Genomic DNA, 65,379 nt, shown 5'->3' on the forward strand with positions numbered 1-65,379 from the left:
CAGACCAATTCCCTAGCATGCCTATTTTTCTATAACCCTCCTTGCTCAATATGAGATGAAACCTCAGAGTTGTCTGATTTTATTGTTCTGTTCATTTATTATTTATATTCTTTCATATGGTTGACAGTTGAAATTCTTCTTTTGAGAACTATTTAATAATATCGCTGGTCACTTATCTATTGAGGAATGGTTTTTGGTCTTTGTTTTTCTTAGTTGTCTAAATATCTCAGATATCAAATCCTCAACTGAGAAATTTGATACAAAGCTTTTCTTTCCCATTCAATAGCTTCTCTTTTTATCCTAGGTATATTAACTATGTGGAAAACTTTTTAATTTATATAATCAAAATTTTCCATTTTCTGTTTTATAACTGTTGCCATCTCTTGTTTGTTTAAGAATCTCCTACCCATAGTTGTGAAAGATATATATGATATACTTATTTTCTAATTTTTATGGTTTGGGTTTTAAAATTCAATCAAGTATGCATTTTGAATTTATTATGGAATATGGAACAAAATGTTGGTTTAAGTCTACTTGCCAGTTTTCTCAGTAGTTCTTACTGAAAAAGGAAATCTTTCCTAAGCAGTTTGCTTTCAAGTTCATCAAATAATAGGTTTTAGAGTTCCATTATTTCCTGATACTCCCCTCCTAGTATGCCCACCAATCTAATTTTGTGTTTTTAAAGCAGCACTAAATTGTCTTGGGGGATGGAGGAACTAGGTGGTGCACTGTATAAAACAGTGGACATGGAATCAGCAAGACAGCTTCAAGAGTTTAAATATGGGCAAGTTATTTAACCCTATTTGCCTTAATTTCCTTGTCTATAAAATAATTTGGAAAAGAAAATGACAAAAAGTTCCAGTACCTTTGCTAAGAAAACTCCAAAATGGGCTCATAGGGAGTTGGACATGACTGAAATGACAACAAAATTGGCTTGATGACTTTTGCTTTATAATATAGTTTGAGATCTGGAAGTACTTTCCCTTCATTTCTACCTTTTTTAATGTTTTTTTTTTTTTTTTTTGATATTCTAGATCTTTTGTTTCTCCAAATTAAATTAAAAAAATTTTCTCTATATTTATGTTTCCCTTGGATGATTTAATTGACATAGTATTAAAATTATAAATTAACTTTGGTATTTTAAAATATTTTTTATGGTATTGGCACATTCTAGTCATGAACACTGAACATTCCTCTAGCTATTCTTTTTACACTCATATCATGTTTATGAATAAAGATGCTACTGATGGAGTTTTTATCCAGATGTACAAACATTCCTGAAAGTATGAGTAGATTATCTGCCAAAGAATCTTGACAATTTAGAAATGTGAGTGATATCTAACGAGAAAATTTACTGGAGATAAATGTGTTTTTTTAGTATATTTTTTTCTGGTTATATATGTGTATTAACTTTTAAAATACATGTTTCTTTTTTTCTTTTTAAAGCTTTTTATTTTCAAAACATATACATAGTTTTTAACATTCACTCTTGCAAAGCCTTGTTTTCCAAATTTTTTTCCTTCCTCCCTTTCCCCAGGATTGCAAGTAACCCAATATATATTAAACATATAATACATATTTCTTTATGAATCATGTAGAGAGAGAAAAATCAGAACAAAAGGAAAAAAAAACCACAGGAGAGGAAAAAAAAAACAGAAAAAAAGAAGTAAATATAGCATGTGTAGATTTACATTTAACCTCCACAGTTCTTTTTCTGGATACAGGCATTTTCTATCCAAAGTTTATTGGCTTTACTTTCAATCACTGAAATACTGAGAAGAACCAAGTCTTTTATATTTGATCATTGTACAACCTTGCTGTTACTGTGTATAATGTATTCCTGGTTCTGTTTGTTTCACTCATTATCAGTTCATGGAAATCTTTCCAGGGCTCTCTAAAATCAACTTGTTCATTATTTTTTTTAAAAGAACAATAATATTTCCCTACCTTCATATGCCACAATTTATTCAGCCATTCTCCTATTGATGGGCATCTACTCATGTCTTTTGTAAAACAAGGATACATTTTTAAAAAAATCAACTACAGAAAGAGAGAGTTTGGAAAGAATAGCTAGAAAATAGCTTGTGGACAAAATCAGGGAAATTTAGTGGACTTTAAACTTATGAGTAAGATATAGTGGCCAACAGTTAATGCAGATTTTCTAGATCCTTTCACACCTCCCCATCATCCCTGCCTCTCAGTTTAAGATTTTACCTCCTAATTTAATGGAAAATTGAGGCCATTCAATGTGAGCTATCTTTTCTCCCTTTCTTTTAATCTCAAAACCTCTTGACATCTGCTCCCCCATCCTTTTACTGTCTCCCTGCCTTTCATTCTCCGACTTTTCTAGAATATCTGAAAATAATTCTTAATAATATCTTCTCAAGATCAAAACTTCTACATATTCCTTTTATTCCAACCCCTTCCATTGTTTCCAGCAGATTACAATCCCAATCATCTCCTCCCTAATTTTCAGTCTTTTCTCTACTGGTTCTTTTCCTACTGCCTTCAAACATGATTGTCCTCTTTATGCTTAAAAATAACTTTTCCTAGATCCTAAATTTTTCTCAAATAATCGTTTTTTATCTCTCTTTCTCAGCCAAACGTTTAGAAAAATCTATGTTTACTTATTACCTCCACTTTCTCTATTTTCATTAACTCAACTTTTTGCAACCTGGCTTCAGACCTCATTACTCAAATGATATTACTCTTTCCAAAATTATCATAGAATCCTTAATTATCAGATCTAATGGTCTTTCCACATTCAGTCCTCATTCTCTATTTATTTGCTGTATTTTCTACTGCTTAACACCCTATCCTCTTAGATATCTCATCTCTGAGTTTTTATGACACCATTCTCTCCTGGTTCTCTCTCTGTCCTTTTTTTTAGTCCCTTTTGCTGATTTATCATTAAAATTGCTTCCTTACTCTCCCTTTTACCCACTTCTCCCCCAAGTCCTCCTGCTTTTCTTTCTTTACCTTCATTCTCTTAAAAACCTCATCAGCTCTCAAGGGTTTAATTATCATCTCTCTATAGATAGTTCACAGATCTATATATTCAGTCCAGGTACCCCCCTGTTTACCTCATTTTCCTCATCTGTAAAATGAACTGGCGAAGGAAATGGCAAATCACTCCAGTATCCTTCCAAGAAAGAGCAGCAATATGGAGCCATAAGATTTGGGTTTGAATTTCATCTCTGAAATTTGTAAGACTTGGGACAAATTATTTAATTTCTCTAGACCTGAATTTCTGCGTTTGTAAAATGAATTTAGACTAGATGAATTTTGGAGGAGGCACTCAGAGTTAAGTGACTTGCCCAGGATCACATGGTAGGTTTCTGAGGTCAGGTCTTCCTGACTCCAGGGTTGATGTTCTATGGGCCACTTAGTTGCACTAAATAATCTTTTTTAAGGTCCTTTCAGTCTATGGAAATGAAATACTAACCCAGAACCACCAGAAAAATAAAGGAGCTGAAATAACCAGTCTATTACAATAAAGCAAGAATGAAAAGCAATTGCTTCTCTTGGGGACCCAGAGAAGATAAGTGGTAATCCTAAATCCTAAATCATACAAGCAATAAGTGACAAGAGATAGGATTTGAATTCAGATCTTCTGACTCCAAAGGGAATGTTCTTTTCACTGTACCACATCGCCTCTCAGAGCTACAAGCAGAGCTTTACTAAACAGAGCTGCTATTTTCCCAGCTGTTGGGCTGAAAAGTGTCTTGTTTCTGCCATTCTTGATTTAAATGACAGAGGGACTGTTCTCGCCAATTAGCATGTATCAAATGCCCCCTGGGTATATGGCTTCATAATAAGTGCTAAACCCCAGAGAACCAATTTCTTATTCTCTTTGTTCTATTTTTTAAGAGGATTTAGGCCATGCTAATCTTTCTTTTCTTTCTGTTTTCAGTTCTTCCTGATCATATATCCCTGAATGAGATCATTGAATGGCTTTGCTTTAATAGCATAGTTCTTCACAAATTTTAGATAATAGCCACAGAATCCCAGAATAGTTCTTAATTCTTGAAGGCTTTGAACATAGCCAGCTGAAAAACACATCTAACTTCTCTTGATAGTTATGGGCTGATCAATGTTTAACAAGTGGCTCTTCAGAAAAAACAAAAAAACAAACAACAAAAACTACCCCCCTCTATATTCAACCCACTTTTAAATTCAGTTTAGTTTTCCCTTTCCAATAAAATTGAATCCTGATTTGTGATATTGTCTATTTCTGAGAAAAAAATACTTCCAATGCAAATTCAATAATGGCTCTTTGTCTCTAGTACATTTTTGTATGGGACTCATCTACCTGAGATAGGGTTTTTGAAACTAGTCCCTGGCACCTTATAGATTGTTCCAACATTTTTAATGGGGTGCAGTCCTTAAGAATGTTGTAGTAATAATCCCCAAGGCTGCCCGGTCTTGGGAATGACATAGTAGAAAACCTAATAGTAATAGAGATCCTACTACTTTTCAGGAGACCACAGGCCACTAGGCCTTAGGAATGATGTAGTCAATTTTGGAAAGTAGCTGTTAGAAGGTAATGTGGCACAGTGATGGAGAATATGAGCGGAAAGAAAGGGAGTTGGACCTGATATCTTTATTCCACTTAAAGGAAAATAATCAAATCTTCAAGAATGTTTGATTTGTATCCAAAAGTCTGGGCTGCCATCTCACACCTGGATTCAAACAGAGCCCTTCTTAGTTTCATGAAAGATAGGGGGAAAGTGTTAGTCCCCATTACCAATCTTCCTACCAATCATATGAGACCCAATCCCAAAGAACATTTTGTAATTCTGTATTTCCCAACCCACCTCTAACAGTTTTCCCTATAAATTTACCTGATTGCTCCTTGCTTTTTGCTATCTTCCACTCTTGGAATTTAGCATGCTTTAATTAGCATCACAATTATAATAAAAATCAGCCTCTTGACTTGGAGATTATCTAAGCCTCTAGATCCTTTTGGGATATCCACAACACCAATCCAGATCCCCAATATATTTTGGAGATCCCCTGCACCCCAACGTTTTATCGTCTTTCCTCATGCCCTCCCAGTGTCTTTCTAAAGACAATAAAGTTATCTAGAAATAGCAAGTTTTCACATAGTTCCCAGCTCCAGCTATCTTCTTCAAAAGTCATTGAAAAGTTGTTGAGGCTCTGAGATGCTTGGGGGAAATAATAATGTTGAATTCAGAAGACCCCAAAAGATTGGAGTTGCATACTGATGTCACAAGGTGTCACAAAAGAATTTGCAGGCTTGAACCCATTTCCAAGTCAAGGGGCAAAGTTTTATTGTAACAGCAATGCCGATTGAAACAGGCTAAATTCCAAAAGGATTTGCAAAGAACCAGGAAAAAGAAGATAAATTTATAGGACAAAGTTAGAGAGAACAGAGCTTCAAGTGGCTTTTTTGCTAATTTTATGGCTTACAGGTAGGTTTAAGAGGTGGTCTTTTCACTATTGTCTCAGGAACTTGGTTATCACTGACCAATAGATTATCTATCTTGCAGTTAGTATTGTTCATAGGACTACCCTAAGGCCAGAAGACGTTAGAATCATTGATAGACAGATTGTTAGAATTATAGTACTCTAAGGCCAGGGGACCTCAGGATCACTGCTATATTTCCTCTCTGTACCCCATCAATACATCCAAATTGATAAAATACTGAGGCTACAATAAAAATTGCCTTTTTTTTGGGGGGGGGTATCTTCCTTTGGTATTGAAATCTGCAAAAATGCAATACTAAAAATCACTAGCCCAGAAAGCAATTCAGGAAATCCTGAATTCTGTACATGATAGTCCTGTTTACTCTAGTTATCTTATTTAAAATTTGGCAACTCTACACACATATAGATTTTCCCAGTTTTCTTTTTTGCATTTTTTTTCTTTTTACTTTTTTCTACTTCTTTTCGACTATTACTGTACTATACTATATCCCAAAAGGAAATATCAACAGATTCCACTATGACTTAGAAATCCACAAATGAACATTATGTATATTATATTGTATTGCATTTTCTTAATTCACATTTTAATATGGTTCCTGGCTCATTGCATGCGGCCTGTGGTATTTTGACATTTCTATCAAAAATGAGGCAGATTGTTGGATTCTGTAATAATGCCACTGTTCTATAGCTACTTCAGGAAGTTTGAGATCATTCATCATAGAAAGGAGAATCTTTCCTGCTGTTATTTATTCTAGATGGAAAAGTGGATAGAGTACTGAGCCTTGTATCTGGAAGACCTGAAATCAAATATAACCTTAGACACTAGCTGTGTGATTGTGGCAAATCATTTAACCTTTGTTTCAGTTTTCTTAGCTGTAAAATGGGAATACTGACATCTACCTCACAATGTTGTCTCAAGGATAAAATGAGATAATATTTGTAAAGCTCTTAGTACAGTTGCTGCATTATATATATTAGTTGCTTAATAAATCCTAATTTAGGGTAATATTATGACTTCTTGAAAAGGTAATTTATCAGGAAGGTAAAATTTTTGAGTTGTTCTTCAGACAAAGCTCACATTCCATTTGTGCAGTGAAAATACCTTTTTCCACTTATTCCTCAACTGGTCCTTCAGGATCAGAGTGACAGAACAATACTTAACTCTTAGGATCAAATTAGTTAATATTTAAAACTGCTTAGCATAATGTTTTGTCCCAAATAAGTGTTTAATAAATACTATTATTGTTATTAAGGCAAAATTTAGCCTCAAGCACTTTTATTTACATGACCCTAGGCAAGTCACTTAATCCTGTTTTCCTCAGTTTCCTCATTTGTCAAATGGAGAAGGAAAGGGCAAAAACCCCTTTAGTATCTTTGCCAAGAAAACCCCAATTTGGAACATTGATGGGGTAATATAGCGGTGATCCTGAGGTCCCCTGATCTTAGAGTACTATAATTTTTAATAATCTCTTATTAATGATTCTAAAGTCTTCTGGGCTTTAGGACACTCCTACAAACATCTCCTGGAAAGTGATAACCAGTGAAACCTTCTTGTAAGCCATAAATTTAGCAAATAAGTAACATGAAGCTCTGCTCTCTCTAACTTTGTCTTATAAATTTATCTTCTTTCTCTTGGTTCATTGCAAATCCTTTTGGAACTTAGCCCGATTCAGTTGGCATTGCAATTACAATAAATTTTGCCATTTAACTTGGAGATGGGTTCAAGCCTGAAAATTCTTTTGAGATACCTCATGACATGAGTCTGTGAACCCAACATTTTGTGGTCTCCTTTTGAACCTCAACACCATGAAGAGTTAGACATGACTGAACAGCAACAAAATTATTATTATTGTTTTCTAAAATCCATTTGAAGGCAAGGATTATATCTTTAAAAAAAAAAATCCTTAGCATCTAGCAATAATGAGAGCTCCTGGTGAGTGTAGATGTAAGCAGGGCGGTGAGGTTTTCTTACTCCTCTGCTCCCTTCCCCCAGCTTAATCATCAATGACCAGGTATTAACATTTTTTTTTTTTAATAATGTGAACATGTTTCTCTTATAGAATTACCTTTAAACAGGTAATGATGGAGTCAGTCAGTGTTAAGTCAGGTTCCAGCGGTTTGGGAGTAAAATCACACTGGAAAATTGCTAGAGAATATGGGCAAGTACCACTCCCCCACACCCTTCCTCTGTCATGGTATCAACAGAGTCTCTTACCCATTAGGAGATACCCAATTTAGTAGCTGGACAGAGGCAAGCAGTAGGAAGCAGAGGCATCCACTCTTCATGCACACAGGGATCCCAAAGAGGTAGTGACTTGCAGAGTGGGACATCTGGCAGCAGAAAAGAGAGCCGCTCAAGACAGCTTGCCCTGGCAATTGAGAAGCCAGAAAAGAGCTGCTCCCAGCAGGCTAGCTACTGGCCAAGCAGAGATGCTGAGTTCAAATTGGGGGCGGGGTGTACGCGGAAGCCCAGAAGTATTGCAGTTGTGAGTTGCCATTGTGACAGGTTCATTACACGCGTCCCTCACCACACCGATATGTTCGTGCCTATTGTTCACATGGATGTTTTGTATATCTGTGGGACGTTTATGGGAAGAATATTTTATAGCTCTTATTTTTATTATGCTTCCTTAATTGTATCCATGCGCTGAAGTCAATAGGAAGCCTATCAGTAATGACTCAAGAACTCATTAAGTGGTGGAACGCCTATAGGACTAGAATGCCCAGTATGGGAATTACCCAGAAGGCAGTGTTACTTCTTCTGTATGTCCTTCTTTTGTATGAACTCATCTGTTCCATTCATTTAGCATTTCAAATATATTATTATTATGTCCTTAGAACAGGTAGCATTTATATGTTGCTTTCAGGGTTGCAAAGTGATTTGCAAAAAGCAGATACAAGCTGGACTTGCCCAGCATCACACAGTTGGTAAATGTCCGGGGCTGGATTATGAACTCTGGATTTCCTGATCCCGAATCCCCCGCTCTGACCATTGTACCGCCTGAAAGCAGCAGTTCAAGCCTCCAGATTAAATCCCGCTGCATTAGGGAGTCTCTATAGTTTTTTTCTGGTGGGGGAAATTTAAGAACAAGATCATTTACTAGGCCCCCATCGCCCGGCAGTAAAACCAGTTGGAACTTTCGCGGGAACCCAGCTCCCCAGGTAGCCCCGCCCACCCGAGTGAGCGACTGGCGCATCTCCAAGACCCGCCCCGTGATCGACACTGGAGCTCCGGATTTGGGAAAGCAAGCAAGGCGGGCGATTCGGCCCTCCAGAGCTTTCATTGGTCGGATGCCACGGCCAAGCGGCTAAGGTCCGCATGGCAATTGGTTCAGGGACCTTGGAGCGGGCGGGACACGCTTGCATTTTAAGGGCGGGTCTGGATACAGTGCGCCGGCGCGTCGCTGGGGACGCCGGCCCTGACTCCTAGTCCAGGGTGCGACCCGTGGGGCCCCGCCCACGGGGCTCTTTGTCCCGTTAACTGTCCGGTGCTGGAAGGAGGGTTGTGGCCCGGTAGCGGCTGGGGCGGCGGAGACATGCCCGTGCGCTTCAAGGTGAGCTCCGGGGACGGAGAACTTGGGAAGCGGGGCCTGCTGGGGAGCCCAGTGTCTCGGTGCCTCGGGCGCCAGCGTCCCATTTTGCAGATGGGGAAACTGAGGCCCTGAGGTGACGACGGATGTGTCCTCGAACTTCCCGTACGCCAGTGACAGCCTGACTTAGGTCCCGGGGGGTCCTCTGCTTCCCTTCCTCTCCATGCTCGGCCTTCTAAACAGGCAACTATTCAAGTATTCAAACTTCTCTAGGAAGATGCTTCAGAGTTACTTCGTACAGCAATTGTTGTATTTTGGGGTGTGTGTGTGTGTGTGTGTGTGGCGTGATAAAATGGAGAGAACATATGTAATTAAAAATAGGTGTGTAGATAGGGTGTCCCAAGTCTGAGTGCACTTGCATTCAGACTTTTGGGACACCTTGTAATAATAATATTATTACATTAATAAGTAACAATAAGTGTTTTCTTGCTTTTAAGCCAAGTGTGATTCATGACCCCATTTGGTGTTTTATTGGCAAAGATACTGGAGAAGTTTGTTACTTCTTTCTCCAGCTCATTTTACAAATGAGGAAACTGAGACAAAGAGGGTTAAGTGACTTGCCCAGGGTCACACTGCTAGGATGGGTCTGAGGTCAGATCTGAATTCATGAAGATAAGCCTTCCTGACATCTGTTCTATCTACCGAGCAGCCCTGCTGTCCCCAAAGAGTAATTACCACTTATATAGTGCTCTGTGGTTTGCAAAGAGCTTTACATGTCTCATTTAATAATAACAATAATTTAATAACAATAATTAATAATAATAAGTTAAATAATAACAGCTAACATTTATATAGTAATTACTATATGTCAGTTACTGTGCTAAGTGCTTTACAATTATCCCATTTGATTTTCAGGACAACCCTGGGAGGTGTATGCTATTATTAGCCCTTTTTACAGTTGGGGAAACTGAGGCACAGGATAAGTTAATTGACTTTCCTAGGTTTTGCTACTAAGTATCTGAGTCAGGATTCAAGAAGACTGAGGTTTTCCCCACACCAAGTCCAGTGCTATCTGTGCACTGTGCCACCTATATTTGTATGTCTATATATGTATATACATGTACATACAGTACATAGACACTCATATACATGTGCATACACATTCACATGTACATATATAGTGTCCTCAAAGTCTTAATGGAGTCTTAGTGGAGACTTCTATATAGTCTCCTAGCTATATTTTTATGCATACACATGTGTAATGTATATGTGCACACACATGTACACATACACACAAATGATGTCTCAAAAATATTAGTATAATCTCCTATACATGGTGCTACCTAACTATCTGTGGGTAGACTATGGGTACACACCTTTGTATACATATGTATAATCCACACATAAAATGGGTGTCCCCAAAGTCTTAATTTTTTTAATGCAGTATGCTTGTATTTGCATGTGTACATATGTGTGTGTATATATGTCCACATACACACAAATACAATGTGTCCCCAAAAGCTTGGTGCAATCTTCAATCTACTGTGGCTCCTAGCTGTATTTATGTGTATATTTATTACACACACACACGTATATATACATATACACACATGTATATATAATATGCATGTTTCTGTAGAGAAAACATGTCCCCAAAGTCTTAGTGCAGTTTAAAACTTTAAGAAAGAGTTTAATAAATAAGTTATTAAAAATTATGATTGCACTAAGACTTTTGGGATACCGTGTATGTATTGGAAGTGTGTGTGTGTAAAATGCTTTGCAAATTTCATAAGCACTATATAAGCTCTTAGCTATTATCATTTGATATCTCAATTAGTAAAATTGGATTCTGTCATTTATATAGCTTAAATAAAATAACTTGCTTGCCTAAACTTTTGATAGAGGCAGAGTTAGCTACCTGTTGTATCAGAGATGGTGCTGCATCCAGACTCAGAGGTCCTAGGTTCTAATATTTATTCTGCACTTAAATGTATGATTTTGGGCAATTTACTTCACATCTCTAGAGCTCTGCCTTTTCATCTGTAAAATAGTCCAAGACTGTGATCTTTTCTATCCCTAAAACCTGTGATCCTCTGTATTTTCATTCTTTTCAGAAATGGAGACTCGTATTTTCTTAAGCATTTTGGAATTTGGGTAAAGTGCTAGACCAGCTCTAGGGATCATTTGCCCTTTAAAAATATAACTGATGAAAAAGTGACCAGCTTACCATATGGCCTGACAGAATGTCTTATCCTTCTGCTTAGGGAAGCATGTCTTTATAGTTCTAAATCTTTGTTATATTACACTATGTATTACATACATCTTATCATCCAGTGCACACTTCATTAAATATTGATTAATTCAATTCAGCAGGAATAATAAAGTTCCTCTCATGTGCAAGGCACTGGAGATTTAAAGACAAAAAGAAGATATATAATGTCTATGCTCAAGGAACTTACTTTCTGCTGAGCGATGTACGCATACACAGGGGAGAGAGAACAGTAATAAGTAAGGGACTTCCTATAGAAGAATATACCATAGCAAACCCTTAAATTAATAAGTAAAAATAGTCTCATAGTAATGATAACTGATTGTGAAGGAAAGCATTTAGCTTCTTGTCACCAGTTATCAAAGGGAGATCTTTTGTACTTGATAACTAATTATAAGATTTGAAAAATTTTTTAAAGGTTCAAAAATTTTATTTAATGGTGTTTGTTTACAAAAGTCTGGGATCGCATCAATCCTATTCATCTTTATGTTTTACAGGGTCTGAGTGAATACCAGAGAAATTTTCTGTGGAAAAAATCATATCTCTCAGAGATAAGTAATTCTCCAGAAAGTCAAAAAAGTCCATGGGCTGGACTTCGATCAGATCAAATAGGTAAGTTTTAAAAGTTGATGGCTATTGTTTATGGTAATTTTTTCTTACTGGGCAAAATCATATTTCAATTGGCTTTCCATTTTTTAAATTGTGAGGTCTTCCCAGAGTTCTTATGGTTGTCCTGATTGCCATATGTGAACTTAACATATCTGATGTTAGCTTAAACTGTGTTGACTTATAAATATCGGAATACTCTGCCTCATATAGAGGCGTGTCAATGTCTGCAATACAGTAAATGGCAGATTTTTACTTGTACTCTGGCCAGTATTTTGTGTAATTTTTGCAAGTTGCTATCCAATAACTGGTACATGAACAGCTGTGAAATTGTAACTTTAGAAAACAGTTGAACCAGAGATTTGGTGGACAAGTCTGCTGTGCTTATTCCTCTATCTCCTCAAACCCACTTCTGCTCCTGAGGGGCAGCTCTTTTCCTTCACTTCATCCCTTCCCTAAGTCAGATGAGACCTTTCTCATAGAAAGAGGACAGGGAAGAGGTGGTTTTCCAAGGCTACCAAGCCTGGAAAACATGTTTTAGGCTGTGTCTTATTGGATAACCCTGGTCCTAAGGTTATCCCTAGGAGTTGGGAAAATGGAACGCTTTAACCGATTAAATCAGAGAGGATTTCTGGGATCATCTCAGGGAAGGGAAGAATGATACTTGTATTCTCAACCAGGGCAGTAAGACTTCTGTACATCTGGCAGTGTTGAGAATGCATTGCTTGCTCAAAAATAGGTATTGAGTGCTATCTTGTCTTAGTCATACTTAAATACTTTAAAAGCTTTGCGATAATTTTTAAGCTGAATCCAAATGACAAGTCCTCCATGCCTGATAGATGATCTAAGTTGCTATGGCCATCCTTTTTGAACTTAGGTTGGTTCTCTCAATCATGAGAGACTCCCAGTTCTTTTCAGTGTCAGAACTTAAGACTTTCATCTTGGTACTAGGTAGAGCTAGAGCTTTTTCTCCTGCAAACTTTCAGGACCTCAGGTTCCCATGTTTGCCATGGTGAGATTAGAGAATGCTTTTGATAGATGTTACTTTGTCAGGCTATTTGAAGTTCTACCAGTAGAGTCTTTGGTGAATTAGCAAGCCCAAATAAATGTCCTAAAAATTCAAACTTTAGTTGGAAAGACAAGGGGAAACAGTATTTGTTAATTTATATTTTTGAGTTGATTAATTTGGTCAGATTTCCTTCTTAAATTGAGATGACTTCAATTAGATTTTAGGTAGAGGAGAGTATAGGGAAGGGTTCAGATTATTTGGGGTGATGGGATATTGTAGGAGGGGAGACAAGCTTAGATGGGATATTATAATGAGAGGTAACTTGGACAGTGTGAGAACCTTCAAGACCTGGAATTATTAAGGACCCTAGAAGTTTGGAGAAAAGAAGGTAGGAAAATGCCAAATAAAAATTCCAAGAAATTTTTGTGGGACTGTCTGTTTTTGTGTTTTCCTTTCTTGCCAATTCCCTTGTAAATCTCTCTATTCCCAGAAACTCCATGATGTTATGAGATAAGAGTAAAATCTTTCTCTGTATATTGTGGACATGACAAGTCATTTGGAAAAATTCCCTTTATGTTTCTCACTTGTCAAAGAGTGCTGCCCCTACTCAGAGACAAATACTAACTTGTTTTTTAGATGAAGAATCAGAAACCAGTTTTGGAATTTAGATATACTCAAGGTTGTATTGGTGGTAGATATTAGATTCACCTAGTCAGTTCACCATTCTCATGGGGCTTGTGCCTCTAGACCCGAGAGGGGATACAGTAAACAGGACATGTGCAGAAGCACTTTTGGTCTTGCATCATATTTTATATGGTCGTTAGAGGGAGTAATAAACACCAACTAACTTTTTCTTCACCATTATGTTTCTATACTTTCTTCTTTCACTTCATGAATGTTTGAAAATAGAGGGTTTGGAATTAAATCCTGTGTGCTTTTGGGAAAATTATTTAATCCCCATGCCAGTTTCTCCAACTATAAAATTAAGGGTTTGGATCAGATGTTGAGGGTCTTTTCAAGTTTTATATTTATGATCTATGAACTTTTCCATGCAGAAAAATTTTCTTTGAAGCTAAAGAACTTCTCCCAAATTTGGACAATTTTGGTTTGTTTTGTGACTAAGATTCTTAATTTGTAAATTCTTTTTGTCCAAAAAAAAGTATCCTATTAAAATATATTCGTCAGATGAAATTTATTGCAATAGTGTCAGCTGTTCAAGGAGATCTTTACTTAGTCTTCAGGAAATCAAGATTAATGTAGAATCTTTTGGGAACTTTTTCTCATTTTGGAAAATTACTTTTCTCTGATTAGTCTACATTAGAAATCCTTTTGAAAAGTTTCAAATTTGGACAGCACTAGAGCCAATTGTTTTTATTTAGTAGCCAGGAAAAACAATTAGAAACTGTGGCAACATGTTCTTTTTGATTTGCCAAGTGTATGATGCCATGACCCTAGTGCCTATCACAGCTGACTTGAACAGCATGACCCTAATTTTGTTTTTCTGAAAAGTCTTCCAGGGTTTAAATTTCTTAGGCTAGGTTTTATTTTGAAAAATCATTAGTTTTCTTAAAGACTCTTTAAAATTCAAGTCAGAAATTAGTCAGATGATAGATTTTAATTTGAATTTCTCCTTCTTATATAAATTTGTGTCTTTATAACATTGGAACCACCGTTATAACATTAGAACCACCTAAGTTTTCTTATTATCAACTCTGTTTTATACAGGAATCACAAAAGAACCAAGTTTTATTTCAAAGAAAAGAGTTCCTTATTATGACCCAGAAATTCCCAAATACCTTGAATGGAAGGCAGAAGATAGCTCTGAAAATGAGTTGGTTGCATTACCAGAATCTGAAGTCCCAGAAGTGCCAAAATTGCAGGAAACAAAAGAAAAAGGAGACCTGACTGAAGAAAGAATTTTAACTCCTGAGGTCCTAAGAGTGCCCAAGAAGGTTCAATCTCACTCTGCTGACTCTAAAGTTGAAGAAGCTGTTGATCCTGTAGATGATAATAAAGAAGCAATTTCAGATCCCACACCAATGAATAGGAATGCAGAAACCCAAAAATGTACTCAAGGTCTTTCAGAAAATGTCCATAATCAGGTAAGAATTTTCATTGAATTTTCTGAAAGGGAAAGAAAAATCTCAGCTTCATAGTAGCTTTTATAGTGCTGCCATACATACCTAAGACTTGTGTGTGTGTGTGTGTGTGTGTGTGTGTGTGTGTGTGCGCGTGTGCGTGCTTGCTGAGACTTTACTCTGTGTTATAGCTGTAAGGAGAGGTAGTAAATTCTGAGCTTTGGCTTAAGTAGGGACCATTTCTGACTCTTGACTCTTGATTATCCACATAAACTTGGGAAATAGCACCAGTGATACAAAACAGTGGGTCATCTGCCTCCGGATTTTATTCATTGCATATCAGTGTCTGAATCCTGAGAGAGAGAGAGAGATCAAATGAAGGCAGCAAGGGAGCAGGAGCCTCAGCCTGCGGATGGTGAATTCAGATGCTTTGGTCTGTCCTTTAAGGGTTGACCTCTCAATACCCCTTTCAGTTTCTTATCCTAAACCAACAGGAAAGCAAACAGAATCTTGATTGACAAAAGTCCTAAGAGGAAGGAGGAGAGGACTGGCTAGATCTTCCAAGTATCTTTGCCAGCCTTGCTTTCTCCTGCCAAGGCTGGGCTGCTGTCATGCACATAAGGGGTTTGTGGCAGCACAGGTAGGGATATCGCTGTCTACTGGGCTCCTCTGCCTGTTCTAGCTCTCTTTCCCAGTTTCATGCCTGCAGCTGATAAGGACAACAGAGGAACACTAGTGTGTTAGAGAAGAGCCCGTGGCCCCTCAGAGAAACTAGACGAGGAGGGATTCAAGAAAGGTGACGGGGAAGCTTGCTGGGCAGGGGACAGTGTCCATGGTGGTGATTGAGTAAATAATAACAGCCTGGATGGTGTGTGGTTAAGTGAGTTAATCATAACTAAAATCCTAGTATAACATTAAAAAATGCCATTAAATGTAACTGTTTGGATTTGAAAAATCTTAATAGATTTAAGGTGGAAAATTAAGATTTGGTTTAATTGGCAATTATATCAATGATGGTAATAAAAAAAATTCAACTTGGATAAAACATTAAAAATTTTTTTTTAAGCAGTTGGACAGGATTCTACGGAGGAAAGCAGGATTGTCTGTTGCTCCTATATATCATTCCCTCAGAAATTCTGAATATCAAAGACAATTTGTATGGAAGACCCCAAAGGAGAACTCCCCAGTTCTTGCAGCTGATCAGGTAGCTTGAAGGATGGGTTGACGGTGGTATCTGGTAACTTATTACTATGTAGGATTGCATGTAAATATGGGATCCTAAAGAAACTAAATTGAAATAGAAATGAAGTAGAGTTTAGGAAAGTGAAAGTTATTCCTGGTTATTACTTCAAATTTCCCTAGAGACTTTTTAATTTCCTTTTTCTTTTCTTCGTCAGTATACTCAGACTTCATTTTTTAACCTGCACATTTTTGTACTTTTAAAACCCTCAAGAAGTAAGAGTGGAATAAAATGCTGTTGATTGTATTTAGAGCAATGATCTTGGCAGTTATAACTATTGTGGAGTTATGGGCATTAGATTGTTACTTTAATCATAATTGTTCAATGCAAAATCTTTAACTTACTTCAGACCTGGTAACAGAAATTTTTTTTTTAAACCTACTCACCGAAGCCCTAATAGATTAAATCTGCTGACAAGATTAGGAATCTTCCTTGAGACTTAGAAAATGAAAACTTTGGTTTCTTAGATTTTTGGTTTCCATAAACTAGAGAAGAACTTGTCATAAATCTGGCATTTACTTTTGTAGGCTTATGTGCAGATGAAAGAATTGAATTAAGTCAGTGTTAATTCCTTATAATGCAAATGAGTCATTGCCATTGTCTTAGGTATTAATTTCATTCCTTTTATTAGAGCAGGATCTAAAGGAGTTTTTTTGGACTCAAATTTAGTATTTAATTTGATGCCGCATCAGTTTTGGAATTCTGTGTATGTATTGGAGAGCTGATAAGTGAAAGAAGCTGACAGTGAGTTTGTCAATAAGTTCTGTGATGCCAAAAGCTTATTCCTTGAAAAGATGTCTTATACAAATTTGTAACTTAACTGTGGCACCTTTAGTTAAGAAATCTTTGGGATTATGAAGTGCCAAATCAATAATACAGTCTTTACTTAAATGCACATTTTATCAAAAAATAATATTTAAGAAGTACAAATAAATAATAAAACCTCCATTTTTATACATTGAATGTCATTCCTTCTCTACTTGTTTTTTTATATTAGACACTTAAATAAACTACATAGTAAAAATGCAAGTCAGGTTCTTATAGTTGCAAAAAGGGCATTAGAGGGAAAAAGAAATGTAAAAAATGTTTTTTCTTGCCCTTATCTGTTATAGTGAACAAATTTTGATTTGAATAAAGACTGCTGCAGGGTTTAAAATAGTGTTATAAGAAATGAAAAAAAAATTGCTTAAGAGATGAATAAAAAAGTACAAAGCTTATAAATGAGTTAATTTTTTTTTTTAAAGAAAGCATATTCTGATGGAAAGAACCCTGAAATAATCTAGAATTCAGGTATTAGTCTGAATTGTCATCAAATTTGTTCTCATAAAATATGAGAGCCTGAAGGGGCCTTAAAATTCATCTCTCTGGACCTGCTTTTTCTCATTTAACATATTGGGACTGAATTAGATGACTTGTACGAGGGCTAGCCCCTTTGCCACTTTTAACTCAACGTACCTCCATTTCTTTTGTCTTCCAAAGATCTTTTCAGCTTGATGCTGCTCGAATTGTGGGACTTTGTAGCCACAATATTTTAAGTAGTTGGCACTCATCACAACCCGTTTTCATTACCTGCATTGGCTCCATGTTGGATGATTAATAGATTGTGTTTAGTTGGCATTTATGTTTCCTGGCTGATGCTTTTTTTCTTTTCTTTCAGGAGGAGGTAGCAGGCAGTAGTTCAGTTAAATAGACATTTGTTAAGACTCCAGTATCTGTTAGATGTGGTCTACTGTACTGGGGTACAGGGGTCCTGGGGACACAAAGGCAAAATGCTTGGAACATATTAAGTCCAGGGTAGATTTTGTGAAGGTGCTTGGCACCTCAGAAAACTGTTGTGTGGGAGAACTTGGGAAGAGGAAGGAGTTAAGGTGAGAAGGTCATGTTGAATTCCAGGGGACAGTTTGTAGGCCAGTTTGACTTGAAGGCAGAGTATAAAAAGGAGAAGGTAGTGGGAGTGAGCTGGGGAGGAGGTAGCATTAAAAAATTTTGTGAAGCACTTCAGATTGTGAAGCACTTTAAATACCAACTAGAATTTGTGTTACTCCAGAGATAGTAGAGAGCCACTGGGAGACTTTGGAGCACAGGAGCGACATGATTAGATTTATTTGGGCAACTCAGTAGAGTATTGCTTGAAAGAAGAGGTTAGAAGCTGAGATAACAATTGGGAGGTTCTTGTAATAGTCCAGGCATAAGATGATAGTCCTAAATTAGGTGACTGGCAGGTGAGTAGAAAGAAATGAAATGAAAACTATAGAAGTAAAATCATAAACTTAGCAAATGATTGGATACAAGGGATAAGAAGGGGAAAATCAGAATGACTCTGAAAGTGAGCAGGTGATTAGAAGGGAGGTGGTATCCTTTAAAAAAGTAGAAAAATTGGGAGGAAGGTCAGTTTTTGGAAAATCAGTCACTCAATATGTATAGCCACTCTGTGTCATGTACTATGCCAGGAGTTACTAGGTACCTAGACAAAATTGATTCTCCCTCCTTTGGGAGTTTATGTTCTACTGGGGAAATAGATAAAACATGATTATTTGTGTTATTGCTGTTGAGTTATTTCAGTCATTTCTCATGTTTCATGACCCCATTTGGGATTTTCTTGGCAAGATACTGGAGTGATGGCCATTTCCTTCTCCAGCTCATTTCACAGATGAGGAAACTGAGGCTAACAGGGTGCCCAGGAATAGAAGGCTAATCTTAGAGGCCAGATTTGAATTCAGGTTTTCTGACTCTAGGACCAGTGTTGTATCCACTGGGCCACCTAGCTGTCCTAATTTTGTTTTGTTCAGTAGTGTCCAACTCTTCATGATCCAATTTTGTTTTGTTTTGTTTTTTTGGTAGGGATATTGGAATGGTTGGCCATTTCCCTCTCTAGCTCATTTTACAGATGAGGAACTGAGGCAAACAGGATTACGTGACTTGCCCAGGGTCACATTGCTAGTATATGAGATCAGATTTGAACTCGAGTTTTTCTGACTCCAGGCCTAGATTCATTGTATCACCTTGCTGCCCATTAAAACATGATTACAAATGAATATTGCAGGAACCACATGTGTGTGTGTGTGTGTGTGTGTGTGTGTGTGTGTGTGTGTGTGTGTGTATGTATGTGTGTTCATACAGATTATCTGTAAGGACACTAACAACTGGGGCAAGTTTCTTAGAGGAGGTGGCTGTCCCTTTGTACTTTGAGGGGAGCCAGGAGTTTTGAGATGGGGAGGGGCAGAGCAATTGAACCCTGGGAAGTAGTATAAGTTAAGGCACAGAGATAGGAGATCATTTATTGTTCCAGAGAATAGTAAGCAGGCTGGTTTATTGGAAAGAGAGGATGATGGACAATTCAGCCACTCTGGGATGATAGATTGGGGCCAGATTGTGGAAGATTACCAAACTGAGGAATCTGTATTTTTTTCTAGGAAGTCACACCTGTACGTCAAAAATATTACTTTAAAATTAAAAAAAAATTATTTAATATTTCTTTTTCCCCAGTTACATGTAAAATGATTTTTTAAACATTTGTTTTTAAAACTTGGAGTTTCAGATTCTCTTCCTTCCTAACTTCCCCTCAAGCCCCACATTGAGAAAGCAGAAGTGAAGTTAAGCAAAACATTTCCAGAGAAATCATGTTGTGAAAGAAAACATAGACCTTTCCCCCCTCAAAAAAAAGAAACTCAAGAAAAATAAAGTTAAAAAAAATACGCTTCAATCTGTATTTAGAAATAATCAGTCTTTTCATCTGAAAACTGTTTATATCTTTTGATCATTTATCAGTTGGGGAATGGCTGTTATTTTATAATTCTCTACACATATGAGAGATGAGGCCTTTAGCAGAGAAACTTAACTCAAAATTCTTTTCACAATTACCATGCTAATTGTATTTCCCCCATTTATTCTTTCTGCTTTCACCCTGTCCTTCCTCAAAAGAATTTTGCTTCTGACCACCCTCTTCCCCAATATGTCCTTTCTTCTATCATCCTTCTCACTTCTCTTACTCCTTTCCCTTCCTACTTTCCTGTAGGATAAGATAGATTTCTATACCTGGTTGAGTATATATGTTATTTCATTTAATATGGAAATAACATTGTGCATGATACTGACATGATTCTGATGAGAGTAAGGTTCATTCGCTTTCCCTCTCCTTCCTCTCTTTCCCTCCATTGTAAAAGCTTTTTCTTACCTCTTTATGGAAGATAATTTACTCCAAGATATATCACTTTAGCAGCCATGGGAGGGTGGAGTGAGAGAGGGAATAGGGGAAAAAAACAGTTTGTAGCCTACTAGAGTGATCCAGGAAAGAGATGAGTAGGGTCCATACTTCGGCAGTGGTGTTGTGAATGGAGAGAAGGGGATGGATGTGAGAGCTATAGAAGAGGGAGGACTGACAAATCCTAGCTATGAGAGATGGAGGCTAAGTGAGAATGAATGAAAAAGATGAGAATGACTCCTAAGTTGGAAACCTTAATGAAAAGTGGATGGATTCTAATTTGAATATATTGAGTTTGAGATGCCAACAGGACATTAAATCTAGGTAGGAGAATTAATCAAGTAATAAGGATTTTTTAAGCACTCAGTATATGTCAGAAGGCAGGTTTTGATAAGACTTGGAGACATTAGGGCTGAATTTGTTGATTTGGTAATCATCCGCACAAGATAATTCAAGTCATAGAGAGAATGAAGGGAAGACCCAGAATGGAAGTTTGGGGGATACAAGCTGAAAGAGCAAAGGAAGTTGAGAAGGTGCAGATAGGATAAATAAGAGAGAGTAGTACCATGAAACCCCCCCCCAAAAAATTGTGAGAAATGAGAACAGACCAAAAAAGATAGTAATAACCTAGGAGATATAGGTTTCAGTAGAATGGTACAGTAAGAAGCCTGACTGTAAGAGGCTAAGAAATGAGGAAGAAAGGGGAGGGGAGGAGTCCATTGCGGGGTGGAGGTGGGGAATTATAGACCATCCTTTTTAGGAATTGTCTTGAAAAAAGTCATTGGCTTTCACAGTTAATAGATTATTAGTAATCTTGAACACAGGAAACCCTCTTCACCCTTCATCATTTTGGGAAGAAAAAAGCAAATACATTTTATTATCTTTTAGCATTTATAGTAATTATAATAGCCCTTAATGGTAATTATAATTAACTATTAGTCTGAAAACAGAACAAGAACATATGTATTAACACATGCTGATCTTTGGGTATTAGCATCTTGGCCTATAAATGGAAGTATAAAGGACAATAAAAACAATTTTGTGTGCTGTCACTTAATCTCTCATCAATGTGCGATAGTGAAAAGTGTGTTAGATTTTGAGTCCGGAGACCTGGGTATAGTTCCTGTCTCTGCCGTAAACTAGTTGGATAATCTTAGACAAGTTATAATGCTTTTCTGATCCTCATTTTTTTCATGTTTAAAATTAAAAGGGTTGAGCAAATTATCTTTATATTTCATTCTAGCCATAACATTGTTATATTTTATTGTTTAGTCTTTAATTTTGCATGATTGACTCTTGAAAATAGAAAAAGTAACTTTTTTGTTCTTATTTTAAGGTTTTTTTTAGTAAAAATAAATCTGTTCCACCTTTCAAAGTTGATGTGACTATCCCTGAAACAGAATACAAGAGGAATTTCAAAGGTTTGTCTCCAAAGAAAGAAAGAAGATATAGGAATGATTTGAAAGAGAATGAAAATCCTGAAATTGACTCCCCTGAGAAGGTATTTATCATTTCTTTTCCTTTTTAACTACCATTTTCCTTATCTTATTCTTCTTGGACATATGATGGCTTATTCTACCAGAAAAATGGTATATCATAGCTTTCTAGGAGCTATGGGTACAGATAGAATTTAAGTAAAGGAAAAAATATATAGTCACAGGGATTAATGTCCCATTCTTAATTTTAAAATTTATTTAATATTTTTATTTTTTCCCAATTATATTTTAAACAATTTTTTATATTTGTTTTTAAAACTTTTGAGTTCTAGATTCTATCCTTTATCCCCACTCCCAGCCCCCATTAAGAAAGCACATATGAAATTTTAAAAAACATTTCCATAAAAATCATGTTGTGAAGGAAAACATAGATTTCCCCCTTCCCCCAAAAAACCCTCAAGAAAAATAAAATAAAATAACAGAGAGAAGAGAAGAGAAGAGAAGAGAAGAGAAGAAGAGAAGAGAAAGAGAGAAGAGAAGAGAAAGAGAGAAGAGAAGAGAAGAGAAGAGTTTGGTTGAACTAGATTGCCTTGTTGTCACTTCTAGCCTAACTGGTGTTCAAGGACTTCCTGTCATGAAGGCTTTCTTCTAAGAAGCAATGAGGTTGCTGTCTGAGAAATAATGTTTTAGATTAAAAATTCTTGAAAAGTAGGGGTTGTGTTGTTGGCTTATGTTTATATCACCAGTGCTTAACAATGCCCAGGTTATAGTAAGTGCTTAATAAATGCTTTATCTGTCTGGTTTTATCTGAATTCCGCATTTCAAGACAGGACCCCTGCAAGCCCAACAGCTTTTCCACGGAAAAGTTACTGGGGTCCAGTTCATCAGTCAATCAAGGCAATGAAGAGTGGACAGGATGAGCTTTTACATTCCCTCTAATTTTAATTCTTTGGTTATAATTCTCAATCTGTTCTTAAATGCCAACTTTTCTCTAATTCAAAGGAGTAGCATGGTCAAATCCCTCAAAATAATGATAACAATAAATAATGAGATTATCTGTTTCTCCTTGCAACTTTTCTATTTCTGTTACTTCTTTTTGAAGCTGACTAGAGGTATAGTATAGAGGTGGGGATGTATCATGCTTTTCTAAAGGTAGAATAACAATTTTGTTTTGTATTTTCAAAGATCTCAGTATGATACTTAATATATTACTCTTTTGGGGTTAAAATAACATTTTTCTGAGGACACAGATGAATGACTGTTTCTGTGTCCCGAGTTACTAGAATGGTGGCAAGATACCTTTTAAAATTGGATTGAGGTAAATACCCAAAGGAAATACAGTATTGTAGGGTAGTAAACCCTATAGACTTCACTGTCTCAAGGAGCGGTCTAGTGCTTTGTCCTTGTCCCAGGAACAAATTTCATCCTTTCCTACCAGATTTTGTTTTTGCCCTTCTCCCTTCTGGGAATGCCACCTGTTTTACCTCTTTTCTAATTACTGCTCTTAGCTCCTCACAGTCTAGCTCAAATCATAAGTCATAGGATTTGGATCTGTAAATGAACTCAGATTATTTGGTCCAATCCTTCTCATTTCACAGATCAGAAGATCACATATTGAAGTGACTTGTTCTAGATATTTATCTCTTTAAGATCTTTTTGATCCCTCTCATCCTGATACACATTTTCTTTACTTTGAGCTCTTACAGTGATTATTGGTGCCAGCTAGGAATTAATTAGCCATCATAGCTGTTCTGTTTTTATTTCAGAATGTTATTTAAACAACCATTATTTTACAAGTCATTTATTAAGTTTAATGATTGAAATTATGTATTTCAGTAATCATTAATGTTATTAATAACAGCATATTGAGATAGTGATTTAAGACTTATAAAGCAGTTTCCTCAACAACTTTATACTATAGGAAATGAGTAGAATTTTCATTTTATAGTTGAGAAACTGAAAATCCAAAACATTAAGTAATTTGTCCATGTTCATACAAGTAATTAAAAAAAATTCCATCTCTGCTTGCTAAAATCCTTCTTTTTCCTCAGTGCTCAGTTCAGTTGTTATTCAAGGCATGGTGGGGAAGACACTTCTTCCTTAACCCTCATGGAGTTTAGTCAGGCTGGAATTGAATGGGAATACTCTTGAAATTTCAATGAATCTGGGATTTTATTCATGCTGATATTCCTTTGAAAAGACATAGCTCAAAACTCATCTATACCTTTTCCTCATTTGTGATTTGTCTCCATGTCCTCCCAAAAATCCTCCTTATTGTTCTGTAAGCCATCTTTTAGGTCTTATACAATTTTTTGTGCACCAGTGTAGTGCTAAAGACATTGAGTGACCTGTTATCCCTCAAATAATTAGCTCATCTCCTTTTCTAATTATCCATTTCCATATTATTGGTAATATTTGTGCATTCAATATGTCTCCCCATTATTACGTGGGCCACTAATAATTTGAGTCTTCATCCTCATGGACATGCAACAAATAAATATTAAAAAGAATATAATAAGAAAAGTAAAAAGTGCTTTGTAAAGTTAAAAGAAGAGAAAGTAGGGGCAGCTAGATGGTGCAATGGATAGAGCACCAGCCCTGAAGTCAGGTGGACCTGAGTTCAAATGTGGCCTCAGACATTTAACACTTCCTAGCTGTGGGCAAGTCACAACCCAGATTGCCTCAAGGGAAAAGAGAGAGGGAGGGAGGGATTAAGAGAGAGAGGGAGAGAGAAAGAGAGGGAGGGAAAGAGGAAGGGAGGGAGGGAGAGGGGGGTCAAGAGAGAGAGGGGAAGAGAGAGAGGGAGCTCTTAGTCTTTACTTTCCTTTAAGACTTAGCTCAGGGACCACCTCCTCCATGGAGAAGCTTTCTTGATTCTTTTCCCCTGGACCTCTGACTGACCTTATTGTTGCTTTCATCATCCACAAATTTTCCTTGTCTTGTATTTTGCTTTTCTATGTTTTCCAAGATCTCTAAACCCTTATCTGTGCACTAGCTGTATCCCCTTAAAAGTCATTCAGGTTGAAAGCCATTTATTGAGTGCATACCAATAGCTGTAGTAGGTGACGGGGATAACAAAGGCAAAAATGAAATAATATAATGAAATGTAATAATGAAATAAGCCTTTTAGAAGCTTAGATTCTTTCAGAGGAGACTTTTAGCAGTGTGAGTCAATACAAAGTAATTTCTAGGAGGCCCCAGGGAGGCACTAGGCTCTGATTGCTTAGGGGATAAGCAAAGATTTCCTACACAAGGAGAATGTACAGGGGCCAAATGTTTTAGGCATAGTGGACAGTTTGGGCAAAGGCACATTGAGGACAAGGAACATCAAGAAAGCCCATGAGGGAATGAAAGGAAATAATGTATGCTAAACCTAGAAAGGCAGTGTGGAGCCAGCTTGGCAATACGAACTTTTTTGAGGGAAGATACGTTTTAGTTTTGTCTTTATATCCCAGAAAATAACTGTATTGTATGTATTTAATAAATGTCTCTTGAATTGAAAGTTGAGGGTAGATATTATAGAGAGTAGTCCAGTTTGACTGGTGTGTAGTGCGTATAGAAAGGCAAAGTGCCAGACCATGAAATGCCAAGAGATAGGCTTTGGACTTCCTTTGACTGGCATTCAGAGCTATTGAAGCAGAAGAATGATACAGTGAGATGCAAGCCTAAGGAGTACTTCTGGAACAGGTGAAGGAGTTTGATGGTGAAGAGTGGTTAGGAAGCTAATGCAGCGGTCCAACTTGGAAGCTACAGGAGCCAATATTAGACTAGCTTGGGTCTGAGAAAGGAGATAATGTACTTGATAATTATTTGGTTATGGGAGGAGGAAATTAAAGATTACTTTGAGGTTGGGGAGAGATGTGGTGTTTTTAAAGGAAAAAAAAAAAAAGGAAATCTATAGCAGTTGGTTTTGAAGGAAAGAAGATGAGTTTGGCTTCCCATTGTTTACTTCCATTTCATACCAAATGCTTTTTAAGAACCTACTCAAATGTAGGGCACTGTTCTAGGAAATACAAACACCAAAATCCTTTAATCCCCTTTCTCTGGGAGGGTTCCTGGGGGATTTGGAGATAAGGTTAAGAAGATAAAAGATTACTTGGTTAGGAAGACAGCACTAATGTCTGGGGAAGCAAGGAAAGATTTTTTGTAATGGGCTGAGGCTTGAGTTGATGCACTGAGGTCCCAAGCACGTGAGGCTAAATAGTAATTGGACCATGCTCTATTAATATATAAGCTTGGAGAAAGAATGCCCCCGCCCACTCTTTGTGCAAGTCCTGATGTGTTGTATAGGAAATGACGATTTTGGTGGGTGGAGGCAGGGGAGTGAAGAGGAAAGCAGAAGGAGAAACTGCTGGCTGGCGTCCTGACACGGCTGCTCGCATTGCCATTGCGCTGGCCCTTCATCTCCAACCCCCTCTGCTAGCTGGCTTCCTGTCACAGCTGCCCATGTTGCTATAGCGATCCTTTTTCACCTCTTCACTTCAATAAAGATTGAAGATTTTTCCCTTAACCTGAATTCCTGACTCCGGTTGATTTTAAATACGTGGTCATTACAGTTTTTAGTAGGACTTGGAGCCTTAGCTAAACCTTGAAGGAGGCTCAAGGCACTACTGGTACAGGTGGATAAGGAGAATCTGAGGGGGTTAGAAATGTGGCTGGCCCTCCAGAAGAGTAGTTAGAGCTGGAAAGATATATGAAAGATTCTTATCTCACCTCACCAGATAGATGGTGAAATATCTAAACAAACAGCCTTAGGATCCCAGATCTAGGACTGAAATGGGCCTCCAAGGCCATCTAGTCCAACCATTGTTTTGCAGGTGAGGCCTGGGAAGGTTTCATGGCTTACTCAGAGCCATACAAAGTACTAAGCCTCTGCACTGGGGTTTGAGTTCAAATCATCTCATTGGAGGCAGCTGGATGGGACAGTGGAGAGAGAGCTCTTCTTGAGCTCGAAACTGGCCTCCGACACTAAATAGCTGTGTGAGTCCAGGGAAGGTCACTTCACCCTCTTTAACAAGTATGGTTACATAAAACAAATCACATATATATTAATTTTATCTGAAAATTATCTCACTCTACATTTTTCAGAAATCACCTTTCTTGGCAAGAGTTAGGAATATGCTTCATCATTCTTTTGGTGTTATTACTGGTAATTGCATTAATCAGAGGTCCTTTATCTTGTTTTCCTTTTGTTATCACAGTGTTGTATTGTTTTCCTTGTTTTATTTATTTGACTCTATGTTAGTTCATATGGTTGTCCTAGGTTTTTCAGATTTCATTCATATAATTCTTTCTTTTTTTTTTTTTAAGGAATTGTTTCAATTATTTCTTATAGTTCATTCTTATAATATATTACATTACATCTGCAACTTTTTGGCCATTTTATCATTAATGAGCACTTGCTTATTTCTAGTTCTGTGCTTATATGTATTGTAATTTTTTTTTTTTTTTTTAAACAAATGAATCCTTTCCTCTTCTTTGTTCTCTTAGGGGTATATTCCTGGTAGGGGTTTTCTTCAGGCAAAGAGGATGTACAATGATTTTTGGCTTTTTTTTGCCAGATTGTTTTCTGGAATAGCTCTAGCACTATGATGTTAGTGTGTTTATCCTTTTGCAATCTCACCATCGATCTTTATTTATTTAGTTTTTGGTTATCTTTTCCAATCTGATGAATATCAGGTAAAAACTTAGAGTTATTTTAATGTACATTTCTCTTACAAGTGATTTGGAAGACATTTTTGGTATGATTATTATTGATAACATTTGGTCATTCTTCAATGTATATATATATTTATATCAACTCCTTATTTATTTTTATTAGACCTTTATCATGAAAATTTGGTGTAAATAATTTTTCATAGCTCATTATTTTTAAAGAATTTTAGCTGCATTGATTTTGTTTGTGCAAATTTTTTGAAAAAATTCAAGATTGTTTATTTTATCTTTTGAAATGTTCTCTTTATTTTAGTTGGCTGCTATTCTTAGATGTAATTCTTTAACTTTTGCTTTTTGGAATCTTGTATTCCAAAGATTTTCTCTCCCTGCTGTCAGTTGCTTTCAAGTCTTTGTGTCTTTTCTACTATGGTCCTTTGGTATTTGAAAGGGTGAGAGTGATAAGAGTCTGACTTAGTTTTAACAATTCATAATTTTCTATGTAATTTCCATGGTTTTTAGGTGTTCTTTGAAAACAACAACAACAACAAAAATTATATTCCATAGCTTTGCTGTGTCATAAAATGATGCTATATTCAGAACTACACGTTGGAAAAATCACTGACTAGGATGGTTTTAACAACTTCATGAAAAACAAACTTCACAGTTCTATTTGGTATTGGTGTTTAGCTTTAATTCTTGAATAAATAAAACAAATCAAATCTATCTTCTTCATGTAGAAATACTATGATGTAAAATCTACCATTATGGAATTTTAAAATTTCTAATCCAAAAAATACTAACACTAAATTATTTCAGTTTCAGAGTAGTAATAAAGAGAATTCATCAAAACAAAGGGAAGAAGAAATGGAACCAAAAGACAAAATCTCTCCCCGTAAATACCAAAGGTTTGGGCATATGTTTTGGAACAAAAATATCATGGCTTTTAGACCTTGAACTTACTAGCAAAATGTATTTACTCTTGTTTTCTTTAACCTAGGAAAGCAAACACTGAATATAGAGCTAAATTTTTGTCCCCATCTCAATATTTATACAGAGATGGTGCTTGGAAACGTGTGAGGGAGAACACGCTAAATCAGGTGAGTATTTCTAAGTTCAGGTTTTCTGTAAGGATATAGAAATGTTACAGTCTTCCAAAAGTCTTTGTGTTTGTTGATGGCATATGGAATGAAAAGTTTAGGGGCAGAGAGGGATCTTCGTGGGTAGAACACTATCCTCAGACATTGGAATTACTAGTTGTGTGACCCTGAACAAGTCACTTAAGCTTCATCCCCTCTCTCAAAAAGTGTGCCATGTGATTGGCAGGTTTGGACACAGGGATTTAAAAATATTCTGAAGCCCTTTCAACTTCTTCCACTCTTCTAGGTTCTTCCATGTCCGAGTGAACTTAGTTTAGATAACCTGTCCGTGCAGGTTAATTAGTGTAGTCATTATTTGTAGAGACTCCCACAGCTCCAATCAAACTATAATTAAGTCTTTTGTTACATGGTGATGCCCACGGAAAAATGTCATGCTACACTTAACAGTTAAGAGATACCAATGGAGTTGTGAGTCTGGAGCAGGGAATAATTCTTTTGATCTGAAAAAGGAATATAGGTTGGGGGTGGGTTGTAGTGTTACTCTTAGAATTGGAAAAGTGGCAAGAAGCCACATAGAAGCTAGTAGATAAATAGTAAAAACGTTAGGCTATGATATCATTAGGATCGTTGAAAAAATTTAGCTTTTATCATAACTGCTTGATTTTATTTTTCAAATACATGCAATGTTTTCAACATTCACCTTTGCAAGATCTTCTAAAATTTTCTCCCTCTCCTCCCCCCTCTCCCCTAGACAGCAAACAAATTGATATAGGTTAAACATGTAGCAGTTTAGTTTAGAGCAGGTATTTATTGGCAGAGTTACTAAAATACGTTATCATTCTGAAAAGGGAAATAATTCTGTCCTGCAGAGGGAGGAGAAGGGACAGTTTGTCCCAGGCTTTGTGATTTTATTCCAGGCTCCATCCCTCTACTGTTTTTAATAGATGGGCCCTTGAAGAAGAAGGTGGTTTTCTCAGCTGGAGCCAATAAGACTTCATACTTGTAGTTGGTCCCTTAGAATGTAAGCTTCTTGAGAGTAGAAATTGTTTCATTCTTTGTATTTATATAAATATTATCTAGCAAATCTTTGATGCTTAATAAATGCTTCTTGATTGATCCTAACACCTCTTATTATTACTAAAGGTTACACATAATCCTCAGATTTGCATTTCACGAAAGGGTAATGTCTTTTTCTATTCAGACTTTCTGTTTATGCTAATTTGAACTGGATTTAATTTTTTAAAAAATCAGAAATGGGGATGATTTATAGAGGAGAAAGGCAACTGAAATTAACTTCTTATGTTATCTTATTTGAATCTCACAATAACTGTGTAAGTAGGTACTTTATTATCCCCATTTTACAGAATAGGAATATGAGTCTGAGAGAGGCTGACTTGTATAGTGTTTTTGGCGTTCAGAGGAATGAGACACTTTAGGTAGGCTGTGTGGATTGGGAAAGTTTTAAAGAAGATTTAGGAAACCCTCCTCTCTCCTTTTTCCTCTTGGCAGTCTGATAAAACCTGTGGACCGTTTCTCAGGAAGTTGTTTTTAACTGTGCAAAATAAAATGCATAGAATTACAAAAGAAAAAAGATTATATTGAAATAGTTCTCAGAATATTTTTAAAAATCCAGAACCCCAGGTTAAAAACTTTTGTCCCAAATGCTGTAGATTATTAACTTGAGAGAACCTTTCTAATCTCCTCAGGTAAAATAAAATTAATGAGTCTATTCAGCTCCCAAATTTATATTTTCAGGAAACTTAGAGGGAGTTAATTTGTAAATAAAGGACCAATATCTTTTATATTTTCTGGAAAGGAGAAGACTCCCAATATCTTTGTATTAATATAATTTATTCTTTTTTTTATCTTTTTAATGAAGATTTCTGAGTGGGTAGAAAAGCTTGATATTGTAGTAATTGCTGTCCTTAGTAGTTTTAAGAAACAAAATATTTTATCAAGAACTCCACTGATTCACTGATGAATACAGGAAAGATTTATTTTACATTCTTGCAAGGCACATCTTTGAAACTCCAAAGGCAGCATTTTATTTCCTATCTGGAAGCACAAGTCCCTCCCTTGATTCCTCATTCATTGGATGTTACAGAAGTTACCCAACATGAATCTTCACCCCTCATTACATAGCCAGTGTGTAAAAGTAACAGAGGAAAACTACGGGCAAAAGATTCTTTTCAAATCTCAGGCCACCATCCTTCATTACAAAAGTCAATCTCTGCCCCCAAGGAACTTATTTTCCTTTGGGAGAAGTTAACCTCTATCTTTCATTATTCTGTGATTTCCTTGTAGGTTTTAATTTTCTAATTTAAATTTCATTTCTCAATTTGATTTTCATAGTTGTGGAAATCAAAATGCCCATCCATTTCTCACAGTGGTTATAAACATTTTAAGTAAATAGTATAGTTTGATATTTGTTCCAGAGGCTATTAAGGTGAAACAAAAATAGCAAAAAAAAAGAATTCTAAAAAGAATAACGGTAGAAAAGGAGACACTTATTACCAGAAATGAGGCTATAAAGATGGAAGAAATTTTAGCTCTGTTGACTCTCATGTATATGTAAAATGTCAAAGTATTTAAGTTACATGTTTTTATTTGCATTTATTTTGTTCTGTTTAACTTTTTCTTTTAAACATGGATTTTTTCAAACTGCATTTTAATTGATTTGATAGTTGAAAGATTAAGGCATGAACAGAAACATACATAGTTTATTTATATATTATTTATATATCACATGTGAGCAGAATATGTTGGACAATCATGAAAATTATTGGACTTCTTAGCAGAATTTTTAGTAAGGCTTTTAATTCTTATAATTGGCTGTAATTGAAAAGAACACAGCATTATTGCTTTTAGTTCACCTAACTTATTTATTAGAACAATCACAGAATCATAGATTCTTTGGACTTGAAAACATCTTGGTGATCCATCTGTAGATGGATACCATAGTACCTATCTCATGGGGATGATATGAAAGACTTTCAAATGAAATAATGTATTTAAATAGCTTTTTGAGCCTAATTACCATGATATCTGGGTCATTATAGTCCAATATCAAGCAAATTCTTTATTTTAAATAATAGCTTTTTATTTTTCAAAATACATGCAAAGATAGTCTTCAGCATTCATCCTCACAAAACCTTGCATTCCAAATTTTTCTCCCTCTCTCTCCACCTTCCCCCTCCCTAAACAGGAAGTAATCTGATAGAGGTTAAACATGTACAATTCTTCTAAACTTATTTCCACATTTATCATACTGCACAAGACAAGTCAGATCCAAAAGGAAAAAAAAAAGAAAAAGCAAAGAACAACAACAAAAAAGATGAAAATACTACATTGTGATCCACATTCAATTCCCACAGTCCTCTTTCTGGATGCAGATGGCTCTCTCTATCACAAGTGATTTGGATTTGGCTTGACTTACTCCATTGTTGAAAAGAGCCAAGTCCATCACAGATGATCATCACATAATCTTGTCTCTGGGTACAATTGTAGTTCTTTTGCCTTTGCTCATTTCACTCAGCATCAGTTCACGTAAGTCTCTCCAGGCCTTTCTGAAATCATCCTGCTGATTGTTTCTTATAGAACAGTAATATTCCATAGCATTTATCTATCATAACTTATTCACCCATTTCCCAACTAAGGAACATCCATTCATTTTCTAGTTCCTTGCCACTGCAAAAAGGGCTGCTAACAAACATTTTTGCACATGTGGGTCCTTAGAAAAGCATATTCTTAAAACTGAATATGAGTGTTTCTCCAATGAGCAGAAAAACTTTCCAGGGGTTCTTCTGCTTCCTTTGGATATGTGCATTCTCTAGAGATTGAACATGATCTTTATTCCTTTACTTTCCCTAAGGCTTTGTTCCAGGGCTTTGAATATATTTCTCAAGTTGCTTTAGTAATGCAAGACTTCCTTCCTTGATTTTTTTTAGTTTTAATAGTTTAAAAAAAAAAAAGACTTGCCAGGTGCAGTCCTCCTGACTGGAATGGCAAATATAAAAATAAAGTGGTAAATGCAGTTATAAATTTCTATACAAAAGTACCATATTATCCTATTTGGATTTAGTATCTTTATTTCTTTAGATTCTGTTCTTTGCTGTGATAAACAAAGGTAATTTTAAAGCCCTTAAAGGTTTTTTTTGGTGGGGAAAATGTATATTCAAGACATTTATTTTTTAAATGACTCAGAATATTATTTAGTCATAAACCAACAGGTGGCAGTGTGATGCAATTAAAGGATTTCAAACAACTGTAAAGTTCCTAAAGCCATTTTTATTTAAAAGGACACAACTCAAAAGTTTACTGCAAATTTAGTAGGAAGAACTACATTATGAACTTTTTTTTTTAATAACTTTTTATTGATAGAACGCATGCCAGGGTAATTTTTTACAGCATTATCCCTTGCATTCACTTCTGTTCCAATTTTTCCCCTCCCTCCCTCTACCCCTTCCCCCAGATGGCAATCAGTCCTTTACATGTTGAATGGGTTGCAGTATATCCTAGATACAATATATGTGTGCAGAACCGCACAGTTCTCTTGTTGCACAGGGAGAATTGAATTCAGAAGGTATAAATAACCCGGGAAGAAAAACAAAAATGCAAGCAGTTTATATTCATTTCCCAGTGTTCTTTCTTTGGGTGTAGCTGTTTCTGTCCATCTTTGATCAATTAAGGCTCTTTTTATCGAAGAGATCCACTTCCATCAGAATACATCCTCAAACAGTATCGTTGTTGAGGTATATAATGATCTCCTGGTTCTGCTCATTTCACTCAGCATCAGTTCATGTAAGTCTCGCCAGTCCTCTCTGTATTCATCCTGCTGGTCATTCCTTACAGAACAATAATATTCCATAACATTCATATACCACAATTTACTCAACCATTCTCCAATTGATGGACATCCTTTCATTTTCCAGCTTCTAGTCACTACAAACAGGGCTGCCACAAATATTTTGGCACATACAGGTCCCTTTCCTTTCTTTAGTATCTCTTTGGGGTATAAGCCCAATAGAAACACTGCTGGATCAAAGGATATGCACAGTTTGATAACTTTTTGAGCATAGTTCCAAATTGCTCTACAGAATAGTTGGATGTGTTCACAATTCCACCAACAATGTATCTACATTATGAACTTCTAAAAAAGTATCATTTTTATGGCCTCTCCTTTCCTGATGCATATATGTTTGATCCCAAATCACATGCTATAAAGAAATAGTTTTCTTAAAAGCTCTCACACTCTAGTTTAGGAATTCAGAGAACATATTTTTGCTCATCAGGAAGTTGGTAGAGGTTGGGATAGTGGCATCTAAAAGCTGAAGATTCTTTTTAATAAATATTAAAATATGTTCTGTGTCCAATGGAGGAAGGAGATATAGAAAGGAACAAAACAGGCCCAGCCTCTTGGAACTTACCATTTAGTTGGGGGCAGAAAGGATATTCAATTTGGGATTAGAAGGACTTTGAGTCTGGTATTGCTGCTGTTGGGCAGGTGATTTCACTTTTCTCTATAAAATAAAGATTAATATAATCAGGACTGTTGTAAAAATCAAAAAAATCAAATGAAATAATGCTTTATAAAACCCTAAATTGTTATATGTTTTAAAGATAAGAAATTATATATTGGAGATGAAAGGTTTTAGTATTTCTTTACTCTGAATAGATGGAAATAGGTAATCCTGGTATAGCTAATAGATATGAAAAGAACAGATCTTGACTAGAACAGGTATTCTTAGCCTGGGAAGAACAGAAGGAAGGAAACATTTATTAAATACCTACTATGTACTGGACACTGGGCTAAAAGGTTACAAATAGTATCTCATTTGACCCTCACAAGAATTCTGGGAGATAGGTGTTATCATCCCCACTTTACAGTGGCAGAAACTAAGAGATTTAATGACTTGTTCAGGATCACATGGTTAATAAGACTCTGAGGCCGAATTTGAATTTGGTTTTCCATTCCCAGTGCTGTATGCATTGTACCACCTGGTTATCTATCAACTCCAGGCCTTGGGGCTGCAAATTTATTTTTTTAGTATTTTAGTAACTTTATTTCAATATAGTTTCTTTTGTAATCATATAAATCACAAATCATCTAATCATTAAAAACATTAGTCTGAGGAGTCCATAGGTTTTACCAGACTGCCAAATGAGAGTCTGTGCCACACAAAAAAGCATTGGGCTTTGGGCTAGAATAATAGGTTTACTAAGGAACAATATAAAATTTTATATGAATTCAAAAATATATATTTCCCAGAGTTGAGGTAATATGTTTAGATAACAGTTTCTCTGGAAAGCAACTTGGTTGAGTATCAATATGAATCAAAAATGTGATGTTGCCTCCCAAACCCCTTCTATACTGTTAGGTCATATTAAATGCTGCCTAGTATTTGGGACTAGGGAGATGATAATCCAGTCATATGCTTCCCTGATTTTGACCACATTTGGGGTAATATATTCAGTTCTTAGAGCCACCTTTTAGGAAGAACATTGATAAGCTTAAGAGCATCCAGAAGAGCATGACCCAGAAGATGAAACACTTTTCTTCCTTTTTAAAAAATAATAGCTTTTTATTTTTCAAAACACATGCAAAGATAGTTTTCAATATTCTCTTTTGTAAAACCTTGTGTTCCATATTTTTCTTCCTCCTTCCTTTCCCCCTCCCCTAGATAGCAAATAATTCAATATAGGTTAAACATGAAGCATCTTCATGCCATATATGGATTGGTTAAGGAACTGGGAATGTTTATCTGTGACAAGAGAGGATTTGGGGGCAAGATCATCCATTAAGCATTTACTAAGTGCCTACTGTATGTCAGGCACTGAGCTAGGAGCTGGAGATCCAAAACCAGAAATGATACAATCCCTGTCCTCAAAGAGCTTACATTTATTATAAATGTACCAAACAAATGCAGGGTATATTTGGTGGGAGCAGGGGGAGATAGCAGCAGCTAGCTCCTCATTTTTGAGAGGGCATTTGAATCAGCCTTTAAAAGAAAATAGGATTTCTGAGTTGCAGAGGTTAGGAGACAGGACATTCCCGGCATTTTATCCTGTCTGTGTGTAGGCACAGTGACAGGAGATTGTATAAGGAATAGCAAAATGGCCAGTTTGATTTGCCTTTAGAGTGTGTGAAACAGAATGAACAGTTTATAAGAAAGCTGGAAGTAGTTTGGACCCCCTTTTAGAAGGGCTTTAGAAGAGTAAATAGAAGAGTTTGTGTTTGATCTAATGGGAAACCACTAGAGCTTATTGAAGCAAGGGGACATAGTCAGATGTCTTTCACATAAGGAATATGTGGAGTGCAGGGGAAGCAGTCTTCACATATAGGAAGGGCTGCCATTTGGGAAAAGGCTTGTTCTCTTTGGACCTTGGGGGCAGAACTGGGGGCAAGGGATCTGAGAAAAACTTATTGCCAGTTAGAATTCTCCTACAAACAATGGACGTGTGTCTCAGAAGGCAGGAGTGGGGTCATTCAAAGGCTGGCCGAGCAGTGGAGAAGGGTTGTTGTAGAGAGGATTATGAATTAGACTTAATGACCTTTGAGGGCTTTTGTATCTGAAATTTGGGGGAATTGAGAGAATAGCATTGGGTCAATTTTGTGTGTACCTAAAAGTGAGCATGATGATGTGTAATTAATTGGTTCCCAGTAATGATGATAATCATACTGATATATTTCAAATGTGTTTTCTATATTCCTCCTCCTAGGGTTCTCAAAACACCCTAAATTCCCTGTGGTATGCTGAGGTTGGTTGCTTCTGAGTTTTTGAAAAATCTAATGCCTAGATTATTTGTGCAAGCTCCGACTGAAAATAAAATAGACTCAAAAATTACTATATTCTTAGTTGCTACATAATCTCCCTGCCTGCTGACTGAATGACTAGCACTGTGCTTTAGCTTGACTTCTGATTTCTGCTTCAGAATGCATATGGTCATGTGAATGTGCCTAAGATTTTTTTCTTCCTTCATATTGTGGCCTAATTTGTGCTGTGGATGTTCAAGATTGTCTGTCTTGTGCTTTTTGATATTTGCAACAAAATCTTAGATTTCTATGGAGATGCATGACATCTGGATTCTTCCAATGTAGGTTAAAGAACTTCGAGAGAAAGCTGAGTTTTACAGGAAACGGGTACTTGGAACACATTTTTCCCGGGATCATCTGAACCAGATTCTCTCTGATAACAATTGCCTATGGGATGTCTCTTCTGTGTCCAGTTCAGAAGGAACTATTAGTAACAACATTCGAGCCCTAGATCTTGCTGGGTGAGAGTCCCTTCTCCTTTTAGAATAGTGAAATAAATCTTAAAAAATAATGGAATAATGTTATCAGAAAATGACACCTATCACTCAGACTTCTGAAATATTAGTCACTTACTAGAATAAAGTTTTGTCTAATTTTTTTAGTGCACAGAATAAAACTATGTGGAAGGAATTTAATGCATTCCTTTTGGAATTTTTTACAGTTTGAGGAGTGAATATTAAGGTACTGTTTCTAGAATATATGCTAAAGAGCACATTGAAAAGTGAAAATCACTCTACGATCTTATTGATTTCAAAGTGAATACTAATAAATATGTAATGAGGAAAAAGTACCCTAGAAGTAGGAGCAAATAAAGTTGTCTTTGTCTTGTTTATGATAAAGTTAATATATCTGGTATAGGTGATGAAATGTCCTTCTCATGTACTGGATAAGTGCAGAGTCTCTTTGCTTTATATGATTGCTGATTTAATGATGTTTTTAAGGATGGAGGTTTCCTTATTTTCAAACAGAGTTGCACTTTTAAAATGAGCACTTGGTATGTGAAAACTGAGGAACAGTGCAGGTGGCCATCTAGGATACTTGATTAGTTAGTGCCTGTATGCAGCCAGCTGTCAGGTATGGGTTTTGTGGGCATAGCTTCATGAATGGATTTTCTTGCAATTGCAACATAGAAGTATTTGCTTTATATCTGAATTTTGTGTAAACTCCAAATGAGTACTATCATTTACTTTTTTTTTTTTTTTTTTTGGCTGAGGCAGTTGTGGTTAAGTGACTTGCCCAGGGTCACACAGCTAGGAAGTGTTAAGTGTCTGAGGGCAGATTTGAACTCAGGTCCTTCTGACTTCAAGGCTGGTGCTCTATCCACTGCGCCACCTAGTTGCCTCTCATTTACCTATTTGTGAACCTATTTGTATGTGTTATTCCTCTTGTAATATCTATTGCTGTGACATAGGCATTGTACATGCACACACATATACATATGTATATATATATATATGTGTGTGTGTGTGTGTGTGTGTGTGTGTGTGTGTGTGTGTGTTATTTATAGATATAGCTCTGCCTAAATCCTATATATTTATGGATAATGGAGGAAAATTAGCTGAAATAAAATTACTTGAAACTGGAGAAGCTATGATGTTAGTTTATAATTAAATTTATTTTGGTCATACAGAATTCCTACCGGTCATAAGACATTACGGAGCCATGATTCCAAAAAAAAGGCAGAAGAAAGTCCACCTTTGGCAGCACAGTGCCAGAAAGATGCCACAGAAAAACTGGGAGTGTCAGATGTTCCCACACTCCCTGTTAGAAGAAAACTGGCTTGGGATGAAGGTAGCACTGATGATCAGATACATAATCATGAAAGAAGAGTGGAAGAAGAAAAAAATGAGGGTGACAAGCAGGATGGTGTAGAGGAGGCCAAGGAATTAGAAGAAAATGATGCTGATGCTAAGAGAGACAGGAGCCAAGAAGGGTGAGGGCTTTTTTAAAAAATTTGCCTAGGAAATCCCTTTTTCTCTATATTGGACTTTATAGTTAGGTCCTTAGTTTAATGATTAATCTACAAAAGAGAAAAGATTTATTTGATATTGTATTTTGTCAATAATCAAGTAAATTGACTGTTAAGTTTTAAAATTTGTAGACAAAATTCAGCATATTTTGTATAAATATCATAAAATAGATCCTTTCATGCTGCTGCTAAGGTTAAGGAATTGCACAGTTATTTCCTGTGGAACATAGAAGTGCCCTGAGGCTCAGTGGTGCTGTCCCACAGTCAGAGCTCCTGGTCTTCTGTGAGTGGGGGGCTTTGGTCCTCTTGGCCAAGGGGCAGCTGCTCGGAGTGAGGATCAGCCTGCGTCTGGCAAGGAGAATCCCTTATCTGTAGTTTATAGCGGCGGGTCTCCTTGGTGGGAATAGTCTAGATTAGATTACATTTGGTAATGGAAACATCCCTCCTGTAAGTTTAGAGTTCACTGTTGCCCATCAGTGACCCAGTTGTCTTTGCTTCTGTTTTGCAGAGAGACTGCTTCCCTACGGAGTGCATTGGCTGATAGGTCAGAAGCTTCTTCTGTGTCCTCAGGAAAGGGGGGTCGGCTTCCAACTCCAAAGCTGAAGGAACTTGGTGGAGCTCCAAGGACTCATCATGATCTAACTACTCCTGCTGTTGGTAATGAGGAGAGAAGAGCTAGCAGAATAATCTCTGCCTAATATTGTCCAGTTTACTTTAAATCTGTTGCCTTCTGCATTCTTCCAGGGGGTGCTGTTTTAGTGTCTCCAACTAAAGTGAAGTCTTCATTCCTAGAGCACAGGAAAAAAAAGCCTTCTCCAGATTTCTTAGGAGAAATTTCAAAACATGATTCTAATCGGGTAAGATTAAGTCAATGTTGGTGAATATATTTAATGAGGCGAAGGTGGGAGAGCAAGGAAGCCAACTCTCTTCTTTATCTAAACAGATATTTTAGCACCATGCAGTAAATGCCTAATAAATAACTAGTTCTATAAGAAGTTCTCTTTCGTAATGACTGGTGACTTGCTGTTAGTGAAAGATGCACTTTAAATGCTTTTTTCTAGTAGTGATGATAAATTTGCTGACTGCAATCCTTCACCTGCTGCCATTTGTGAATGAGAAAGCAAATATTAATGAGATGACTTGTTGGGGCTTTCTATGGTTTAATTTAGAAATTGAAACTGTTACTTTAGCCTTATTAGCTCTGAAATTTAATCAAGTGAGTTGACTATACATAGATGAAACAAGTACAGTCTTAGAATAAATAAGGGTGACTTATTGGTAATTTACTTTTTATTCTTAAATTTATTTCATTTTGTGCAAAAAAGAATGCCAGAGCAATTTCTTTACAAGCAGATGAGCATCAGATGCTGATTGGTTTTAACTAAAACTTCAAAAAACAGATTTTGTGATTTCAGACTTAAACAATTTAAATACCATTTATGTTATCATTTCAAAAGAGAAAGATCTTTAAAAAAATTTATATATAGTAAATGTAGATCCAATTTTAGTTACAAGTAAAATTCATATTTGGACTTTGAATGTCAACTATGGCCTGGAGGGTGTGGTTTAGCATACTTAGCCAAATTGATGGCTGCTTTGATTAGAACCAAACTGACTCTAATTTTTTGTTTGTGATGCCTAATTTTAAAAACTATATATTATCGTTAATTAGGGTACATAATAGAATTGTAGAGTTATAAGACTGTTGAGTTAATGTTTTGTTCTTGGTGTCTTTGTCAGGATCTTGAAGTATTGAATAGTAACAAAGTAGAATAGTGCTGTTATGCTTTGTGGTACAACTTTGTAGTTTCTGTGTTTATTTTTATTGTGGTTAAATTAGAAATTCTTGAATAATGTGAAATAAATGTTATACTAGCATTCAAGCTAAATTTAAATAGACATAATATAAGAGGTGAAATGCAATTTTGAATTTGGAAACATTTAGATGTTAGAGATTGCCAGATAATTTTTAGTTACTCATTGAGTAAAATCTCCAAGTAAAAATGACCCTGTTCAGATGTGAGTTCAAGAATTCTTGACCTTTTTGTTTCTCGAACCCATTAGGTAGTCTGTTAAATGGATTCTTATTTCAGAATAATGTTTTTAACACAGTAAAATAAAATCTGATTACAAGGAAACTAATTATATTGGAATGTGGATATCAAAATATGATATTTTGTGATATTAAATAATATTTTTAATCATAAAATATTCTTTAAATTTTATTGAAACTAAATATTGTAACATGTCATTAAGCATTATTAAAGACTAATTTTTTTAAGTTTTTAATTTTTTCTTTTAGGTTCATAGACCCTAGGTTAGGAATATCTATGTTTATTTTGTTTTAGATGTTAGTTTGGAGGAACTTTGTTGATAAGGTAATTTGTATCCAATATAGGTGAGCTTTTTCTATTGTCTGGCAGCAATCTCTGTTTAAGAAAGGGGGTTACTCTGTGTAGATTTAATTCCCATGTAGATATTAATCTCATGTAGTTGATCTTCAAAAGAGAAAAAAGTTAACAGCAAAAAAAATAGAAATTTTTTTCTACCAGTCAGACCTTGCCTTATAAATGATAACCACTTCAAAGATTTGTATTTTTAACATTGAGATCCTTTTCTATTTTCTCTTATATGTAAAGTAAAATTAAGACCTAGAAGCGTGAAAATGAGATAAATCAAAGTTTTTCATATGATTAGTTTAGAAGCACTTGTAGAAATGATTTGATTCATCATTACTAAGGAAGATAAAACCAATAGTTATAGAGATATAAGAAAGGTTAATGATTCTTTGCTACCAGCTGACAGCTAGGAAGCAGTGAATTAGTCTAGGCATTTTAATACTGGAGTGAATAGATCAGAGAAAGCGCTAAGTATGTTGGTTTGAAAATTCAAGAAAAAAGAACTTGGGAACCTCAACAGTTAAGAATGAGAAAAGTATCAGCTTTATTTTTTTTAAATAAGTCATACTTTATAGAAATTATCTACTTTGATATTTGCTGTTTTAATGCTACATAGTTTTATTTGAAGAAGAGAAATTAGTGGACTTTAATCTGGATCTCATATAAAGTTGAACCATAGTCTTCTTTCTGATAGAGGTTCCTTCACCACCTAAAGTCAGCATACTATTAATGTAGGAAAATAAAATGTAAGGGAGAGAAACACTTTAGCAAATATCACAGGAGATCACCGAGGCAGGATAAGAATATCAGTGATCAGCAGTTCAATAAGTATTTACCATATAAGTATTTATTTAAAGCATAAAAATATATATTTATAAGTGTTTATAGTCTGTTTTGTTCTTCCTCCTGTATTTCCTAATCAGAAAGCATTACTACTGCCATACTTTTCCCATTCTAATTAGCATTCACTTCTTCTCTTGTTTCAACATAAGCTTTTCATTATGTTTTTTAGAAAGAACTTGGGCCTAGACCCTTATTGACTCCTCCAGCAGCTGGTATGAAAACAATGGATCCCCTCCCTTTGAGGACCGAGATTGAAACTAGTATTTCCAAACCTGAGGGAGCTTATCCAGGCCCAAAGGCTTCTGAGCATTCCATAAAAGTCCCCATGCAGGGGACTCGGCCTCTCTGTGCTCCATTGCATTGGAATCCATCTTGTCGCATTCAGGGGGCACTCAGAAATGCAGAGTTTCAGCATAATGGTAACCTTTTATTTAACTTTTTTCTTTAAAAGTTATGTCATACTTTTATATCACATTGAGATATGCAAACTTACATATATGCATATATATATGTGTGTATAAGTATATATATATATATATATATATACTTATACACACATATAAGTATATATATATATATATACATATGTATATATACTTATACACACATATATAGGTATTACATGTTATGTTAATTAGTTTATGAAGATATTGTCAATAACATTGAACATTTTATGAAAATGATGTGGTTTATTCGTGTTACATATTGTTGTTAATTTCTGTATCCAATAATTGATATTTAAATGTAAACTACAATTCAGACAGTTCAAATAGATAATAATAGCAACTGAAAATCCTCCCCATCCCCCAATACAGCAAATGAATAATGGGTATTGTCTAGTTCTGTGCATGTCCATCTTAGCATTTGTCATCTTAGCACTGTTGTTGAATTTTAAAGTCAACTATTTGGAACCAGATCAAATCCATTTTGTTTTTTTCCCCTCCATAGGAAACTTTGTGAATCCAAGAACAAGCCATTACAATTTACCTCACCAAGAAGTCAATTATGATGAAGGTAATGTGCTAAAAATTGAGTGAGACTTGATAAAATGTAAGGTTTCTAAAAATAACAATTTCATGCATCCATTCCACAGATAAATGTTTGGGTCTAGAATAATATTTTATATATTTTTAATTGCCTGTGTTTACTTGTGTATTTTTTTTTCTCAGAAATTCCTTTCCCCCAGTTGAAGAGTAAATATATTTTTTTCATTGCATAATTTTCACCTTAGTAGCTTGTTATTTCTTAGAAATAGTAGGAAGAGCTCTGAAAGCTTGATGTGAATGTTTGAAGGTATAAATGACTATTAACAAAATGTACTCGAATTTCCCAATTATTAATTTAATTACTAACATGTCTGTATTTATATCCATACGTTTAAGGAGCTTGACATTTTTTCCCCTTGCATTGGGCCTCTCTGAGGCTTCTTTTTGAAGATTTAGCAAATGCTTGTTGAGTCATTAGACACTTAAAAATGCAAATATTTGGAAACTTAATGTACATTTTTTAAAGGTAAACTTTTTTTTTTTTTGCCACTAAGCAAATTTTCCTGAATAGATTACTCTGAGAAAGAAAATTGAACACTTAATTGAATTTATTGTCATTGTTCAGTTGTGACCCCGTTTGAGGTTTTCTTGGCAAAGGTACTAGGATGATTCGCCATTTCCTTCTCTAGTTCACTTTATAGATGAGGAAACGGAGGCAAATAGGGTGAAGTGAGTTACCCAAGATCCTGCAGCTAGTAAGTGTCTGAGGTCCAACTTGGACTCATGAAGAGGAGTCTTCTTGACTCCAGGTCTGGCACTCTATCCACTGAGCTGCCCTTCTTAATTTGTCGGAGTCCAGCTCCAGTGAATACCGAGTATGTGAATGAATATCTGAGGCTAGGTGGAAGATGTACTTTACAATCTCTATTTGTTAATCTGAGTGCCAGGGTTTATATACTCTTTAAACTAGTATTACATTAACACCAGCTACCTCCAAGTGATGCTCTGTATTTTCATGGGGTTAATGCACAGACCATACTTTGACATTTCAATTTATCTTATCTAGCAATAACAAGATATCTATCATAATAGGATCATCAGTAACAGAAATTATCAATGGCAAGGTATTTGTCAAATTGGAGTTTTAAATAGCATAGTTGTGATGCCTTTTCCTGTCACTGCATTCTTCATCAAGATTATCCTAAATTTATCTAGAGTATGTCTTTCCTTGATTGTGAAGGAGATAATGAGCCAATATTTCCAATTGTTTAGCCTTACAGAGAGCAGGTCTCAAGTAAATACTGGACTCTTCCTGCTCATGGACTTAATTCAATACTGGCCCTTTACATTAATTGAATTACAAGCTCCTAAAATTGGAAGCAGTTTCTTTTTTTCTAATTTGTCTTAAAGTTTTAAAGATGTGCCATAATACTCTTAGTTGGGAACATATTCACATATATTCTGCTTTTAAGAGGAAAGAAACCCAGAATATTGAATAGTGTTAATGGATTAGGAGCAAGTATGTTGGGGTCTAGTCTCACTTTCCTGTTTGCCAGGCTGGTGACCTTGTTCTGTGTCACTTCACATTTCTGGGACTTGGTTGTCTCTTTGTTAAAATGAAGGATTTGGTTTATTATGTCATCTTGGAGCTTCTTGTTCTAGCTTTCCTATTCTGCTGCTATTACATCATAAGACTTGGTGGTATTTATGGCTATGTTAGTTTCCTTTTACTGAGTTGTTATGAATTTTAGTTACTCTGACTTATAATTGTGGATTTTTTTCCATTGTAGATGATGACAGATTGTCCCAGATCTCTGCTCGGTCTGCAGCCTCTAGTCTGATGGCTTCCCAAACTTTGGCACGTGCTAAGAAAAGGAAAGAGAGTTTTTGGGGAAAAAAATAGTGCTCTTTATGGTTAACTCTTTCTATTTTGGTGACTATTGCTGTGATTATTATTTTTTTCATTCCACATGGAGTTGAGGTTTTTGGAATTCTTGTATTTTTTTGGGGAAAGGACGGAAGGTTGGCTTTGTCTAGGGATATGAGTAACTATTCTAATCATCATTTTAGTTCAGTCCTTTTAATTTTTTTTCTTTATGTTGTAGATAGATTAAATTTTATTTTTAAATTAATTGCCATTTTAGATTATTCTAAAAGGGTACCAATGTGTTTACCTAGTTCTTCACATGTTCTGAACATAACTATTTGTCATCAAGCATAATTGGTAGAACTGAGAATTATATCCATTTTACCAAAAGTATTCTGAAAAGTTAAACTGTGTAAAAATCAAGAACTAAGTTTGAAATGTGTGGTTTTGTAGGATTGGTTATGTATATTTGTTAACTAAAGATGTCATTAATTGAATTTTTACCCACAATACTCACTTCTAGTGTTTTAAAAATTTTTTTAAACATTTTCTTCAGAATATAGTCACTCTATTAGAATGATTGAAATAATTGTATTTAGTTGAAAATATTAACTGTATATATGTTTTTTTACCTTATATAAGAAAGTTTGCTTAAGAATATGTATATTTTTGGTCTCTGTTTTCTATTTGTATAAGAACTTTGTCTTGCATTTTAATAATGTTTGAAAGTGGAAAAGTTATTTGTACAATGAAGCATTGAAACTTTGTAGACATTTTCAAATAAAAAATGATCAAGTGTGTTTGGTTTTTCCAGGAAGTTATTTCATGGAACAGTGGCAATCTTTTTACGGGGTTTTTTCCTCCAAGAGCAGGGTGACCAAAATGTTCTATACTATCTTTAAAGCTTTTGTTACAACACAATAGAAGATGAATCCACCGCTTTTCTTTTTTATGGTGGGAGTTTGGGGGGATGGTAAGAATGTTAAGGAAGACATTAGATAGAGAACCAGTATTTTTAATCTCTTTTCTTTATTCACAGGGCACACGTGAGTCAAAAAACCTGTATTAAGCATTAATTATCTACTAGACACAGTACTAAGTACTGAGGATACAAAAAAAGTAAAAAACATTTATTTTTAAGTAGGGCTCCACATTCTAATGACAGAAACAATATGAAAACAATTAGCTACAAATGTCAATGGGAGCTAATCTCTGAGGAAAGACTCTGTCAGGGAGGGAGGACCATGACAGTATTTTCTAGAGAAGGGGTCTAAACTGAGTCTTGAAAGAGGGTAAGGAATCCAGAAAGTGGGTTGTGGAGTCAAGGGTGCTGGGCCTGGGGACAGGCTCGCCCTCAGGAGAGAAGGCAAATGCTCCCAACCTGAAGGGAAGGAAGGAGTCCAACAGGATTTTATATTTGATCTCCAGATAATAGGGAGCCTCTGAAAAAGAGGTGTGACCCGTTCAGATACATGTTTTAGGAGTGGAGGAAGATGGGAGTTTGGACAGCTGAGGCTGGGAGAATCTCCAGTGGGATTTTGTAAGTTCAGGCAATGCAATTTAAATAAACCTTAATTAAGCCAACCAGTTTGGTGGTGCAGTAGATAGAATTTAGGGCAGGGGTCCTCAAACTTTTAAAATAGGGGGCCAGTTCCCTGTCCCTTAGACTGTTGGAGGGTCGGACTATAGTAAAAACAAAAACTTTGTGGGCCTTTAAATAAAGAAACTTCATAGCCCTGGGTGAGGGGGATAATCGTCCTCAGCTGCTGCATCTGGCCCAAGGGCCATAGTTTGAGGACCTCTGGTTTAAGGTCTGAAGTTAGGAAGACTTGAGTTCAAATGCAGCCTCAGACACTAGTTGTATGACTCCAGGTATGATACCCTAGACAGTAAAAGGAAAGTTCAGAACACAGGAGTGTTGGAAGATAAGATGGAAGGGGAAGAGAATCTATCCTTATGATATTCCTGTTACCCATCCTTATGGCAATTTGTATTTTTTGTTTTCTGGTGAAACTCTAGATATTCCTAGTTGATAATTTTCAAATCTATATAAAAACCAGTCCTAGTATTGATGGTGCAACATGAACTTTAAGCCTTTTTCATAAAACATTAGCAGCTGTTAAGGAATAGAGGAATCATCGATGTCTTAGCATTGCTCTTGGATAATTGGTTCAAAAATGACAATTTCCTCCCCAAATATCATTAGCCTGGGTTGAAGTTCCTACCTTCTACTTAAATCTCAAATTCTTATTAAATAGAATTATTTTTTCCCATCCAAACTATATTTGACATTGAAAATATAGATTAAAAAGGAGCTATTGTTTGGATGAAATTTAAGATTTAAAGCCCAAGAACCAACTCTGTATATTCTACGCTAGTGACTAGAGATATCTTAGGTTTATCTGTAATGACCTACATTCATAGCTAATACAAAGCCATTTTTGGATGGAGGTGCTGAAATGATTTTTCTGTTTCCGGTGTGTGGTAAGCCAGCTTGCTTCTGACTAGTGCAGTGACTCAGCGACTCTACTGTGTGGAATTAATTACTTACACAATATGCAAAGTATGTTAAGGCAACCATGGTCCTATCATCAACATCAGAAAATTCAGAGGTAAAATACCCACAGTCATTAATCTGATGAGTGATAAAGGAAAGTTAAAGCAGATTTCCCTCTGAATATAAGCACACTACCAAAGACTATTTTGTTAAAGCACCAAGATTTTTGTTCATTCCAAGAAAGGAATCAGATTCCTTACACTAGAGTCTATGCAGTTAGATAGTACAATGGATAGAACACCAGGCTTGGAGTCAGGAAGGCCCAAGTTCAAATCTCACACACTTCCTTTGATCCTGGGCAAAACACTCAATCTCTTCCTGCCTCAGTTTCCTCATCTGTAAAATAGGAAAAACAGTAGCACCTCATTCCTGTGTTGAGGAATCAAAGGAGAATAAAAATTGTAAAGAGCTTAGCACAATGTTTGACATACAGTAAGTGCTATATAGATTTAGCTTCTATTATTTTAATGTCTGTGGGGCCCAGGGAGATGATCTTGATTTCTCAAAGGCCATTCCAAATTGACCCAAGGTCTGGCGGGTCTCATCAGCCCAAAAAAGACTTTTCTAAGCTCAAGTTTGCCTACTAGGTCACTATCGTCCCAGCCCTAGCCTAGCTAAATCCAGAGGTACCCATTCCTTAAATCTAATCTTAAAGATTAGAGGGAGTTTCCACACTGTTAAAGATATTGAAAAAATAGTAAATAAAACTTGGAGTTGGAATATAATATGATTTAAAAAATTAGGATAATATAAATGTAGAGGCTAAGAGAAGTTGTGTAAGTTGGAATGAATGAGAGCTATAAGATACCATCAAGGAGGGATGAGCTCACAATGAGCAATTTAGTTTATTATATAATATCTCAATTGAAACATTAAATCTGATCAAAAGAGCTGAGTTTCTGGAGAAGGCACATGAAAATTCACCACCTTCCCTTTCTCTCCTCCCTCCCCATATCCTCTGTGACTTATCATTTTTCAAGAAGAAGATATATTGTGTAAGATAAATTTGCATATTGTGTAAGATAGAAATGCTTAAAACTATACAATTTTAGGTATGATTTGGAATTAAATCCTAGAATTTGAATCCTAGATCTGCTACTTCCTATTAGTGTTCCTTTAGATACCAGAATCTCTTAAGACCTCAGTTTTCCCTTCTGCTAAAAAGGTAGGAAGAAAGGGCTTGGATTACATGATCCACTAATGGTATGGGCTCTACCATTCAAAGCAGTCTGTTCCATTTACGCATTTCTTCATTTATTAGCTCTTCCTTAGTGTTGAAGTCCATCTCCAGTACTGAAATAAGGGTGTGTAGTCAGGGGCCAGGCAGAGAGAAGTTTGACATGAACTCTTCAAACTTTATTGATCAGAGAGACATATATATATACTTCCAATACTTATAGGCTTGATACAAAATACACTCTTTGATATTCCTGTATCCTTTCTAGCAAGCACAGTCTATTAAGATGCCAATGATTAAGCCCAGATCTTGGCTACTTTGAGAGATGCAATAGTTGAGCTACATATCAGAGTAAAATTATCATACCAATGCCTTCAAGTACCTTTCTCCCAAATGCCTTTAGTCTCCAATATAGACTGCTTTTCCTGTCCTAAGTTCAAAGGTATGACTTTGATCCATTATATAGCTAAATTTGCATTTTGCTTCAGTTGCCAGGTTTCTTTTCAATATAATAATAAGTATGTCTCTGCTATTGTATATAGAAAAGGGAAGTTGGTGAGCCAAATGGATTCTTACCTCCTGGCCCTTTACACCTTAGGTTGAACCCAAATCTTTATGTCTGTAGTTGCCATATGTAAATCCCTAGTTTTGTTTTTTAAAATTACAAATAATAATATTGTCTATAATAGATTACACACACTTTATCATATACACACAGTATATATACATGCATTATATGTACACGCATAAATATTATGTACACATATTATCAATACACATGTAATACAAACTTATACACATTAGCTATATGCTCACATAGACATTATATACATACATGTACATGATATACATGTATATGTATATTGTATATACACATATTTAGCATACACATATATTATACATATACATATCTATATGTTTTCCATGAGACAGATCTTAGAATATTTTAAGACCCCAATGAGTCCTGAATTTCTTTAACATTTTCTCTTTTTTCAAGTTATTGAGACATTCTCAACCTGGACCCAGAACTTCTAGACATATTTCAGTTTGTCAAACTACTATCTATATATTTCTAGCTTCAAAAGCTGTTCTGTTTATGTCCTTCCCTAGGAAAAGGGGAAAAAGCCTCTTTACAAAGCCAGTTATAAAATCCATTAGAAGCCTATTCCATCTTCATTAAGAGTCCCATCCATCATGAAAGTGGAAGAAGTAAGTAAGGGAAGCTAAGCCATCCACCTTGGTCCAGTTCCTTATTTGTAAAATAAGGAGGTCAAGCTGTAGTTCCCTTTCAACTGAAATCAATAGTCTTGTGATTTTGTAATATACTAGGTAGTTACCAAGAAAAACCTTTGCATGCTGCCTTTACTTTTAATAAGTTTTGTTTCTTTTTTGGTGACCCAGATGTACATAAGTAAAAATGAGGAGAATGAGTAAGAAAGGAATAGCCTCTGAGTTAATTGGATGTTCCCAGGAAGCACTTAAGTGCCCTCTCCCTGAGAAGTGGCAGAAAGAGCAACTGAAAGGGCTAAGTAAGCTTCCTGCCAGAATATGTTGACATCAACAGCTCTGAACTGATGGGGAGCCATGTAAAGAAAAGGTTATCAATATCAGAAGCATAAATGGAAAAAACCTTGATATTTTCCTTAAGGCATAGTAAGGGCAAACAGGGTTAGAATTTTAATGCAAGAAAGTGACCATATTATAAGGAATAAAATATAAAATACCAAACAAAGGACTATGTGGAACTAGTCCAGGGCTCAATGAATCGGGAAGGAGGGTCACATGCTCAGATGTACTCTTTAGAAAAATTGCTTTGATAACTCAGAGGGAAATGGGCTGGAAGGCGAAGAGACCTGAGATCAGAAGGCGAATGTCCTAGCTAGAGGTGATTGAGATTTTAAAATAGGAAAATTAATAGAGAAAAGGGAATGCATCCCAGAGCTGGGAATGTTGAAGGAACAATATTTGGCAAGGGGCTGGATATTTAAGGTGAGAATAAGGAGTGGCAAAAGATACCTAGATTGTGGGGTCTGGATGACTTAAGGGTACAGCACACAGTGTCAGATTCAAATAGACAACAGGGGCTGTTAAACCATACCTAAAGATCCCAATGGGTGGCCACTGGCTAAATTCAAAAAACATATATCATGTTCAATATTTCTCAATTATATCTTCTACCCTTATAGCAATATTTGAGGCTGGATGTTAGAGAATTCTGTCCTACACAGCAATGGGAAGAGAGGAAAGTTTGGAGAGCTCTGTTTTTGGGGCAGATTGGAGGTGATAGAATTTTTAATTATGTAGTGCTATAAAATGCTGATTGTTTTTCAAAGAAACAAATCTATAAGCTATAATTTTAGTGTAGGGTATCTTTTTTTTTTTTTTTTCTTTTTAAATACAAGGCATCTTGGTTGCTCAGTGGATAGAGCTCTGGGCCTGTAGTTAGAAAGGCCTGAATTCAAATCCAACCCTGGACAAATTGCCCTAATCTGCTGGAGGAGGAAATGGCAAACCACTCCAGAGTCTTTGCCCAAAAAACCCTCTAGACAGCATGAATTGGACATGACTGAATGACAACAACAATTTTAATATATTGCGGAATGTGGTTTTTCACATATTCTAATACAGATAACTGTAATATTCAATAAACTAGGACACCTCAGTCTTGAGACAATATGGATAAGTGACACTTTATGTTAAAAAGAGAAAAGGAAATGCTGGTTTCTTTCTTGTGATAATAAGAATTTCATGAATTTAAGCTAATGCTGGGGAGGTCTAGCTTGACCTAGTGATAAGCCAATTACAGAATATTTTTAAAAATTCAATTTTGTTAGTTTCTAGTACACACATGATCATATCTGTACATATATGTTTGTGTATGTATATACATGTATTTATATGTATACCCACATTTATACTCACACACACACACACAAACATACAGGGACCTCTTCCCTCCCTTCTTCTCCTTCCTCTGCCACCAAAGAGGAATAGCAAAACTAAGCTCATCCCAGCTTATTTTGTCACACCTATTGTGTTTTCTACCAACTCCTATTGTGCTCTCTGGAATTCCTGTTCCATAATGATTAAATTCCCTTTCCTGCTGGACTTCTTTATCTCCTAATCATTGAGACCAGTGTCTCCTCCTTACACTAACTACATCTCCAGCTATCCTTTCCAGCCCTATCTGGAACTTCTTTCACAGCTTCCTCTCCTCCTTGTCCCTAGGTCCTGGCCAGGAAATCAGAATACTCTTTATTCCCCTTTATTGTTTCCAGGCTTTCCATTTATCTCTATCATCCACTTTTTTCTTCCATATCACTTCTTTTCTTTCAAGTCCACTTCATCAAAATTTTCCTCTTAAAGGAAATTACTATGACTGTACTAAACTGAGTCCTAAGTCACTCTCCTCTGTCAAAGAATTTAGCATGTGGTTTACCAGTTTTCTCTCCCTCTCCCCATTCCTGACCTTATATATTATTGTGGTTGTTGTTGACAATAGTTCTTCATGATCCTGTGGACTATCACACTCCAGGCCATTAAACATGAGGGGCTCGTCTTCTGATGTCATATTTTTTTAGCATTTTAATGCTGTTCATGTTTTTTTTTTTTTTTTTTTTTTTTTTTGGCAAAGACACTAAGTGGTTTGCCATTTCCTTCTCCAGTAGACCACCTTTGTCAGAGCTTTCCATTATAACCTGTCCTGGATTACTGCCTTGTTGTAGCAGAGAGGCTTGCCTAATTCAACAACAACAACAACACAATTTTGAACTATGCTATGTAGGGGTGCCCTTATACTAGGGAACTTTAAAATTTTTTAATGGTATTTTATTTTTCCAAATACATGTAAAGATAGTTTTCGACAATCACTTTTGCAAAACCTTGTGTTCCAAATTTTTCTCCCTCTCCTCTCCCCAAGACAGCAAGGATTCTGATATAGGTTAAACATGGACAATTTTTCTAAAGATATTTCCATATTCATTATGCTGAGCAAAAAAAAATCAGATCAAAAGGAAAAAAAATTAATAACAACAAAAAAGTGAAAATACTATGCTTTGATCCACAGTCAGTCTCCATAGTTCTCTCTCTGAATGCATATGACTCTTTCCATCACATTTATTAGGATTGCCTTAAATCACCTCATTTTGAAAAGAGCCAAGTCCATCACTGTTGATCATCACCTAGTCTTGTTGTTACTGTGTACAATCTTCTCCTGGTTCTGCTCACTTTACTCATCATCAATTAATGTAAGTCTTTCTAGGGAACTTTAGATATCATAGACATCAGTCAAATTCCTTACCCTCCCAATTCCCCAGCCTTCTTAAACCTTATGACTTATTTGTAAACCTTAATTCAGCCACACATAGAGATGGTCACACACTCTATTACCCACAAGTGTTCCATTTCCCTAATTAAAATTTCTGACTTTCCCTTACCTAACTACAACTTCTTTTTATTCAAACTCCCTACCTCATTCCTCTTACATTTAATCATCATCCTTATTGAGAAACACCATCTCTCTACCCCTAAATACTTTATCAGGACATTACCTTTGTGCTGAGTTCACTTTGACCTTTTTACAGTCTCAACCCAATTTAGCCATTTCAGCCCTACAGTTATTATTATTATTTTTTGTCTTTCTACATCTTACTCCAATCTTTTGAGTTTTTGTCTTTGCCAAACTTCTGTTCTGAATCACTCCTGCCATTTGCTTTCTCTACTCTAATTTAGGAGCTTCTGAATAGAACTGAAGGAAGTCTTCTCACCATACCAAATGGTCAGTTATTCGTTCATTTTAATTGTCTGACTTTTGGTGATCCCATTTGAGATTTTCTTGGTAAAAATGCTGGAGTGGTTTGCCATTTTCTTCTCTAGGTCATTTTCTAGATGAGTAAACTGAGGCAAATAGGTTGAAGTGATTTGCCCAGAGTCACATAATTAATAAGCAGAGATTTGAACACAGGAAAATGAGTCTTCCTAATTCCAAGCCTGGCACTACATGCTCTGTACTACATAGACCCTCCTTGCTACAAGGCAGTAATGGCATTTCTCTAATTGATTTCCCATCACGCCTCATAGTTGGTTATTCCAAACTTACTGTTCTTTCCTCAAGCCACCCCTCCCTTCTTTCCCATCCCATCCTCATCCCTACCTTCTTAACTGTTGAATTTATAGAGAAAATTGAGGACTTTTAATGAGAGCTCCCTTTTCTCTCCATCTCAAAATCTCTTGTAATTATTTCCTGCTCTCTCTTCTTTTCTCCTAATCTCTGACAAAGGGGAGCCAATGCCAACCAATCCACATGTTTTCTGTTATCTTCTTCAGCATATTCAACTCTTAATCAATTCCCTTCTCTTTTAAATCTTCAACCTCTTCCTATCAATAGTTTCCTTCCCTATTGACTTCAAACATGCTTTAGTTTTCCTTTGCCTTATTCTTGAAAAAACAAACAACAAAATTCTTCTTTAGACCCCATCTTTCTCTCAAGTTATTGTTTATATATCTCTATTCTTTCTCAGCCAATCTCCTACGGCAGAAAAAAAGATATTAAAAAAGTTGTCTATGCTTATTATCTCTATTTCCTCTCTTCTCTTTAACTCTTTGCAATCTGGTTTTTTTCTTCATCTTTGAACTGAAACTGGATCTCTCCAGTTCTCAACAATCTCTTAATGACCAAATCTAATGATCTTTTTTCCGATTTTAATCCTTCTTAACCTTCTGCACCAGTTGGTGATCACTTTCAATCTTAATCCTTCGGGATATTTTTGCATAATTTCTTATCACTCATTATTATTATTATTAATTTTTGCTAAGGCAATGGAGGGTTAAGTGATTTGCCCAGGGTCACACAGCCAGCAAGTGTTAAGTGTCTGAGGACAGATTTGAACTCAGGTCCTCTTTTATCCATTGCACCACCTATCTACCCCCTCCTTTCTGGGTTTTTAAGATACTATTCTTTCTTGGCTCTCCTCCTATCTGATTGCTCCTTTTCAATATTCTTTGCTGGTTTAGATTGCAGATCATCCCCCTTCTCTTCCTTTAATTAAAGGTACTCTTCTCTTTTGATAATCTCACCAAAAACCAAAGTTTTATTTGTCACTTTTATGTAGGATAAGGAGGGAGGGAAAGGATTGAGCATTTATACAGCATCTACTATGTGCTAGGCATTATATTAAATGCTTTCTCATTTGATCCTCCAAAGAACCTGTGCTTAAATGCTTTTTCATTTATTTCTTACAATAACCTTTCAAAGTAGGAGCAAATAGAGGTTAAGTGTCTAAGTGCAGAATCACCCAGCTAGTAAAGTGTAAAAATCTGAACTGAAGTCTGCCTAATTCCAGACTCAATGCACTATTCATTGATCTACTTAGCTTCAATTCAGAGGATTTCCAGAAATATATATCCAGCCCTGGGGTTTCCACTGTACTCCAGTCCTACATCATCTATTGATTATTGGATATTTCAAATTTTAATCTTAAAATATCTTAAGTGGAACATGTACAAAGCTAAAATCATTGTCTTCCTGCTTAACTCCCATACTTTCTGATTTCTGTTAAAGGGACCCATATTCTTTGGGTCTCCAAAGTTCACAATAACAATATCATCCCTTAATTCTCATTCTTTTACATATCCAATCAATTTCAAAATCTTACTATTTCTATCTTCACAATATCTCTCTCATCCAACACCTTCTCTTGCTTATTGATTCATACAAGAATTATCTAATAGACTTTTGTCTAGTACAGCTTAGGGGACCTGCTTTAATAAACAAATAAGAATGATCTATGATAAGCATTTCAATTTTCTTTTTAAAAAAATATTTTATTTTTCCAAATACATCAAAAGATAGTTTTCAACATTCACCTTTGAAAAATCTTATATTCTCTTTTTTTCCCCCTCTCTTCCCTCCATTCCCCTCTTCTAGATAGCAAGCAATCTGATATAGATTAAACATGTGCAATCCTTCTAAACATATTTTCATATTTATCATGCTACACAAGAAAAATCAGATCAAAAGGGGAAAAGATCACAAGAAAGAAAAAAATAATCATGCAAACAAACAACAATAGCAACAACAAAAGATGAAAATCCTGTGCTCTGATACATATTCAAGTCTCCATAATTCTTTCTGGATGCAAATGGCTTTTTCCATCACAATTATATTGGAATTGCCTTAAATCATCTCCTTGTTGAAAAAAGTCAAGTCCATCACAGTTGATCATCACATAATCTTGTTGTTACAATATACTGTGTTCTCTTGGTCCTGTTCTTCACTTAGCATCAGTTCACATAAGTCTTATCAGGCTTTTCTGAAATCCTCCTGCTCATTGTTTCTTATAGAATAATAATATTCCGTTACATTCATATACCATAACTTATTCAGGCATTCCCCAACTCAGGGGCATCCACTCAGTTACACATATTGGTCCTTTTCCCCCTTTTATGATTTCCTTTGGATACAGACCCACTAGTAGCACAGCTGGATCAAAGGCTGTGCAGTTTGATAGCCCTTTGAGCACAGTTCCAAATTATTCTCCAAACTGTTTGGATCAATTCACAACTCCGCCAATGATAGCACTTTAATTTTCATAAATAATGCTATGATTATTGTTTAAGAGCATTTTGTGTTTGATACATTCTGGCTGTGTGATCCTTGGCAAGTTATTTACTTGTTCAGTGCATTAAGAAACTCGCTAAAACTGTAAGTTGAAGAGAAGGTACTGACTTACATTTAAGAGAGAGTTTCCTCCTCTGGGAATTTTTTATACTAATGAAATCATAGATTCAGTCTTTTTGTTCACTCTTTAGGTATTTCCTAAAAATATTTTTCAGACTATTAATTATTTTTAGTATATATTATTGTTTAAAGATAAATTTCAAATTAGATTTGAAATTTTTTTATCTGTAATTTTAATAAAATCCAAATTAATGGGGTAAATTCGTGTACAGTTTTCTTTTTCTGATTTGACTCTTCCTTAGTTTAGATATCAAAACCGCTACTGAATTGAATCAGTGGATGTGTAGCCACACCCAGTAATTTAAAAAACTCATTTCTTGCTGAGAGGAAGAAATTCTTGCTCTTGATGTTGGGGAAAGAGACATTCCAGAGCTCCTAAAAGAGTTTTGTTCTGACTTTGTGGGTCAACATCCAGTATCTGTATCTCTGCCCTATTATCCATTCCCATCAAGCAGTTAAATAGTGCACATAGCTGAGAAGCCAGATTAGTTAAGATGGCTAGCTGAACTGTTCTTAGATAATACTATTACAAATGTGGAAGAAATAGTTTAAATACACACACACACACACACACACACACACACACACACACACACACACATATATATATATATATATATATTTGTGCTTTCTATTACTCTAAAATTATGCTCAATTTTTTTGGATCAATTTAGTGATTTCATTGGCAAAGGGAAAATGCTTTCTACCAAGCAAGATTAGCGTCTATTTTGTAACTTACAGTTTTAGACAATTGTTTAAGGGCACTGAGAGATTAAGTGACTTGCATATGGTCCAATAGCCAGTATACAGCCAAGCTAGGACTTGATCACTGCCTGATTCTAGGGTCAGCGTTTTATTTACCATACCATTGTGCCTCTTGCCAGCTCAGTTACCATACTCAATTAGATTTTGTTGTGTATTGTCTGTCTTTATGTCCTCTTCAACTGGGCTACTTGGTGGTTGCAGTAGACAGAGCACTGGGCTTATTTTTAGGAACAACCTGACCTCAGATACTTGCTAGATCTGAGACTCCAGCAAGTCACTTAATCACTGCCTGCCTTAGTTTCCTCCACTATAAAATGGGGGCAATAATAGCACCTACCTTCCAAAGTTGTTATGAGGCTCAGGTGAGATCATGTTTGTAAAGCACTTAGTATTGTACCCTATACGTAGAAGGTCCTTAATAAATGCTTATTCTCTCCTCTCCTTTCCTGTAATCCATACAAGTGTTTTTGGTTATTTTTCAGTTGTGTCAGACTCTTTGTAACCCCATTTAGGGCTTTCTTGGCAAAGGTACTGGAATAGTTTGCCATTTCCTTCTCCAGTTCATTTTACAATGAGGAAACTTGAATTGGTAATACGGTCTAACAAGAAGCTCAGCACTTCTAGGTTTATATGACTGAGTTCAATCTTGGGAGTATCTCTTAAAAATCTTTCTCTTCAATCTTTCTTTGTTTCTATTGGAGGTCTCCATGGGGACATCAGAATTGGACCCATTTTTACAAATTATGTTCAGTTCCTGGCTCAAATTTCCAGAAGAGAAGAATTCCTGGACTAAGTGGAGAACATTGAGTGTAGACCAAATAGGACTAGAGCTTAGTATGGTAGGGGACAGAGCCATAATGTGGATGAGTAAATTCAGACCTGACTATCTCCTAAATGAGTTTCCTCATGTGTAAAATGAAGTGACTGGACTTGATGGTCTTAATGGTCCTTAATCAGCTCTAAATCTTTGATCCTCTGTCTGCCTTGCCTCCTAAGAGAGGAGGAACTTCACATAGGTGAAAGGAGAGTTGTTTTGACTCTCTGTGAGCTCAGGTGCTAATTCTTTTGTTTCTCACTTTGGGTTGAGAAATAAAGTCTATTCTGTGTACAGTATATTGTTAGCTGAGGTCCCTTTTATCTCTTCTTCAGGTACCTGTGTAGAAGTTCATTTCTGATGTCTTCAGACTAAAGGTCTAGATCCAACAGGATTGAAAGAACATGTCTGTTTAAACCTTTTTGCTGGTGTTCTGGGTTATTTTAGCTAGATGTGATTCAGGTTGGCCCAGTGGATCTAGCTCAGAATTGGAATGAAGTGAGATGTTTGCTGATGATCCAACATTGAACAAAAAAGATGTTTGCTTGATAACAGCATGGAAAATACATATAGCAAAGGCAGGTTTGGCTATGGTGGACACAGCTCCTCTCATGTCTGTATGGAAACGTCTCTGGTCAGATGGGGTATTAAGCCACAAGGGTCGTTGATTCACATGGAAATGGGACAATTTTCAAGTTTGGGGGGCACCAACTTTTCCTGGGCTGATATAATGAGGAAGCCAAATCACTCCCCCTAGTTCCCTGAACTGAGTCTCAGTGATCCTTCTTTATCTTCTCTGTCTACATGAGAGGGACCCCAGCAGTTTCCTTACAAGGACTAGGGGTTACTAGTGACTGTTGCTTCTGCTTGGACAATGGGGTTAAATCATGTAGTATGGCACGGAATTCAAAATGAGAAATGATCTAAAAGGACATTTTTCAGGATTCCTGAGTGGACCAAAGATTGCTGGGACAGACCTTCTCTCTTGGGATGGTGTAATCCCGGAGAAAGGCAAGATAGAGATGAGAGAGTATTTAATAATTTATTTGAAAGGGAGAGATTTACTGGGACCAAATGGATCCATGGTTTGGTCCCAGGGCTGAATGAGACTATTGTTTCCAAGAATTCAGCAAACAATGTGAGTTCTCAATGACATATATACATATACCTCAGATACAGGGGGTAAACAGAAGCAGGGGAGAAATCGGGGTGCTGAGAGCAGGAATGGGACTATGGATCTGGTTCTGACAGGGTGGGGGGAGGCATTCTGGTAAGTAGGCAAGGGCTGGGGTCATGATGTCTAATCAATTATCCTTATCAAATTCTGATGATTTAGAGGGAAGGGTTGTGACAGCCTGGGATATGGGGCAGAATAACTGAGGGAGGGCAATTCAAGGAGACTGGCTTAACAAACCAAGGCAGGATAATTTAGGGAAACTGAGTCAGGATAATTAGGGAAACTGAGTCAGGTTAATAAAAGAGAACTGTGGCACAACAATGGGGAGAGGCGTGGTCCTGGGATTTAGGACTGTTCCCACAGGACTGAAGAACACCCCTATTATCCTTCAGGCTTGTCATGGGCAACCACTCATGCCCTGTATTATAATGGTATTGATTATATTCTGTATGATAGGGTTGTAATCTACTTTCCCATTTATGATTTGTACCTCTTGCTGCAATAGGGAGAGGTCCCCTGCCCAGGAGAGCTTCCAGATTACAAACTCATCAAATCAAATCAAATATTCCATGATGGCTTGCTCAAGATTTACCTCAGGGTACTGTTAACACTTATATGTGAAAGGTACTTTAGGGCTTAATGTTTTCTTGATTGATTATGATGGAGATCTAAAAGATATGAGAGTAACCATGAAAGACTAAGAGAAAAGAATCTGCTGAATTATAATAGATCCTATCTCTGCTGAAAAAACAAAAGAAGAGCATCATCTATTTTATATCTATATTATGCCCTTTGGTAGTGCATGGATTATTTGAATTACTCTCATAAATTTGGGATCTTGTTCATATGAGTATTTCCTCCAAACACGTAGACAGCAAACCTTCCACAATTTGAAGTTTCAACAAGAGTGACCAACGTTTTGGAGACAGAAACAAACCACTTCAAAGAGGGACATTTGACCAATTTCCCCCACAAAACTTATTAAACCTGAAGATGAAATTGCTGATGATGTGGTTTATTCTGAGTGTGTAAGTAAAACTGGCCAAAGCAACATGACATCTAGAATCTTCTGAGTCAGTAATCATCTGATTTAACATAAAACTAGAGGTCACAGATCCTACTATTAATTTTCCTATGGTATTGGTACGCATTTTTGTATTAGGGGAAAGAAAACTTGAGTGACTATTTTCCCATGTTGTACTAGAGTCAACTCAAACTGATTGGAAGGAACTAATTGTTAAATTTTCAGTGTGACTGAAGTTTCAGTGACTCTAAAACTCCTTGAAGGAGATAATCTCCTTCATCTCTGCCTCAGTGAGGGACCCCACTGGAGGGAAATAAGATCAACAGCTTTATTCTATAACTTAGGTGGGGTTGGTTCAGTCCTGAGCTAAAAGAATCCCAACCCTATTCAATTAAAGAAACTCATTCAATTCTATTCAAATTCAGTTCAAGCTGAAACCCAGCTTGCAGCCAAAGACCTCCTGATAAAAATGGCAATTAAAAACTCATTTCTTTGCAGAAGTTCTAAACATGCCATGCTATGCCAAGGAGGCCTCTGCCCACTGGAATAATATTCTTTTCCAGTGCTACCCTGTCTTTAAACTCACCTATTGCCCTAATGAGATTTTATGCCTGCCCATCAAGATTTCTCTATGCCTCTCTGTCAGGCTTTCTAACCTTACTTCCTAATGCCAATAATACACCTCTTTTATCAATCTAGGTTTTTGGGTTTGTAAATTCCTTTACAGAGAACCTCTGTGACACCAAGAAAGTGGCTCCCCAAAACTCCCTACCCTTGCACCAAATCCCAAGGGGGTATAGGGAAGCCTAACCTCTCCATTTGGTTCCCTGAACCCCAAACCTGTCACTAGACCTTATCATTTAACTCCCTGACCACAGAAACCCTAATCTCATTTCCCTAAATCTAGACCTCGTTGTTTGGTTCCATGAAAGGGAACACTGAAACCTAAACCTCATCATGACCATTTTTACTTTTGAAATGAGCATACATATATAAGGGTTTGAATTTTCATTTTATTAATTGTCCAGACTTAAGAAAGCAATGGTGAAATTTTTTTTTAATAATAACTTTTTATTGATAGAACCCATGCCAGGGTAATTTTTTACAGCATTATCCCTTGCACTCACTTCTGTTCCGATTTTTCCCTTCCCTCCCTCCACCCCCTCCCCCAGATGGCAAGTCCTTTACATGTTAAATAGGTCACAGTATATCCTAGATACAATATATGTGTGTAGAACTGAACAGTTCTCTTGTTGCACAGGGAGAATTGGATTCAGAAGGTATAAATAACCCGGGAAGAAAAACAAAAATGCAAACAGTTTATATTTGTTTCCCAGTGTTCTTTCTCTGGGTGTAGCTGCTTCTGTCCATCTTTGATCAATTGAAACTGAATTAGATTTTCTCTTTGTCAAAGAAATCCACTTCATCAGAATACATCCTCATACAGTATCGTTGTTGAGGTATATAATGGTCTCCTTGTTCTGCTCATTTCACTTAGCATCAGTTCATGTAGGTCTCTCCAAGCCTCTCTGTATTCATCCTGCTGGTCACTCCTTACAGAACAATAATATTCCATAACATTCATATACCACAATTTACCCAGCCATTCTCCAATTGATGGGCATCCATTCATTTTCCAGCTTCTAGCCACTACAAACAGGGCTGCCACAAACATTTTGGCACATACAGGTCCCTTTCCCTTTATGATTTCTTTGGGATATAAGCCCAGTAGTAACACTGCTGAATCAAAGGGTATGCACAGTTTGATAACTTTTTGGGCATAATTTCAGATTGCTCTCCAGAATGGTTGGATTCATTTACAACTCCAATGATGAAAATTTTAATGATTCATATTAAATTTAAAAATGTGTCCTGTACACTTTTTTTGGTTTCAGAGAGCTGGTTGTTAATTTCAGAGAGTTGGTTGTTAAACATTTGCCAGTGTTCACTGCAGTATTCTATACCACTCAAAGACTGCCCAGAGAACTTTGTTTAGTACCTCTTCTACCATATATCATATAATAATGGATATTATAGTCATCTATGTATTTGTTTTTCTGTGATCAATTTCATGGCTGTCTCAGCTAAATTTTATCTTTCTTAAAGCTACTTGTAGTCCTGTGGGCTGAAGGCATTTAACAAATGTTTGCTGAACCCATTGGTGTTGACTTTCAGTTCCTAGTTGAGCTTTTTTTTTTTTTTTTTTTTTAATTTAAACACTATCTCCATAAAGGAAAGATACTAGACTTAAGATTTCAGTCAATTTAATCTTTATACACATAATTTCAATGATCAATTCAATAGAAGAGTGGTGGCAAGGGAGGGACACTTTGTTTATGAAAGTTAGGGAAGGAGATTGATATGCTCCAATCAGGAATAATGACAGAGTTAATTTAATTATGGTTCATAATTGTAGATGTGGAGAGGTGGGGTTAGGGTGGGGGAAGAAAAAGTACTAAGTGCAGAGGCAAAGTGGCTTGCTGAGGCCATGAAAACTATGGCTAGAATATAAGGAATGAAGCGAGAAAAGACATATATATATATATATTTAATAATAACTTTTTTATTGACAGAACCCATGCCAGGGTAATTTTTTTTACAACATTATCCCTTGCACTCGCTTCTGTTCCGATTTTTTCCCCTCCCTCCCTCCACCCCCTCCCCCAGATGGCAAGCAGTCCTTTACATGTTGAATAGGTTACAGTATATCCTAGATACAATCTATGTGTGCAGAACCGAACAGTTCTCTTGTTGCACAGGGAGAATTGGATTCAGAAGGTATAAATAACCCGGGAAGAAAAACAAAAATGCAAACAGTTTATATTCATTTCCCAGTATTCTTTCTCTGGGTGTAGTTACTTCTGTCCATCATTGATCAATTGAAACTGAGTTAGATCTTCTCTTTGTCAAAGAAATCCACTTCCATCAGAATACATCCTCATACATATCTAGAGCCCTACATACTACTTTTGCACCCAAGTAATGTTGAAAAATGGAAGGAATCTTGTGCTATAGTGGGTTGATTCTCTAGGAAATAAAGGCTGATGGTGGGGTGTGGCAGAGAATTGAAAATAGAAGAGATGTGAATGGACTGCAATCTATATTATTGAAGGGAGTAACACTCATACTGATGAAATCATAGATTCATTGAAGTGGGGAGAATTTATCAATCTACCTACCTACATACCTATCTGTCACATATGTGAACATCTGGGGATTTGTCATGTACCAATAAATGATTAATTACAGATGATTTCAGATCCAACATTCAGTAACTAAAGAGTCGGAGTTTGTCTACTACTTCTAGGAAGTATAGTTGGGTCCTGGTTAGTGTTAATAATGAATCCCCTCAAATGGTTGCAAGTATTCAAATTTGTATTATTTGAAGTTGTAATTATATAATATATGATGCTTCAACTTTATGGAAATATGAAATGCAAATCTGAATTTAAGAGACTCACACTAATTTGTCTATAATTTCCAAACTGGGAGATTACATTTCCAGGTCCTTTTTCACACCCAGAATATTGGTTTAGTGGGGAAGGGAGTAGCTTCACTATATTTCCTGGAATTCTTATGGTAATTATTGTCCTCAAAGGATTTTGTGAAGCTGTGGTTGGAGACTTTACATTCCCATTGTAATCAGAAAGCAATTTTCTATTTCAATTGTGCCTAAAAATACAATAAACTTTCAAAAGGAAAATACTAATTTGAGGTCTTGTTGATCATTTAGGATTGAATGACAGATGGATTTCAATAACAAAAGTGACTGAAGGATATTTGGATCACCTGCCAGGTCCTTTAGAATTTAATGTTGATGAAAATCTCAGTTACAAGGAGAGGCAGAAATCTCTGATGCATTATGAATTCTGTTCCATAGTACATGAGATTTGGAAGGGACCTTAGGCCAACAAGTCTAACTTTCCTCCAGGTGCTGTAACTCTTTGAAATTCCTTGAAAGGTAGTCACCCATCTTTTCCTTGAATGTGCTCAGTAGTTAGGAGGGTGGCTGCCCCATTATTGGGTGGTTGTGGTTAATTAAAAATCTTTTCTTCTATTGAATAACAAACCACAGAAGTGGTGTAGTTAAGTGGATAGAACTCTTTATCTCGGGTCAAGAAGACCTTTGGCGTTTACTACTTGTGTTACTCTGGAAAAGTGTCTGCACTTCAGTTTTATCATCTGTAAAAAGTGGACAATAACATCAACCATTTCTCAAGATTGTTTTCAGGTTAAGTCAAGTCATCATGTATTTTTTAAGCACCCACTATATGTCAGGCATTTTACTGAACACAGAGGTAAAGAGAAGGGCAAAAACAGTCCTTTTCAAGGTTTTCTCAAGGCATTCATATCTAATAGGGGAAATAATTGCAGACAGCTACGATATGTATGCAAATGATGATTTGGGGATAAACTCAGAAAGAAGGTATTATCTTTAAGGAAGATTGGACAATACTCCTTGCCAAAGGTAAGATTTTAGCTGAAATTTGAAGGAAGCCAAGACAGCTAAAAGGCAGAGATAATAAACTGGAAATTTCAGAAATGGGAGATAACCTTGAAAAAGCACACTAGAGGGCTATCCCTACATGGTTTAAAAGGAGCAGCAAGAGAGATAAGTGTCATTGTATTGAACAGTACTTGGAGTTGAGTGTTGGAAAACTGCAAAGACAGAGGTAAGTGGATAATGAGGGTTTTAAAAGCGTTAATAATAATTTTATTTTTAATCTTGCAAGTTGTATATGTATGTGTATGAGAGAGAGACTGACAGACAGATCTGGGCAAAGTAGACTTAAAGATCATCTTGATAGATGAGATTGTCCTGAGAGTCAGATGAAGTTATGTATGCAATTCTGTGTAAAAGTCTGTTATTATTATTATTACCATTATTATTCATTTCACTGGGATTCCTAACCATTGATCAAAGTTCTATGCTTTGAAGTAACATAGGATAAATCTACTCATTCTTCCCAATGATGATGGATTTGAAGGTTGCTATTGTCCCCTCTTGTCCAAAAGTTGACTTTGTACAGTCTCTTTCTTTCTGCGTCTCTATCTCTTTCTCTGTCTTTCTCTCTTTTTACCTCTGTCTTTGTTTCATCTTTCTACTTTTGTTCTCCATGTCTCTTTTTCTCTCCTCTCTCCAATTTTGTATTTAATTAGATATCTGCTTATTAATTACACCTCTCAGTAGAACACAAATTCCTCGAGGGAGAGTTCTTGCCTTTGGAGTGCTTGTCCCTTGCCTAAAGCTAGGTGACACAGTGGATAGAGTGCCAGGTATAGATCTTCCTTGATTCAAATCTGGCCTTAGATACTCACCAGCTGTGTGAACCTGAGCAAGTCACTTAACTCTACTGGCCTTAGTTTCTCATCTGTAAAATGATCTGGAAAAGGAAATAACAAACTACTTTGCCAAGAAAACCTCCAATGGGGTCATGAAGAGTTGGGCATTCCTGAAACAATTGATACTTGCCTATAGCAGATACTTAATAAGTATTTATTGAATTGAATTACTGAATAAACAAAAAACTGTAGAAAGAAGGTCATGCTATGTGCCTGATTCTGCTTCATGGTTTCTAGAATGTCACCACATGCACCACGTTCATTATATCATCCGAAACTATTCTTCCCATAGAGGGAAATTGCCCTGGGTTGGGCAGGTTCCAGTATTGTTTAGC

General features: G+C 36.1%; 1 protein-coding gene across 5 annotated transcripts; it reads left to right on the top strand.

The window, feature by feature from the left end:
* The first annotated feature begins 8,857 nt into the window (after positions 1-8,857).
* Positions 8,858-45,249, top strand: MDM1 (Mdm1 nuclear protein). 5 transcript variants are annotated; one of them, XM_052001125.1, is made up of 15 exons: positions 8,858-9,005; positions 11,748-11,862; positions 14,591-14,967; positions 16,010-16,147; positions 21,721-21,885; positions 28,292-28,380; positions 28,473-28,572; positions 36,292-36,330; positions 36,671-36,846; positions 38,016-38,318; positions 38,863-39,011; positions 39,099-39,211; positions 41,766-42,015; positions 42,545-42,610; positions 44,373-45,249. In XM_052001125.1, exons 1-15 carry the CDS (start codon positions 8,988-8,990, stop codon positions 44,483-44,485), a joined length of 2,211 nt encoding a protein of 736 aa, XP_051857085.1. In that variant the 5' UTR covers positions 8,858-8,987; the 3' UTR covers positions 44,486-45,249. The 5 variants fall into 5 exon arrangements, with proteins under 5 accessions (XP_051857085.1, XP_051857082.1, XP_051857083.1 ...); XM_052001122.1 differs by having other exon boundaries at positions 8,903-9,005; positions 16,013-16,147; XM_052001123.1 differs by lacking the exon at positions 36,292-36,330 and having other exon boundaries at positions 8,903-9,005.
* Positions 45,250-65,379: the final 20,130 nt, after the last annotated feature.

This window comes from Antechinus flavipes, chromosome 5 (assembly GCF_016432865.1).
Source record: "Antechinus flavipes isolate AdamAnt ecotype Samford, QLD, Australia chromosome 5, AdamAnt_v2, whole genome shotgun sequence".
NCBI lineage: Eukaryota > Metazoa > Chordata > Mammalia > Dasyuromorphia > Dasyuridae > Antechinus > Antechinus flavipes.

Coding starts and splice junctions, on each gene's coding strand:
- MDM1 (XM_052001125.1), top strand. Junction 21,886..28,291: donor AAATTGACTCCCCTGAGAAG/GTATTTATCATT, acceptor AAATTATTTCAG/TTTCAGAGTAGTAATAAAGA. Junction 36,847..38,015: donor CGAGCCCTAGATCTTGCTGG/GTGAGAGTCCCT, acceptor TTGGTCATACAG/AATTCCTACCGGTCATAAGA.